The following is a 72,089-nucleotide window of genomic DNA, read 5'->3' on the forward strand; positions in this document are numbered from 1 at the left end:
TATGAGAACGTTTACTAAGATGAAGTAGAATGGAATCAGATTGTGGCACCCTGAAATCAAAGGGACTGCTTGTATAAGAGATCGCCAGTAAGGTCTCTACAAACTGATCCACAACCATTTAAGGGCCAGATTCCGATACTCTGACTCACAACTAGTAGTAGTATCTTACTCATCAAGTATTTCAGTTGGATTCAGTGGCACAACTTGCAAACTAAGGTACTACTTGCATTTGTAAGGATATTACAGTCTGATCCTAAATGATCAATTCTGTCACCACTGCTTACACTGAGGCCTGGTCTACACTGCCACACTGGGTGATGTCAGATAAATTAGTTACGTTATATAACTAGACTATCTTGCATCGATGTACTTATGTCTATGCAACATGGTGTCTTTACAATGCTACGTTGACGGGAGAGCATCCCCTGTTGACGCTTCCTTCTGCCTTTTGGGGAGGTGGACTAATTGAGTCGATGGGAGAGCGCTCTCCCATTGATTGAGTGGGACTACACCGAACTGCTCAATCGACACCACTGCATTGAGGCCTGCTGCTGTGGCAGTGCAGATATGCCCTGAGTTACTAGGACTAGTAGTCCTCTGTTTCACTCTGGTTTGCACAGAGAGGTACTACTCAATGCACATAAGGTTGGCAGAACTGGGTCCTGGTACCTGAACTACTTGGATATCAGAAAATGGGGGATGGGAAAAGGAAGGTGTAGAGTGCAGTTGAACATCTGCCCATCAAGGCAGGGAGGTGCTCTTAATCCATACAAAACCCATTTTGCATAGCCAGTGGTTTACTATGTATTAAGACTGTCTTGAATGTGAAATGTGTAACCCCCTTCTATTTCTGGGTTACTTGGGAGCCGGCAACACTCACCTGTGTGCAAGGGCGCTAAGGTTGTTAACAACAAAGGAGATCCTGAGTATCCCAGCGGTGATGTAGAATAGGTGGGAATCCTCTATCCACCCCCCTGCTGCAGTCCCTTTACTTTTAAAGAAATTTAAACTTGGCGGTGTCTCCACCTGGCTGGCCCCTGCACACGCTTAATAGCGGGCCTTGGGAGCTTCCAGGACTAAACCTAGTCTGATGATAATAATAATAATCTGAGACAGGTCTAACTTAACAATTGCACTTATGCAAACTAAACATCCAATATACTTAAATTAGAGTTAACACAACTTTACTTAACAAATTAAAGAAATATGGCATAACAGACTGAAACTAAACATCACTATAATGTTAACTCCACAGGGCAGCTGAATACATCAATTAATAAAATTAGTATGAAAACAAATGAAACTTGTCTAAACTTGCATTTACACTGCCACTGTGTACCCCACCTGCAGAGTGTACACTCCCCAAGAGTTCAGAGCCCTAACCCCTTGCTTGCGTGGGCGCGCTTGAAGATCTGAAGAAGCAGCCCGCACTCTGTGGGTTCAGTGCACCAGTTCAGCCCAGTTGTCCCGCTGGAGGTTTGGAGCTGGCCCAACCAAATGTCTGCAGTTCTGGCCCTGCTTGAAAGGATTCTCCCTCTGCCTCTTCTCAGGCCCCGTGAAAGTCTCTGTGCAGTGCCCCTTCCCTTCCACGCCCTGCCCCAAACAACGGAGGGGGGGGGGAAGCACTCACACCACCTTCACTGCAGGCCCACCTCAGGCAGCTCCAGGCTCAGTCCCTGCCCTGGCTTGGGCAATGCCACCAACCTCCGAAGCTCCCTGCTCGATCAGGCTCCAGCAGGCTCTTAGCAGCAGCTTTGGGACCCCGTCAGCAGGCAGCAGCTTCCAGCCTCGGCTGCACTCCACCCTAGCACCAAAATGGAGTTCCCCACATGCTATTCCCTGTCTCTCTGGAAGGGGAAGAGTCTCTCCCCTCTTCCCCAAGGCATCATGGGAGTTGTAGTCTCCCAGGCTCTTCCCAACTGTAAACTCCCAATCAAGTTCCAAGGCCCCTGAAGTACAGGGTGCGTACAAATGTTATTGGGAGCCACCTGTGTGCTACCTAGAACATTTTCCTTGTCACAGATGGTGGTCATTGAGTTTTAGAAGGCTGTAGGATTTTAAATGGGCATGGGATTTTTGGTGTGGGAGAGGATGACAGGAATTTGGGTGGAGTGTAGAGAGAGGTGAAGAGCTGAAATGTCACCAATAACCCTTTTAGTCAGCCGAAGTAATTTATAGGGAAGTAATTTTTTATCCTTGCTAGTTGAATGATGGAATCAGTCTGAGACTGCACCTGAAGTGTTCACAGTTTGGATGTTACCATTGCTCTTGGTACTGTTTCTCCAGATGCCAAACTTGTGCTATGCATTTACCACATAGCTAAATGCACAGGGGACATTACATTGGCCTTATTAGGCTATTAATAGCTGAGGGCTTGTCATATGACAAGTTGTGATAAATAAATCAGTGCTCATTGTGGTTATTCTGCATGTCAAGTCCTAGTCTACGTTTCAGTATCCAGACTAATAGAGTGTCTGTATGGCTTTCTTGTTGTACCTTTCCACCTCCACATCAAGTGTTTTATTCTTAGCTCCTCATAACAGAATCTGATTTTTCCACTATCTACTTCTATTTAAAAAAAAGAGAGAAAGAAATAGAGAGTCTGATTCTACTTCTATTGAAGTCAATGGGAATTTTGCCATGGCAGGAAGATCAGCCTCGGAATGGGGGAAAGAACGTAGAATTCCATGTTCTAAACACTATTTGCACAGTATTGATATCTTTATTACATGGAACTTTCCTGAGCACTAGTTTCTGAAGGAAATGTACTGTGTGTCCTTCTAGCCAGAAATCCTTGTCACTTGATTGGTCAAAGAATGATCACCAGTCATGACAATCTGAAAATTCAAAGCCTCACTGGGTATGTACAGACTGTGTTATTTACTGGTTCCTTAGGAAAAAGGTTTTTGAATACAGTATCAGATCAGAATTTTAATATAGGAATATTATATTTTTACCATGAATGTAGGAAACAAACCATGTTGTTGCATTGCAGATTTCCTTAATGGAAGCACAAGGCCCTTGGATAGCTTCTTAAGCCTGGTCTACACTGGTGGCTTAATTCGAATTAATTACTCCCGTGTCTACATTTGCCTTAAGGAGCCTTTAAAATCGAATTAATAAAACCACCTCTGCAAGTGGATTAGCGCCTGAAGCGCGTCAATTAATTCGCATTAGTGTGAGTGTGGATGCAATGGGACTTAATTTGAATTAATTGGCCTCCAGGCTGTATCCCGTCATGTCCCATTTCAGCACCTTCCCTCAAAGCAGCCCCGGGAAGATTTAAATCTTCATTTCCTGCAGTGAATGGGTTTAAAATCCAAGCTGCGATCACCCCTCCCTCCCCCCCACAACAAGCCCTTTGCAATTTGTCCCTTTAAGGGTTTGAAAATGTCACCCCCCCCCTCTCTCTGCGTGGTGAATGTGTTTTAACTGCCCAGCAACCCCTTTGCAGTTTGTCCCTTTAAGATTTGTCCCTTTGAAAGTTTAGCCCTTTAAAGTTTGTCTCTTTGAAAGATTTCACCACCCACCCCCTCCCCGCATGGTGAATGCATTTTAAATGCCAGCAGTGAGAGGAAATTCTTTGCTACATTGTTTCAGTGGCCAATCATGGAAATTGATACTTTCTTAAGAGTTTATACACAGTGCTACATGTGGATACATTATATCATGCTTTCCATCAGTGAAATGGAAACATTTGTATCACTGTATTAATATACTAACTGACTCCCTTGTTGGTTTATCTTACATTCTACAGACACCTGTAGAATCAAAATCAAAGGAAGCAATATACAGGGAGTGGTAGGGGGAGAATAAAAGGCAAACAGCATACAGTTCTAAAGTAATCCAGGATAAGCTGTGATGTATTTGTCACTGTCAAAATGAGAGCATAGTTCCATGTGCCTGCAGCAATGGCGATCGGGGGAGTAAAAAACCAGCATGGTTTCCTTTTTGTTTGGGGGTGGGAGAGGAGGGTAGGGGAAGCAGCGCTACATCCTGGGATGATAACACTCGTCACAACAGTCTCTATGGTTAGTTGCACTGTGGGATAGCTTCCCACATTGCACTGATTTCTAATTCGAATTAAGGCTGGCCAGTGTGGATGCAAGAAACCAGCACAAACATTGTAGTGTGGACAGTCTGCAGTGCTTTCTATAAATTGCTTTCTGTAATTCAAATTAAGCTAATTCGAATTAGTGCTGCGGTGTAGACATAGCCTTTGTCAGAAGACAAAATGTAACTTTTATATCTACCGTTTATGGGCCAGTTAGCCTACTATACATAGTTTACTGATTGGCATGTGAAGTTATTCTAAGCACTTTAAAACAACTTTGGAATTAATTGTCCAGTGGCAGAGTGGAGAAGGGGGTGTGGCCAGCAGGGGCTGTGTTACACCATGGAACTGCCCCTGGAAACTGCAAACAGAAGGGAATAACCCATATATATCAGAATTGTGGGAGACGCTGCTAGATAAATGATTTTTACCCATTAATTTCCCCATATTCCTGCCATGTGGCTATGAGAAGACATGTTTGCCTTTAGAGTGTCATCTTCTGCCTGACCTTGCAGTAATGCTGAAATCAGAGTTGCCTACTGAATCTTCCAATTTCATCGAAAGCAAGTGGGGGTGGGAGAGGAAGCACTTTAATGTGTGATTGAATGTAGAGTTGGTCAAATGATTTGTTGCAATTAGTGTTGCCTAATTCAGCCCTAGTTTCTGTTTGCAAGTCATTCAGAAACTGATCCTGACTTCTGCAGATTTGTCTGTTTTTGCCAAATAGTTTGGATGAATAATTTTCAGCCTATGGGTTGCTTGCACACTATCATCTCCATTTGTTAGTTGTTGGCTGTTTGTGGTAAGTGCTGATTGCATATGTCAGATTGGGCCCGAGCCTCAGTTGGGTAAATTAGCATAGATGATGGAACTCACTGGAGCTACATTGGTTTACTCCAGCTGGAGATCTGGCCCCTGGGTTTGCTTCTGCTGCCTAACTGGGTGACTAGAATTTTTTTAAAGAAGAGAATAATGCATGATGAATAGTAAATTAATACTTCTGTTTTTGTGAGGGAATACCCTTGTTTGTATGTGAAGGAAGAGCAATTATCAAGCCATTTGTTCAAACGTTTGTGAACAAAAAGGTGCAGGAACATGGTGGAAATGAACAGCCATTGTGAATTTGTAAAAATATTTGTAAACACTGGATGGCATCTTGGCCCTATTGAAGGTCATGGTGAAACTTCTGTTGACTTCAATAAGGCAGCAATCTGACCCACATTTTTTTGCGGTATCACTTAGCCCTACTTGTGGGAACAGTTCAGGTTAAATTTGGGAGGAAGGTGTATGTAAAGTGAGCTTTTCACTCGAGACCACTGCAGATAAGAACAGGCATTTTGGTTCAGCGGCAGTCACAAGCAGATGAAGTACAATCAGATATCTGTGTAAATGTGTGTGCATACGGTAGCAGCTTCTTCACTTGTCGCAAAAGCTAAATACAGTTTTAAGGTCTAGAACAATTTCAATGATATTAGCATGCACCTGTGGATGTTTTGTTACCCTGAATGAATGAAAAAGAGCCACAGGCCTGCAAGAGTCTCTAATATGAAGTTGTAGGCTGAGAACATGCATATGGAATCGTTAAAGTCTACATCCACCAGTTTGGCAGCTGCATGTTTTCCTGTATCCCTATCCCCACCCTGCATGCAAGTGCACTGTGCCTGCCTAGGAGAGATGCTGACAATGTGGTATAGATCAGAACTAACACTAGGGAAGGAAAAAATTGCCTTTGATTAATGCCTGATTAAATCATATGTTTGGGATCTACTGGGTCACGAACTGAGAGACCATTTCATGAAAATTATGAGTCATAACTCAGTGAGACAGGTTTGTGACAGTTGCACAGCTGTAGTAGGTATGCAAGCTACTCTTTTTATACCCAAGATTGATTTACTGTAAAAAATCAATCTCTGATTTGCAGCTAAAATTGAACTTCCACTCCATTACCCCCATCCTGCATACACAGTGGCTTTTCTAACCTGAGAGGGAACGTGTGGGCATGAATGTCGAGCTCCTTTTGGAAGCCACTTCCTTTTTATTTCTGCTTGCGTCTGGCATCCAAGCTGAGTGTGATGTGTTTTGACCTCTAGAGGGTGCTAACAGCATAATGTAAAAAGATTTTGTCTACACAGCCAAAGTTCTAGGACAGACAACTGACTTTATCGTTCATTTCAAATCTTTACCCTGTCTTGTTCCCCAAAACATCCTTAAATTGGATAGGCAACATTGCTTTCAGATTGCTTGTCAACTTCATGCCTCCATTCTTTGACCGAGAGAGAGTTCATCAAAGCCCACTCCATGTTGCCATCTGGAGAGATCATTGTGTGGGTGAGGATGGTGTTCCTGGGAGGGGACCAGGATTCTGGTTTTCTGTGGCAGATGGAGGCCGATGGCAGATATGTGAGGGAGAATATTCAGTAGGTGGCTGCAGGAGGAATACTATGCCACTCCCTCTCAAAATGGGGCAATTGGACTGTGTAAAACTGACAGACCTAATTCAATCTACAAAGTGTGCTCAGCCTTTCAAGGGCACAATGCACACTTTAGTAGTCTACGGCAGTGGTTTTCAAACTGGGGTACGCGTACTCCTAGGGGTACGCAAGCTCTCATCGGGGTACGCGAGGAAAACTCTATAATGGCAGACTACACATTTTATTTAGTAAGACTTGGCAGTCTAATCATAGGTATATTACGACCCTGTTTCAGATGGGGGTACATTACTTGAAAAGGGGTACACAGCCTACAGAGTTTGAAAACCACTGATTTAAGACCATAACAGGGGAGAGTCAAATGGAGGGTGACACCCTGTATTGTTAATACTCATGTCAATCACTGGAGATGCAAAGAAGAAGGGACTTGAATCATAACCAGTGTGCTTTAAATAATTTTACTGTTACATTTCTTCAGAAATGTGGCCTTAAAATCTCATAAGGGTTTTCTTGTTGGAAATTTTAAATAAAGAAATAATAAAACAAGCAGAGAGAAGACATAAAAGATGCCCCAGTTCTCCCGTGCTATTTATGAGGAGGGGGAGGGAAGTTTATACAAATGAGCAAACAGACATTTAATCCCTTGCTGCCAAAGTTTCTGTTAGAAAACCTCTCCTTCTCTTACCTTAGGCTGCTTGGCTCCTTCACTAGTTTGATTTGATACATTGATTCTAGTATAGTGGGACTTGCAAGGAGTACAAATACGTAAAGTATTGTTCCCTAAAGAGCAGGCCCCCTGGCTCGAAAAGGATTCTTGCAGACTAGCAGCAGAAAGAGCACTACCAAGTATGCTAAATAAAAGCAGATACAAATCCATAAACAATTACCTACATGCTTAAAAAGTCTCCTTTGGACACCAATGCATTTGCCAGTAGAAGTCACCTTATGAATATCAGCAGATGAATTATTCTATATGAATAAGGAGTTGGAAAAGCAAAGGACATCTCACTTTTTGCTTTAACCTTGGGGAATATAAAAGATCTGGCTCTTGCATCTCTTCGAAAACACAGTCACTGCAGGGGAAAATCCCATATCAACTCTGAATACATCTAAATAATAGGCATATCAATGAAATGCCAGACTCCGGCTGAACGATGGCCCGTATATAAATCATACAGCATGCTGTGTACATTGGATTTACACCCACGTACAAATCTAAGTGTTCTGTCTTCTGTGAAGTTTGTACAGAAAAACTGAAGCAGGTCAGCTAAGAATTATGTCTTTATATTCCAATTCTGAGAGCAGAGCAGAACGGACTATCTTAAATCTATAACATAAACTAAGCGTCTTTTTATGATGGCCACATCAGCAGGACTTGTTGGCTAGAAGAGAATTCCTGGTTTATTCCTGGTTGTTTCAATGAAGTTGGAACAAAAAGACAAACTGGAACTGACTATGTTCATTATGAATAATATTCATTGTTAAATTAATCACATTTTTAGGCTAGCGAAACATTTGCAAAGGAATCCTGACTTCTGAGAATTCAATAATTATTTCTAAGTCTCTAGATTTCAGCCTGTGGGTTGTTTGTGAACTGTTTCTTCCAAATACTTGTTATATTATGTGACTGGGTATCTAAGACATGATATTGTTTCTGGCTGCTGATTGAGTAACTCACACTTTTTAACAGGGGAATAACAGGCAAATAATGAACTTTCAGTAGAAATTAATTATCCAGTCATCTGTAGAAAATTCAGGATTCTCAAGGATTTCCACAAATACTTAGTGGTGCTGAATACCTGAATATTCTCAGAATAGTGAATACCTGAATATTCTCAGATTATGATGAGTGCCAATCATAGCCAATTGGAGGTTGGCACTCCTATTGACAAAATATTTGTGAATAAGATTTTGTTTTCTCATTTGTTTTTATTCAACGAGCACATGTGTTATCACTTCACAGCTCATTCTTTGTGGCCAACTCTCGGGATTTTATCATTGGTCTTGTGATATTTGATGGTTTTTCTCAAAGCTATAGCTCCTGGAGACATTTAATTAGGTGAAAATCTATTTTCATTTTTATAAATGTAAGTTTCTAGCCTTCCTGATTTTCAAGACTTTCTTCACAATGTGACCCAAAGGCACCCTAAAAGCTCAAAAACCAGAAAGAAAATAAAACCCCCAAATTTATTTATTTATTATGTATATTCTAATCCTTTTCATGATCTCTTGAGTCCTGTTCATGATTTTTAAATGCTTGGGGTTGGCAATACTGTTAACTACTAATATTTTTTCCTCATTTTTTTTCTACAATCCAAAGTATTGGTATATTTTTCAGAAAGAAGAAAAACATTGATCATTGTGAAGCTGGAGTAGGATCATATGGCCAGTGTTCAAAGTATTCCCTAGCCACCTGTATTGTTAGCTCAACGTAACTATGATCTGAACACATTTTTTACTTTCTGATATGTTGTTCAAGGGTCAAATTCCTTGGTTCCCAAGTGCAATGAAATCCATGACATATTGCCCTGCTATACAATGAGAACTCCCTACAGCACGCAGAAAAAGAAGATGAATTTCCTTCTAAGAATAAAGAAGCACCGTGTTTATGAACAGTAAAATTTAAAGAGTTAGATGATGAAGTTCGTATGTGTGCATGCATGCGCACACACATACATAATCATTTAGAAGATAGTCTATTTACACAGAATAATATTCCTTCTGAATTTATCTGCTGTGAATTGTTCGTGAACCAATCTGATTTCTGTAACTGCATTCATTGTTCATGTGTACTTATTATAAGAGAAGTATAAATAATAGTTAGGGTAAATAATTTTCAGCCTATGGGTTTTTTAAACTGTCTGGTTACGGTTGTTGCTATTCAGGCCTGATCCAAAGCTCATTAAAATCAATTAAAAGACTTTCATTTACTTCTGTTGGCCTTAGATCTGGCTTTTTTGTTAATGGAAGCAAGTGAAATAAATAACCTACTTTTAATAAATATTGCATTAATATAAGGATGGGCCTCCAATGATTGGGGATCCAGATGTCTCTGAACGGCTGAGCTGACCCATACCTTTACACTGGGTTGAGCGAAGTTTTCTGTATCTAAATACCTCTGGAACGTGGGGAAATTTTTTATCTTGATTTGAATGATGTAGCTGAAATCAGTGCAGTGGAAAGAAATAAAAAGCCAGCAAAGGAAATGCACTGTAAAAAAAGTAAAGACGAGAAGGACAACTATGAAAAGGCCATAAGTGATATACATCTCTCACTGAAAAGGGCATTTAATTCTGTGAAAACAATGAACACATTTTTCAGAAAAGAAAAATAACATTTAGAATATATTTGGTAGGTGGGGTGATGACTTTAATTTACACTCTCCTTCTGCCTTTTTCCTTCATGTTTTCCTGAGTGTGACGAAGCCTTGTTTCCTTCTGGCCATTCCTTCTTTATTGAAGACCACATCCCCTTTTTGTCAGTTACCTGTGAAATCTGTGAGCAGCTGTCACCTGGGACTGTGCATATGGGCAGCTATCTACCTTTCATGTGAATTGTATCCTTTTCCTGAGCTTGCTGTGCCTGATGTTGGCATAATTTTTTTTGCCACTTTTAAGGCACACATGACCCTGAACAATTCAGCCCTAAGTGTGAAGCAGTTCTCTTAATAGTAAGTAAACAAAAAAGCTAAGTGAAGGAAGGAGGAGGAAAAAAATAAAAATAGAACCAGAGAAATAATGGAGATCAAAGAAAGAGAGACCAATTGATATTCAAAGCTTTTGAGCAAGAAACACTTGTTCTGAGTCCATAAGAGCTAATCATAGAGCAGAATAGTTTGATAGTTCAGTAAGATGGATATTCAGAAGCAACAAGCAGCTATCAGATGAAATGCATTATAATCATCTAACAAGGAGGGCAAACTGCCACACAGTTAACACTCTCATCCTAGCTGAAAAACACTCTTGACAAAAAATGATAAAATGAAGGAGGCAAATTCTGTATGTATGGGAAATGTCACAGCCTTCTTGCAAGAAAAATCCTGCGCACAATAACAAGACATGAGCCTACTTCTGATCATATTCCTTCAAAAAGCCAGATGTAGGCCTGGTTATGAGTGGAGGTACAGGGCACCAGAAATTCAGCACCTCTCAACGTCAGACAACTGGTATCTACGGCTGGGTGCAGTGAACAGAGTGTGCATTCTGTTCTGTGCCAGTCATCAGCACTAGCTGTGGACTAGTAGATTTGAGGTTTCTTTGGATTTAGCTGGAGTATTTGGGAGGTTTCCTACCCTGTATTTATTAAAAACAAAGCCTCATTGCCAGATGCGACTCTGCCAGTATATGACAAAACAAACAGAGCAGTAATTTTATCACAGGGCTGACTCAGTCAGGCTAGCAAATGTGGGAGCATCAGGAAATCTAGGAGACAGAAACTGAAGTGTCCAGCCCATGGCTGAATATCCATCCCATGGGCAAATTCCAATATTTCAATATTTGTTTTCATCCTGATTCAGGATAAAAAGTCAGAATATTAAAAAACAAACAGAACAGAATGGAAATTTTTTATTTGGAAATGTCTAAATATGGTGCTGCTGCAGGGCCCCATGGAAGTTTGTGTGCCTCATGCCCCCATTCTCCTCTATGGTCCGGGCTCTTCCTTCCAGACTACACATCCCATGATGTACTGTAGTCTTGTGACTCCCATGATATGCCACAACCATTCAACTGGAGGGGACACACTACAGTGCATCATGGGTGATGTAGTCTGACCAGAAAGCTTAGCCATAAAAAAGAATGGGGGCATGAAGCTCTATAACTACCATTCCCAGAAGCTGATATGAACACAGATTAACGATGAACTGACCTGAAATGAAAGGTTTTGATTTAGTTTGACAAACTTCAATGTTTCAATTTGGGTTGCACTAACACGAAGCTAACCATCATTTAGATTTTTCCTGATGGAATTTTTTTTTTTTTTTTTTTTCCAAGGTTGAAATTTTCCACACACAAATTTTCTATTGGGAAAAAAAACATTTCAGTGGGAATTTTCTGACTAGTTCTACTCCTAATGTTTAGCCAGGTCTAAAATTGGACTCCGATATTGTGGGTGCAATTACTTGTGTCTGTAATTGTACTAATTTTGATGTGTTAAGACTCAGTTTGCAGCTGCAAAGTCAGGTAGTTTGCTAAATCAGTTCAAATGTGTCTGCAATACTGAAGGTCAATTTTGAAAATTTAGGCCTAAAAGTACCAGTGACTGAGGGCCAGTATTGCAAACCACAAGACTGGGTGACACACATTGGCTTTGATAACAAGGTCACCAATCCTTTTCTAGCTGGTGCCCTCTGTGCCTGCATACTTAGCAGTTCAACTCAACAGGCCAGGGGAGCTCTAATCTCATGGATTTTATAGTGTTCCAGACTTTCTTGTGTGAGTCCCCTGATCAAGAAAATAGCTTGCATTTGGTATTGCATATGGTAGCGGCAGTAGCCTTTATCCTGTGTAGGCCATGTACTACAGGAGTGGGTGGGTAGGTGGTGGGTGCATGTGTGCATGCACACACGATCTCTCTCTCTCTCTCTCTTTAGGGCAGTCACCCCTTTTTTCTGAAGTAAAGCTGGGATCACAAAATAGACACACAATAGCTAATATGGAAGTCCAGCATACAGTACTTCTCCGCATGGTCCTTGTTACAGACTCAGTGTTGCCAGCTCTTGCAATTTGTTTGGTGAATCTTGTGGTATTTGGTGTTTGTTTGTTTGTTTGGTTTTTTTGTTTTTTTTAACCCCCAGCTTCTGGAATCCGGAAGCTACATGAGAATCTCAGTTTCTATTTTTAAAGTAAATTTCTAGCCCTAATGGTTGGGAAGGAAAGCTTGAAAAAGATGACCCAAGCACACCTTAAAGGCTCAGAATTCAGATGCATAAAAAGAACGCAAACAATTATTTTTAAAGAACTCATTATTTTGGAGGGGGGGCTGACTCAATTTTTAAATGCGTGGATTGGCAGTACTGCATCTTCTACATCCCAGTGTTTCCTTTTCCTGATCCACAAGCAGCAGTGCAGGATGGAGAGAAGTGTGCTGTGGCTGAACAGGGATTGAGCAAGCCCTGAGTCTGTACAGTATAGCACATGAAGTAGCCCCTGCACATTTGGTAGCCTGCTCACTCACTAGAAGTAGTGCACAAACAAGCTGCTGCAGAAGTTGTGCAGGAGTAGCCGTGTATATCTCCATCCAGAATCAGGCCCTTCTTGTACAATCAGACCTGCCAGTAGTTACACAATACCTTTTCTTCCTTGTGTAATAATGTTTCAAAATGTGTAAAGCACATTAATGATCAAAATACTATTACATACAACATATGGCTTTGCATTTCTGAACATAAAATAAATTATGCTGAGTTGTGGTATCTCCCAGGCTCAATCAGCAGGCAGCAATAACACTGGCTACTCGGCCTACCTTCCAAATAGTTATTAGATTGTTGCCTGATCTATTGATTGTGTACTGATTATATTAATGATTTAGTTTCCCAAATTAGCACTCTGAAATTTGGTAGGTTCCTATCTCAAGATCAGGCCCAGTATTATCAGAATTACCATTTAATTGGGAGCCCTGGTGTGCACAGCAAGGACGACAACACTCACATCCAGGGAGAACTTTCTGAAGTTGTAAAACTTTTTATTGTCACTATGATTAGTTCTATATACAGAACAATCCAAACAAGCAAAGTGAGGTAATACAGCCCCGTAGACTCTCCATCCAGCACCATTATATTTGTATGCTTATTCTATCCTTGGGGAGAGCTTGAAAGGTTGAGACAGATCCTAATCTGACTCCAGTGGAGTTCTCCATCAGCATGCTGGCCTAACCTAAGACTAGATGTTTTATGGGCCTTGACTGGGTTTTTGCACATGTATGTGTAACTCCTCCATCCTTTACCATATCTTCACTTCCTCACCATCATAATATTGATGTGCCCTTATCCTATAGGCTAGTATATGAATTATTTTGAACTTATTAACATATGCATCAGTTGGTTACTAGCTACCTGTGGTTAAGCATCTAATGTTTATTCAAAAAATATCCTAAAACTGGTACCGGCTGTCTACTTGCAGTTACCTGTCAGCAGTTTTAGGCTTAGTTTCAGCACTTTCAAATATTGCAAGACAAAGACTTCTGCCATCTTTTGACTTAGGGCCACTACTAGCTTACTTACTTATGCTAACTCTATTAGGCAAGTTACTTCCTTCTTCTGAGGCTGTTTAGACCTTGCACTTATGCTAACTGCTTAAGCCAATGCTGAACTTCTAGGTTTCTTGGGTTTCCATACTATAGCATTATTCCTTATTTTATTATCTTAGCGTGAGCATGCAGGCTACAAGAAATTCCTCAACATCTTCCACCTAACAGAAATTATTCCAGAAGGTACCTATATACACAGGTCTGAGAGCTACTGCAAGATATTTCTGAATACTAGGAAAAGTGGCCGTCATGAAGATTAAAAACAGAAATGACCAATGCAGAATTTTGGATCTCACCCGAGAACTGCTTCCATGGGGAGAAGTTCCCAACAGTTCTAAGGCACATGAATAGTGGTATCATGGGGACAAGATAACAATTAGCTTTGACTGACTACACTGAGTGAGTGTATGTCTTCACTGCATAGTCAGCATGGGCTCTTACCTGGGTTTTAGCCAAAGCCCTTAGCCACTGCCTTCCCACTTTCTCACCCACATAGAAAACCCTCTGACCTGAGTGTGGAGGTGCTTGAAGCCTGGGCTAGTTTACCCAGCTGTGGATGTGGGTTACAATCTGGGCTCTAGTTTAATTTAGGATGGAACCTGACCACTTTGCAGTGAAGATGCAGGCAAAATCACTCCACACCATTCCCTCCTGAGGACAGACAAGTTCTCCTGCAACTAACTGGGAAAGAATCCTAGACTAGAGCATCTTGGCACAAAGAACCATGGCAGACACGCACAAGCAAGTGCAGAAACTGTGAGGACACAGTAACGTGGGTAGGGCTTTGCACTCGCATGTCAGTTTGGCTAACCCAAGTGCTCAGACACAGGTGCCAGTTACCTGGGTTAACCGTGCAGGGTAGACATACCTGAGTGACTTGGAACATAGCTGATGAAAACCTGAAAGGTCAGAACGCTTATTTAGTGGAGGTATAGTATCAGTGTGAATTAACAATGTCGTAATATTTTCTTTCTACTGTATTGGGAGATGAAGAACTGTATGAATGTGGATAATATGCAAATATTAAAGGTGACATGCAAAGAGGAAAAAATGTTTCCTGCGCCCTTTTGTGCTTCTTTGAGGTGTAGAGACGGCTTGAAACTTTTTTTTTAATGGGGTGCATAAAAAGTCTTCTGGGTTGGTTTGTTCTTCATGTTGAAATAATCTAGTCCAGTGTAGGCTGGAAGACTGATGACTGGAGAAGTAGTGAAATGTTACCACAAGAATGAAGAGTGGTAATTCAACAGCTGAGAGGGCAAGGGGTTATTTAATTAGGATTTTTAAAAGACTTTTCTGTTTTTTGCAAACACTCATTTCTCTTCGATGACTGATTAACATTTTGGAGAAAATAAGCCTTTGTTAAAGATTCAGTATGTCCATCTCTTCTGTCAGATGGCAGTAGCTCACAATAAACATCCTCCGAGATCTCCAACAAGTCCTGTAGCAAAACCAGAAAAAAGGCATTACCCCAATTTTTTTTTTTAAATCCTTCTTTTTTCATCTTTAATATGTAGCCCTGTGGGGTAGGTAGCCAAGTATTATTATCCCATTTTACAGATGAGGAGAATGAGGCAGAGAGCTTGGAATGACTTGCATGAGATCACAAAAATGTTTAGTGTTAGATCCCAGTACTGGAAGTGAAAAGTTCCCAGGCCTTTCTTCAGACCACTAGATTTCTCAACAGTGAGGGGAGGGGAAGTCAGCGCATAAAGAGTTTGAACAGCTTCTGGGTGACCAGGAGAAGGCAGTGGAGCACAGTCCTACGGTAAACCTGTAATAATAGATTACACAATACTGACTGGTATATCTAGATTTTTTTCCTCTTAAGCAGTGATGTCATCCTCGCATTTCTCAGGTTGTAAAAAGCTGCAGTGCTGTCTCAGCAGAGGTGACTTTGATTTCAAGGGATATGGTTGGCACTGGAGAATCAAAAAGTACTACCAGAAAAGCAGAAGTACAAAGAACTTGTACCCGAGACTTAGCAACACCCTCTCAGTTTTATCAGGCTTTTGGTCTAGCAATTATACGTCTTCTAAAAGTGGATATTTCTGAGACTGCCAAACAGCACTGAGCCTGCATATTTTAATGACTGGTTGGAAGGTCCAGGTGTACTGTTGAGTTGTCTATCATCTGCATACACATGAGGGAACCTAAGTACTATTGACAGGAAAAAAAGAAAACGGAGAAATACTTACAGCTGTGAAAATAAGCATATGCACAGCAGCAAAACTGGTGAAGAGCTGTCCCTGCCCTACCACTTTTAATGCTTTCAGAGGAGGGGGAAGTGAAATGATTTTTTGACTTTGTCTTGGATGGCTCTCTCTTGAGGAAATGAAGTATGTGTGCATGCATGCTGAGGAGAGATGGCACCGCAAAGATGTGCTTGTATCTTGGTTACAAAACCTTCCCTGGTACTTTGCTGAGGTGGATGTTGCCATTTCACCTCAAAATGTTGTTGTTCACAGGTGAAAAGTAAATTGGGTCCCCAAAGTCCATTGAACCCCCAAGTAATAAACCACACAATCCTGGAAACCCAAAGGCTGATAGTCGTTCCACATGAACAGTGCTTGCTGTTGTCTCTCTCTGCCTCCTCCCCCGCTTCAAAATCTATTACTACTGTCCTTCACAATTTTTTGGTGGGCTCTGCTGCTGTTACTGTTGCTCTCCTGGAAGCCAAAAGGCCTTTGGCCTATGAAAAGGGGGCACTGAGATCTTCTTTCCCCTGCTTGGGGGGGGAGGCAGAGGAGGGTTTGCTGTGTTCCTCACTACTCCCCCCAGAAGCAAGGACAGAGCTGGGGCAAACTGGGATCTTCATTGCCCTCAAACCTTATGGGAGAGGGAAGACTCCTGCAACCCAGACCTCAGACTTGTGAGCAAAGATCATAACACTTAGCTTGGATCTGGGTTTTCCTCACTGTCTTTACTCTAAGGCTGCAAAAAAAGGGGCGAGCGAGGATGGGTGGGAGCCCACATCAAAGTTCCAGCCCTACAGCTGCACTGGCTGCCAATGCCTGCTGAACTTCAGGGGAGGAGGAATGCTAAAGTGGGACGGCTAGCAGTGGCAGAGCCATGTAGACACTCAGGGAGCCCTGCCACCCATTTAGCATCTTTTGTTATGCACAGAATTCACAGATTGCACCATTTTGAAAAGTGCAGATATAGTCCAAGTTCCTCACTGTCCCTTTTTGTGTGAGGTGATTTAATTTCATCCTTGAGGGATCACGTGTTCAAATGATGAAAAGCCTTTGTCTTTGTGAGAGGCTGTCATATACAGCAAGAGATAAAATCTCCCAGAATCAAAGAAAACATGACCACCAACTAGGTCCAAGTTACCACCCTTTGGATTCTTGTACTGTCTGTGGCTATCCTGCTGGTGCCCTTTTCAAAATCAAAGCCGTCCATTCCTGACAGCCAGTTAGCAGTACTACACCTGCCTTATGAAGAAGAGTGAAAGAGGCTAGCAAAGAATTGCCTGTTATTATAGAAATATGACGATAGTTTGTGCTTCAGTGGCAACTTCCTTTTGAGAATCTAGAATAACTTCCAACCATTAATGAAGCCTCACCTTCCTAGCAGGAGTGTTTGTGGGGTAATCCGTATTTAAAAAACAGATATATAAAAGCATAGACTGCGATTATCCCAAAATCACAATACAAATGAGCGGCAGCCGGGGGACAGGACCCAGTCCCCAGCTCCAACAACACTGACGCTTTTTAGACAAAACTAGCGATGCCCCTCTGCCAAATGATAACAAATTTTGGGGTCTTGCAGGTCAGTTTCCCATTCAAGGAAAAATCAGCGACATGGTGTCTGAGTAGTTTCTTAACATAACTTGTTTTATTTACATGCACCACACTCCTTGAACAAACGTGGTCACAAACGGCACACTGGCAATCCCGGCTTTTTCAGGAATCGCAGCCAAACCACCAGAGCCCAGTTCTCATGGAGCAGCTCCGCCCTAAGAATTGAATCTTATTAAAAAAATGAAGGCCGAGAGCGAACTCTTGTGCTGCTTGCAACAGCTCCCTGTAAAAGGCTTTGTTGCACAAAATTAACAATGAAGCATTTCTTCAAAGACTGAACAGTACTCACCTGCTAAGAACTCCTAAAACTGTATGTAATGGTGCCAAGGGCCCAGTGATTTTAAAAGGGGCTGGGCCATGGGCGGTGAGTGAAAGCTTCCCTTGGGGAGGCTAGCTCCCTGTTCCACCTCTTCCATTCATGGGCCCACCTACAATCCACACCAGCTCAGGCCCCACCCCATCCAGCTCGCCACCACCTCCCTCCCCACCAGCCCACCTCCCTGCTTGGCCCCCCTCGTCTCTTCCACCCCACGCTTTCCCCCTTGGCCTCCCTGAAGCCACGTCCCCCCTTCTTGTTCAACCTCCCCCACACCATTGCTCCTCGCGTGCGTCTCTCCTTTCCTCCCCCAACTGTTGCTCACTGCCTGGGGGAAGGAGGAGTGTGGAAGAGAGGAGGGGAACTGAGCAATGGGGGAAGGGAGGGATGCAGTGGGGAGCAGTCTGAACAGAGGAGGGGGCAGGGTCTGGGATGGACTGTGGATGGGGCTGTGAGCAGAGGAGGTGGGCCGGGACTGTTCTGCCCTGGGGCCTGGAATTCCGGTTGGCGGGCCTGATGTCTACACATGCTGCATTTGCACCTCTGATTGTAGTGTAGACATACCCAGTGATTCCTCCATCCAGCCAAATGATAGAGCTAATGGAAATTCTTCAGGGTTCCCTCCCCCCCGCCACCTCCAATAATGGCCTTTTTTCAGAAAAAAATTCATGATTTTTTTTCATTTCCTCCTCCCTCCTCCCCATTTTTTCATTTTTCAATGAAAACCCCAAATGGAAAATTCTTGGGGGTTTCGTATTTTTTCCTTCATTTTTAAAAATCTCGTTTTCCTTTTTGTTTTCCAGTGGGGAAAAAAGAAAAAGGGAGGAGGGGAAAAACCTGAAAATGTTCATGAAAAGTATCAGCTAAACTAAAAATCATTCCATTTCAAAACATTCAGAATGACAATTATTTTAAACATTTCTGCTTTCTATGATGCCCAATGACTGCGAAATTAGGCCCAATATTCTTATTTTAGGTTTCTATTGCACCGGTTTAAAATATTCTCCTCTATGGGCTGGCTAGATTATCACCTCTTCCAATATAGTGGTTGCATTTATTTTTATTTTCTGAAATGGTATGGCGATATTATTCAATTACACAGAGCCACTACCATATACATCAGAATTTGCAAGACAAAATGTCTGTCCTGAGCTTTTCCTAAGTGTAGGCAGAGGAACGACAGCATAAAAAATTCAGGATTTGGCCCTGTGTCTGTATACATACATATTCAATTACGAATAATACACACAAATATTTACATCTCTCTATATTTTGTGTATACATACACAGAAAATTTGTGTGTGATCTCCAAAGTGTCAATTTTTCATGCATGTTTACTGTATCTTTGGAGTAGAGCCCTTAAGCCTGATTCTTCCCTGATTCTTCTTTTATTTAAGTGTTTATGTTGATAGCGTACTCTTGCTATACAATAGTGTAAATCAGGGTCCTTCACTTTCAACTGCCTCAAAAGTACCAGATGCAATTCAAAGCAAACCATACGAGACTTCTAAAGGATGTAGTAAATAATATCATTTGAGAATAAGGAAAAGAAGAGCAGAGACTAGCATATATTTTTTGCCATCACTGCCACATTCATGCTCCACTCCTGAAATATTGTCTTATTTTTGTGGTGATTTGTGACTGTGATGTCACTGGATCATCCTGACAATGGATCCCTGTGTCTTGAGTCAAAATGCCATTAAATGAATAGTGACACAATCATAACAAGGCTGCAAACAACTTCTTAAAATCATCAGCATCTACTTTAAGCTTCAAAGCTGTCTCCAGGGACTAGAACTGTGAATTTTGGGTTCATTTTGGAGATTTACAGCTGATTTTTTTTTTTTATGAGTAGTAAAGATAAACATGGTTACATGCAACCTTGTAAAGTTTAATCACTCAAACAAGGACACTTAGCCTTCTCTCTCTCTCTTTTTTAAATAACCCCAAAGTGATGTTAACGGAGGCCCTGGCTGAAAACACATTACTGGCTGTTAAATAGTCATAATAGCAGCATTGTTCTCTGAGCCAATGCAAAAAGGGATGTCTTTTTTTTCAAAAAAAAATTTCAGCATTTGACTTCCTTCCAATCATCGGAGTCCTATCTTGTACCCAAAGTGCTAGAATGAAATTAAATACCAAAGAGGTTTTGTACTTTGTATTTGTGGGGCAATTTTTGTGCTCCAGAAGACCTAATTTCTTATTGAATTAAGAAACTCAGCTGCCAAAAACTAATGAATTTATAGACCTTCTGTAGGTCAACTGCAAATCAAATAGTAAAGAAGGCAGGTCACTTCTCTGTGCATTGTTTTTACGGCTTCTGTGTGGTTATCTTGACCTTAGTGTCATGATTTCAGCACAGAAATCTACATCACAACATGAGATGTTTCCAATCTAATATATGTGACAGGAATTTGGGTTGTGAGAAAACTGAGACCTCAAAAATAAACACCATGTTTCCTTTACTATCTTTCTTACTTAATAATAAATTATCATTGTGTACTTACTAACTGTATTCAGAGAAGCAAAATTGTTGAGTGAACAGAGCATAGGATTTGGAGTCTGTGGACTTGACTTCACGATTTCACCTCTGACCTTTAAACTGGGCTGATGCCACTTCGCCTCTCTCTGCCTCATTTTCCCCATCTATAAATGAAGATATTTATTGACTTAACATGTGAGGCTTAAACAGTTAGGGTCTGAGCCACATCCTCTTGTCATTAATGGAAAGCTGCATATGGGCTCCATTACGCTTTGAATCAGGCCCTTAATGTCTGCAACAGAGCTCTGAGAGCCGCCCGTGAAAGATGCTAGAGAAGTGCTAACTATTATTGCATTAAAGAGTCCAGAAGAAAATTAGAAAAGTAACCTATTTTACTAATTCCAGTCGGGTAGCCATGTTAGTCTGTTTTCAGCAAAACAAGAGTTCTGTGGCACCTGAAAAAACGAACAAATTTATTTGGGCATAAGCTTTCATAGGCAGAAACCCATTTTGTCAGATGTATGAAGTGAAACCTACAGTTAGGTAGGTATATATACACATGCAAGGATGGGTGAGTTACATCACAGTGAGGAGGGCAAGTGTTAGCACTTTTTTTTTCCTAAGAGTAAGAAATTAATTATATTGAGCTTAACTGAAAATACATGAGTAGAGGGAGAGGGAGAGAGAGAGAGAGAACAGTTCTGTCTGGTTCCCAAATAATTAATAATGATGATGATTACAAACCTTAGCACTTATAGAAACTCAAGAGGAGTTTTTACAAAAACATCACTTTCCGCAGTAGAATAGTGAGTTGTTACATTAGTAGATAGAGCATGGTGCTGGGACTCAGGAGACTGGGCTTCTATTCCTGGCTCTGCCACTGGCCTGCTGGATGACCTTGGACAAGACACTTTGCCTCTCTGTGCTTCAAATTTCCCATCTGTAAAATGGGGATAATGATACTGAGCTCCGTTGTAAAGTGTTTTGAGATCGACTGAAAAGTGCTATGTAACAGCTTGATACTATTTATTTACTTGAATTTCAGCAAAACAAAAAGTGCCATCTAACGTTTCTAGGCATCTTTGGAATATATTAAAAATGCAAACCTATTTAGACCCTGGTTCAGCAAAACAATTAAGTATGTGCATAATGTTAAGAACGTGAATAGTCCAATTGATTTTAATTGAGGCTACCCACATGCTTAATGTTTCACTTGTGCTTTGTGAGATTGGGGCCTCTGACAACAAAAAATAGAGGTAGATGGTTCCTCAGACCAAAAGGGGATAAAAAGCCCCACACTCCATCCAGTCACGGTCGGGGCTTCATTGTGCTAGATATTGTACAAACACGTTAGAGACGTACACCCTGGCCTAAAGAGTGAGAGACATGAAATGGCCAGTGAGTGTAAGAAATTATTGGGGAGAGAGACAGATGTGGGTCACTTCACAGCAACATTCTCTGACTTGTTGGCTTTTTTTAAACTACCACCATCAGAAGTATCCAGACTTTCTTTATAACTTTTAAATTCCCTGGGCATGTTAATTCCTGCAAAGCCCAAGTGGAATTTTCTTGGGTGGAATGGAGTTTGTGGGTTATCTCAGAATTTAAACAAATGTGATATTTCTTTTTAATGCAGACTATGTATCAAAGACATTATCAAAGTCTTCTGGTTTTATTATTGTTCATTTAGATCACACACAACTTCCATTAGGTGTCTGATCAGTCATAATTCTTCATAAATGTTTGGCCCTCATATAGCCTGTGCTTCCAGACTCTCAGTCATAAAAACAATTGACTTCACAGTGTGTGTGTGTGCGTGTGTGCGTGTGCGCGCGCCCAAATGTTGGTATCCCGGTAACCCAATTATTTCTTTCCACTCTGTTGCTAATTTTACTTTTACTTTTTCCATCTTGTATTTATTCTTGATTTTCTTGTATTCCTTTTTTTCTGGCAGCATATTGGTTTGGATTCCAAGTATCAGGTTTAACTGTGATAGGGCCTTTATTCAATTCCAGAGTTACTTTCCATTCTTTTATTTTCCTTGGTATTGACATGGGACAGAGTTCCAATAAACAGTTAATATAATACGGTGCTTGCATCATTCATTTCTTTGATTGCAAACATACTACTTGCTTTGCACATTTCAGCAAACTGAGATTTTCATGTTAATTACTGCAGATATTCCCATACGTGGGACATGCTTTGATGGGATATTTTTTAACGTCTCCCATAACACCAGCTTTTGCCCAAATTTTTTGCTCATTGGTTGTGCTAATTATTTTTACTAAGTAAACTCTTTCTAGACTTTTTTATATTATTCCTGCACCAGCTCCGATTACTTATATCATGTGACCTTATATCGTGAAATTGCTCAGTACCTTTCAGCAAAACAGTTATATATAGCTAACAATTTTCATAAGGGTGGTGTTTGAGACAACTGACTCTGTGAAATGCAAACAGCTGTGCTTAACGCACTGATAAAATTGTACAAATAACTAAAGATCAGTAAACACAAAAGGAAGGTCCTTACTAGAACTGGGTAAATATTGCTGGAAAAGAATTGCAAACATTATATGGATAAAAACTGTGAACTTACCATGATGGTTTTATTAGTTTTCAGTCACCAATTGTGTGAGTAAATTTTGTTTGTAAGAAAGTTTTAGGAAAGTGTTATGAATACATGTGAATATATAGTCACCTGAGTAATTATCCTAGATCTGGCCAGTAGTCATCTTGAAGGCTTTTTGTGGGTTTAGAAATAATTCAGCCTAGGAAGAGAAATAATAATTTGTGAATTATTGTGGACAGCCATACAGTGGATGAAATTTACCCGTGGACATAGAACTGAGCAAATAATTGATGATTTTGGTTTTGTGACCAAACTGAAAAAATAAAATTGAAAATAAACAATTGTTTGGTTTTGAACTGAAACAGATTTTTTGCTTTGTTTTTCTCACCAAAAATAACTGAAAAGGTTGTTTGGTTCAAATGAAATGTTTTAAATATCAATTCAAAGCAACGTTTTTAAATGAAATGATTATTTGACATTCCAAAATGTTTCTTTTCTTTTTTTTTTTTTTCCAACCAAAACTATTAGCCAATTTGACCCAAATTTGCAAATATGAAAAATGCATTTTTTGGTAAATGTACTGTTCACTGAATTTTTTTTTTTTTTTTGCCCCACTCTACTTGTAAGTCTGTTTAAGCCCCGTTTTGAGCACTTATGATGCATAGGCCTGGTCCTGACTCTTGGACCAATATACAGGGTGAATTTCACTGAGTGTGGATATTGAATTATCAATAGTGAATATATGAAGCTATAGTAATTAATAGCTTGTAAACATGTTCCCTTTCCGTAGTGAATATGTTCACATAAACCATTTACTAAATAGTTTTGAACAATGAGCAAACTTTTAAACATGGAATTTTGTTCATTGATCATGAACAGAAAAAGGAGCTAAATTAGCTGAATAAATCATTCACTGCGCACAATTTCAGTGCTGTAATCTCTCCAGCAACATACTTAATTCAGCCACATCGCACTGCCTGTATTAGGAAACACATAGGAAAACATAGAGCATGTATATATGTTTAACAAGGAAAAACTGGAAATTCATCTCTGTGCAGAGAGTCAGCACAAGATTTGTGCATTGTGGCAGTTAACATTGCTGTGGGAACTGAAATCTTTTCATTTCCTGACATCTTGTGATATTGTGCGCCAATTTAACTTTGCATTCAGTGAAGGCCAATATTTTCAAACCAGGTGCTTCAAGTCAGGCTGAAGTCCATGTTCAGGACCTAATTAAGGGTACGTCTACACTGCAAAAAACCTCTGCAGCCGTGAGTCTAAGAACCCAGGCTCGGGCTTATGGGGCTCATGCTACAGGGCTAAAAATAGCAGTGTAAACGTTCAGGCTGGGGCCGTAGCCCAGGCTCTGAAACCTGGAAAAGAGGAGGGTCTCAGGGCCTGGGCTCCAGCCCAAGTGGGAAAGTCGACACTCCTATTTTTAGCCCCATAGTGTGAGCCCTGCAAGCGGAGTCCGTTGACCTAAGCCCTGAGACTTGCTGCTGCAGATATTTATTTATTTATCTGTTTGTTTATTTATTTTGTGGGGTAGGGGTACCCTAAGTGGCCTGAGATTCACAGGAACTAACCACACAACAGATCCCTTTGGCTTTCATGGAAGCTGTTGGGCTCTCTGCAGTACTGAAAATCAGGCCAGAGGTTTTTGCATTTAATTTCAAAGGAGGCGTTTGACCATTTTTGCAGCGTTTTTGTTTAAAAACAATGAGTTATTTTATGAAAACATACTATGGATTCTATTTTCCTTGGTTGGTTTATAATTACCATGTTGGGTCAAGCCAGTGGTTCAAGTAATCCAGTGTCCCGTCTCTGACAACGGCCAGAATCAGATGCCTCAAGGAAAGGTGCAAGAAACTCTAGAGTGGACAATTAAAGAATAACTTGCCCAATGGGTAAATATCTTTCTAATCCCTGTCAGTTAGCAACGGTTCCGTGACTTGAAGCATCAGGGTTAAATCCATTCTAAAATATCCTTTTAAAAATGTTTTTTATCCTGTATTGGTTTCTACCTAAAACACAGATCTGTGAAGGCATTTCTCATTCGCTTGCACACAATTGCTAGAAAACTCTCCAGGAATGTGGTAGTCATTGAAAGTTAAAAGTATCTTTTTAAAATTGTAGCAGTGATGTTGAGACAATGCAGATCCTAATTCCTAATGACCATTAGCTGCTTGTTTGGACATCACTTCCCAGATCATCACCAAATCCTCAGGAAATGCTTTGTGTATTGTTTTGTCAAAATATTCTTTTTATGTAGCAACTTTCCCAGTTACTAAATCAGTGGCCCAGAGTAAGATTAATGATTTACAGCTTTTGCTTGGGGTTTATATACAAATGTACAACTAAAAAGGACTTTAGTTTATGTGAAAGACTGAGTTTCCTGCTAATGTTACTACATACTTCTGGCATCAAAGGAAACCTGGATTCTAAGAGCACTACCAGGCAAACAATGAGGAATCTGTACCCATCAGTGTCTCAGTAAAATGGAGAAAAGAGGTCAAGAAGCACTACATCTTCAGCCCTCAATAGCTAAAAAGGTGCTCTGATTTGCTGATAGCATTCATATGGCAGACACTGAACAGCACTTGGGACTGGCCACAGCATAATTTTGTTGGTAAGATATGATGGATCTAGTGCTTTTTAAAGAACAGTGCAAAGACCAAACAATGTTAAACAAAACAATGGCCATAAGAATCCCTATTGCTATCTCATGTTTTCTATTACATCCAGCAATAGAAGTTACACTTCTCACACTACATCTAATGGATGTTGTACTGAACTGAATTAAAGAACACAACAGACAGGCATGCTTTTTCATTATTCACTGAAGCCTTGAACACCAGTATTGTAGTGAAAGGGGTGGGATTTTCAAAAGCCCTTAGTGCTGGCCAAATTCTGCTATTCATTGAAGTCCATAAAATCCTCCTCCCACAGTGTGTTGCTTTTCAGCTGTTGTACAGCCAGTTCCAAGAACTAAGAAAACATTTTTCCTTTGAGTGATTGTCCACATATACTTTCCACTGTAGGTATATGTGCACCCGGTGCACTTGAATTGGAGACTTTTGCCAGCAGTGTCAATATGTGGTGTATGGACCTCTGCTCTCCTCATGCTCTCGGGCAAGGGCATAAAAAGAGCATCTCTGACACCTCCCGCTCAATTCCTTCTTAAAGTCCATGGTGAGAGTTGGAGCTCCCCACAGCTTAGCTTTGGTTAGCTAATGTTATAAACAACATTTTTGTAAACCGTAAACTTATAGTAAGTTAGCATTTAGTATGGTGTAGTTAGCATATAGTGTTCTTGGTGATAGTTGCTTTTAGTACCTGGAGGACTCAAAGGAGAAAAAACAATAATTGTTCTTTGAGGTGTGTTGTGCACATATACCTTCCATGACCCTCCCAACTTTCCCACTACTTAGGACGCTATTAGCAGTGGTGTGAAGGAACAGAGGTGGGAAGGTGGCAGAGCCCTCTCATGTTTTTTTGCCTGAGAGCACAAAGAGAGTGGGGTGCATGCACTGCCTAATGGGACTGCTGGGGCATAAGTCTCTGACTGGAGTGCACACCTTCAGTGGAATGTATATCTGCACAACACATCTCGAAAAACCACAGTTACTGTAAGGTAAGTAACTGTTTTTTCTATGATAAAAATGCCCATGGTTGCAAGGAACTTGGTTAAGAATGGCTTGATCTTGGCCAATGTGGAAGCATCTTCTCAAGGTTCTTAAGAATTATGGTAGCACAACCCGATATCTGAGAATCAATAGCTAATTCAAACAAAAAATTCTTCTCAGAGTCAACTTGACTAGCCACAAAGTAGCCAAGAATGATTGTAGATTCTTATTCATAGATTTTAAGGCTAGAAGGGACCAACAAAGCATCTTGTCTGACTTCCTCCATAGCACACAACATAAAATTTCATCCAGTTATTGAGCCCAATAACTTATGATTGGTGGTAGTTTTTCACGGTGAATTTGCACTATTCTCCATAAATATTGCTAAATAGAGTATTTGCTTCAGATTTTGGAATGTATTCAAAATATTGTTTTCTTCATTTTTGTTACTGTTCAGCATGCCTGCTTAGAAAGCATATTTTCTTATGGCCCGGTCCTTAAAGCCCCAACTCACCTGTTACTACTCATGTGAGTAAGGCTGCAGGATGACTCCAAAAAGAGGAATTCATACTTGGTTATTAGAGAAGTTTTGCAGTGGACAAGATTATGTCCCTTTTTTCACTGGAAAGTTCCTAAATTAGAAATGTTTCAACATCTTAGTAGCTTGTTTAAAAAAAGGCTATATTTGTTTGCTATGATTTTCATGAGAAACTCATCCCTGTTTATCAACAAAAGATTTGTCCAACTTTACTCTGGAGAATGAAATTAATGACCTTGATACGCTAGAAGAATGAGCTGATATTAATAAAATGAGATTCAGTAAAGACAACTGTGAAGTGGTACATGTAGGAAGGAATAATCAGATATTCAAATATAGAATGAGGGTATATGATGCAGACAGCAGTAGCTCTCTCTCTCTCTTTTCTAAAACAATGTTGCTCAACTGATGGTGATGACCGCAAAATCTGTGGTAAAAACAAGTCCTAGGCAGAGTTATCATTGCACCTTTACAATTAAGCCTTGTCAATCCCAGTTAAATCTTTTGACTGCATAAGTCACAATGGGGTTGAGATGCTCTGTCTTTTTCTTGTTTTTTTCCTTTGTTCTCCTTGCCCCCACCCCCTTTCAATAAAAGCGACTGCAGCATAGGAATAACAAAAACCTGAAAGTTGTCTGGCAATTCAGATCAAGGAGTGGATTCAAATTCACTGCCTCAGGATATTTGTCAAGTCTCTGTACTTATTTTATTCTTGTATTACTGACTTTTCAGCTTTCACTGGAGTAGCTCTCTGCTTTTGCTTGCAACAGAACTTGGTGGAAGATGGTACCTGAACTCTAAGCTATGCAGGGATTTCTTCTCCCCTGAAGTGTCTGCCTGGCTAGAAGAAGAAGTAGAAGAAAATAAGGTTAAATCTGGCCATCCTGAGCTCTAATCCTAGTTCTGTCACTGTGTGACCTTGTGCAAGTCATGCCATCCTTCTGACTGTTTCGCTATCTGTAAAATGGGACAATAATTTTTTTCTCCCTCTGCCACAGGGGTGCTTTATGAACTAGTTAATGTCCGTGCAGCACTTTGAACATAAAACGCTCTTAAAAATGTTAAGCATTACATAAAAAATAGGTTTTTCCCTGGTGGGATGAAGCCAGTGTCTGTTCTTTGGCTTGAAGGCAAGAAGGAAAACTCACACTAAAGAACCTAAGGAACATGAGGGATTGATTTAAAAAAATAAAGGAAAATGGGGATTAAAAAGATAGCTTTTCACTATATTGTGATGTAACTAAGAGTTCAAACAAGGTAACAGAGGAGATGTGTACAGTATGAAATCCTAAAAACAGTTTATTTCAACACTTGGTTTCAGACTTCAGTGTCTGAGAAATGGTGGAAGGGAGCACTAATAAGTTCCAGTAGAGTGAGGTCACGAGACTACAGAACTAACTAGCTGATTTACAAAAAGACTACATGGAAGATGCACATAAAAGCAAATAGCTCTACCAATTGAGGTGCATACAAAGCTGTTCATTTTATTGGATTTCACAACTGAAGATAAGTTCAATACATGAGCAAAGTAACTGATACATGCAAGCTGTGTATAGTGTGACCATTAAGGTACATCAAAGTACCATTACCTGTTGGGTGCACATTGGCTATGCCATATATCTCCCCCAGGACATATTAAAACAGCTGGAAAGGGAGAAAAATAGCATACCAGGCAAATTCTTTGTTAAATGAAAACTTGATTTCTATGGGCATGACTTATGAAAATTTAAAAGTTGTAATAATTAAATAAAAGATATCTTGATGCATTTCTCATCTTAGAAATGATGTGAGGAAGTTTGTTGAAAAATTTGTAACCTGTACTAGCCATGGTATACTTAATTACAACAGTTAAATATTGGGAGCTGTAAAAAGCAAGAGGACACAACGTGATAAAAACTTGTGCAGATTAAGAAGGGAGGTGCAAAGTTGTGAATCGCTTTGAAGGTTAGGACAAAGCTTGAACTTGATACAATGAGAAAAGGGCAACAAGTGAAGGGATTCAAAGAGGGGGTTGATGTGGTCAGAGTAATGGGCAAGGAAGATCATATTCATAACTGCATTTTATATGGATCGATGTGGGTATCAGCAAGGCAAGAGAGGAGGAGGTTGCAGAAGTCAAGATGGGAGATGAGACCTAGTTGAAAGTTTTAGTTGTCTGAGTAGGAAGAAAATATCAGATCTTAATGATATGGCTGGAGCCATGGCAAGATTTGAATAGAGCCTGGATGTGTGGGGCCAAAGGGAGGGTAGAGTGGAAGATGACGCTCATGTTATAGACCTGTTTGACAGGAGGGTAGATGGTATTGTAAACAGTGACTGAGAATGTGGGGGAGGGGATTCGGAGGGTTTCAGAGGTATGACCAGGAGTTCAGTTTTAGCTTTGTTGAATTTCAGTTGCTGGTGAGATAGCCAAGAGGCAATGTCAAAGAGACAGGTGGGGATGCAAGATGGATCGAGGATAGAGAAGCTTACTTGAGTCATTCATAGAAAGATGGTGATTGAAATCATGGGAGTGGATGAGATCACCCAGAGAAGCTTGTGGTTTATCAAATTTGATAAACTGCCTCAGGATATGGCCAACACCAGGAAATAGCCAGACCTAAAAGAATATTGAAAAATGAAAGAACAAGAAGTTGAGATCTGAATTTTATGTTGTAACAAGCTATTTTGGGGAAAGAGAGCTTAATCTTGACCCTTACCCAAACCACGTGTGCCCTGACTTTACCTCCACTACCCTTATCTTTTATCAGACCATACTATCACAACACTGAAATTCAGGCCCCAAATCAAAGTTAAATTAATGCTGAGTTCAAATTCCATATAATTGCTTAAATTCCAGGTTTTTGTCTTCACCTGTATATACACTTCTTCTTCCCCTCTCTCCAGACTCATGCTATATGTGTATACGTGGGTGAATTCCATCCTCAGGGTGTAAATACATTTTGGCTTGTTTTGCTTTTTTTGTTGTTACTAGACTCCAACTAGGCAGAGCTTTTTAAAGGCTAACTGTTGCTGCTCTCAAACCTAACAAAAGGAGGAGGAAATTATGCATCCCCAGTCCAAACTCTACTATAATAGTGGCAATACAAGCCAAACAGAGTGACACCACAGGCAAAGATAGTCAATCTGTAGCTATGGTAATCATCAAGGGAAACTTCTTCCCATATTCATGAAGAGGTTTTCCAGATGCCACCTGTTGCGACCTGGCCCAGTACTGCTGTGTACAGACACTAACCCATTGTACAGATCCACTAACTGAGTCCCATATGCATCTAAACCAGCTGGGTCTTGGTAAAGTCTAGTCACTGTTTTCTAGCTCTGAGTCTATAGGGCTTCCTTGGGACATGGTATCCATAGTCCAGCCACCCTAGACCCTCAAACTAGTGCCTCAGACTTCCCGAGTCCCCCAGTCACTTACACTCCCCCAAAGCTCCACCAAGGCTCTGGATGCTCTGGCCTGTTAGTTTAACCCCTTTGGGGACAGTGTGATAGGAAAGCAATAAAACAGACTTAGCAAAGGAATTTCTTAACCACAATCACTTTAGTCTTAAAAGTGTGTGAGAATTACAGATCTTTGAAAACAAAGTCTTAGCCAATCCTTTCAATGAGTCTAAGGTCTGTCAGTATTACAGGATGGGCAGTGTAATGTAGTGATGTTCAGGGTCTTGCTCAGAGCAGTACCCCATTGTAAATAGAGGCCAGGTCTACATTATTGGCCTTTTATTGGCATAACTACGTCACTCAAGGGTGTGAATTTTTCACATAATTATACTGACCTAACCCCTCATGAAGATAATGCTATGTTGATAGGAGAGCTTTTTCCACTGACATAGATATCGCTTTTCAGGGAGGTAGATTAACTACACCAACGGGTAGTTAATCCACCTCCCTGAGGGGCTCTCCTGTCAGCATAGTAGTGTCTTCACTGTAAGTGAAGATAAGCCTAGAGTCTCCCTGCTTACTATCTGCTCCGCTGGGATACTTCTTTCCTTGGCCCCAAGCATGCTGGAACCACGTGTAAACATGTGTGAAGAAAAAACATTGTTCCCTGAAGGTGGGGCCAGTAGTTCAGTCATTCAAAGTTGATAGCTCCAGATTGCTATCTGGACGGCTTCTCAATTATAATCCTCCACTGAGGTGTCAAATGCCTTTCCTGGGCAGGGCCCCAGTCTGGAATGTCACTCGATAGGTTTCCTTGGGTAAGTTCAGATGTGTTTAACACATAATACAAAATTGAGTTCCTAGTTTGATACAAACACATCCCACTTTGTCACACCTCCCATCAGTAGAAAGTTACATGGCTAGCGGACAGAGATTTGCAATGGGACTCAAGACCTGTTTTTTTCCATAGCTCTGCCACTGACCTTGGGCAAGTCATTTATATACTTCCCCTTCCACCCTTTGTTTGTCTTGCCTATTTAGCTATTCAGGGCAGAGACTGTCTCTCACTATGTTTGTACAGTGCCTAGCTCTGATCTCAGCTGGAGCATCTAGGTACTATTGTAATCTAGTACTAGTACTGATGTCCATGTTGTCATAGCTAATGCTAAATGAATACAGCGGGAGTGAGTAAATACAATACTAACTTGAAAGTACTAGAGGGAGCTTAGAGAAGGAGATGAGAGAAGTATAAACAAATATATTACATTTGTGTATGGAATACAGCAAAGTTAGGCAAAAGCCAGAAGCAGTTCCTTTCCCCTGAGTGCCTTCCTTGGTGTTTACCTGATCCCTACTCACCAACCGCCCCTCCCCCCCATAGAACTGTTTCCCAGCATGCCTTTCTGTGGCTAGTCCTTTAAATTTGGCAGGGACAAGCAGCTGCAGCCCTAAACAGCTATTTTGCAGCTGGCTTCTCTCTCCTAGCTGGTAAATATTTTTAACCTGTCACTTGTCAGATGCTTTCTCTCTCTTGTTTTGGAGGAGATGGCACATTCTCACATTGTGAGTTTGCTTGGAAAAAGAAACTAGTTTGATCCAGCTGACTACTTCATGCTTGCTTACTCCAATCAAAACACAAATCCTGTTTTTAACAAGTTTGAACCATACCTTACAGTTTTCAGATATTAAAAGTTCCCCCAGTTTTCCTCAGGTCTAAGGCAATATCACCCCTTCAAGACTCTATATTATGTGTTTTTTCTTTTCCTTAAGAAATTTATGATATTTTAATGTTCATGAGAGAGGTTGTTTTATTTAACCCCAGGGGAAAGGAACAGACACAGCGCTTGAAGAAGCCTTGCCTCCAGACAAGAACAAAACCTCAGTCCCATAAAAGAAGCTATTCTGAAAATGCTGTAGATGGAAGACCTCTTTTTAATCACAGATTAGTTGAATCACAGGTACTGCTTCCCCATTCTAAACAGCAAAATACCTCCGGGGGGCTACCTCTAACATTGAGAGGATAGTCCATTTTTCATGTCCATTCGCACGTCATCCTTTCTGTAGCTCTCATCATTACGCTATCTGAGCAGTTAGTTGAGGTTTACCTTAGCACTTTTTCCTTCCCTGCAACTCAAAATGGGTGTGGGGAGGGTCAGCTTTGGGGGACTATCAGTTACAATAATCCCAGTAATTTACATTAGGAACTTTTAGCCTGATCCAAAGCCTAATGAAGTCAATGGAAAGACTTTTATTCAGACACTTTATCCATAACTTCTTACACACTAGCTTGAATAACATACCCCATTCTGTCATCTCCGTCTGCAGCAGCAGGGCACCATCCAAGACCCTCCATAATGTCAACTGCAATAAATAAGGGAAGAACCTAAAGGAACTGCAGGGCAGAGCAGGGTCAGTTGCTGCAGGAAGCCCAAAGAGTGAGGATGGTATTCCTAGCAGACTGCAACAAGGGTAGCACCTTGGACAGACCAGCTGCTGGCAGGGACCAGGGAAGCAAGGTGGAGCTCCTGACTGGCTGAGTGCCCTGAGGTGAGGGTGAAGAAGGTGCTGGGGCATGGGGAATTGGCCTAGGGAAATGAAGCAGTATTGAACAAAGTTAGAGACACAGCAAGAGGCTGCTATCTACAGGGTCCTGTAGTGGGTGAGTCCATTCTCCATTGGGGAAGTGGCTTGACTGGTGGACAATGATACCTACCCTGGAAGGAGAAATACTGTTGGTGACACAACTGGAGGGCTGAGTCATGAAGAGACTGCAGTATTTGGACTCAGGCAGAGACAATGAGGGGAGAAGAACCACATGGAGAGGGCACACTGGCTGGCAGAGCTAATCCCCAGGATGGCCAGCAGGAGGCACCGCTGTAGTGAGTGGATTCCATCACACTCTCCAAGCACTGCTTTAATTGCTTTAAAGGACCATTATTTCAAATGCATCCATGATATAATAATATATTTTAATGTATTGGATCCCAGTCCATCAGACCTTCTGAGCACATTTAAAAAAAACCTAACTAAACCCAACATTTTACACAGTAGCTAACAATTTTCAAATGCTAGCATGAGAGTGGATTTAGAACATGCTAACATTCATGGATGTTCAGATATGCAGTTTCAGTTTGGCCCATTACAAAGATAGAGGAGCCATTTCAAACACACACAAGTTAAGGGGATTCAAAATGTTGGTTCAAGTTTATGTGTAATCTGGGGCTTCCATTTCTGTTTACCACCTTCTAGATTAATCTATGAAATTATATTTGATAAAGCAACTACAAAAGGATGGAAGTGTAATCTTTTCCTAAAGAGGGATGAAAAATTACAAAATGAGTTGGATGAAACACATAACACAGGTAAGAAAGTGTCTTTAAGAAGAGATTTCTTGTTTTGGTAGAGGTGCAGGAAGAGATAAAATAGCCATGCCTCTCAAACTACCAAGACCCAAATGTGGATTGTAATGTGTGACAAAGACCCAAAATAAGAGAGATGTGGAATGTTGTAGAATTCCTTTCTTTAGTCTAAATAACTTTTTACAACTTTAGGGACATGCCCCTTCATTTCTGATATAATTAATCTTAATCAATAAAAGTGAGCGGACACCAATTTGGTAACTGTGGAATCAAAATGGGTGGCATATAGGGGTGGTCCAAAAATGGAATTTCTCCATAGGAAATTCTGACATTTCAAAATTTCCTTTCATTCAAAATTGGGATAAAAAGCTGAAATTTACAGCTGAACTAAAACTCTGAAATATTTTGTTTTGGAAACATGAAAACAGTTATAAAAAGGTTTCATTCTGATAATGTCAAAACAGTCATACAAAATATTAAATAGTATATATTTAATATTAAATATAATATACATTTAATAACATGAATTAAAAGTTTTTTAAAATAACTCAAAACAAAATCGGTACGAAGCAAAATGAGCAAGTTGAATGAAAAAAGTTAAAAAAAAATCTTCATATTGATTCAGATAATCTTGAAAGTTTGTCAAAAATTTTGTGGAAATCGATGCGTTCCTTTGAAATGTTTAGATTTAGCATTTTCTGATCGAAAATTGTTTGGTCAGGTTTTTTTGGACCAGCTCTAGCGATATGCCTTCAAATGAGGGCATTTGAGCATGTGACTAACCTCCCAGACTTACATCCCTCTTTCTAACTTTGGAGAACTTTGGAGAAGAGGAGCTATCAAAAAGGGAAGAAAGGAGATGGTAAAATTTGGATTCTCTCCTAGAATGACACTGTGCAAACTCCAAGGCACTTTCATAGGCCTTTCTAGAGAATGCTATTAATGTTATGCTATCCCCTATGTAAGATTATGAATATGTAGAAGCTGGGCAAACTGGCAGTAACCTCCATTCACATCTCAGGGTCCACAAAAGAGCTATAAAGTTACTCTGTTTGGAAAATTCAATTCTAGCAGAAATTATATGTGTATGGCCAACAACACCAAGTAGATTGGAAACTAACTAGAATATTAGCAAAACAAATTACTACAAACCATAGAAAAGTCTTGGAACCATGGCATGACAAAAAGTGCTCAAAAGACATGGAAGGGATGATTTGTGAAAGATTTACTTTCTTGTATATGCATAAAATTGCACAATTACTCTTGGAAAGGCTTTTAATTCATTTGACATTGTATGGAGAATCAGGCCTAACTAAAATAGCCTGTTCAATATTTGTATCCTTATCTCCATATCACCAGTATGTGTGAGGCAACTCCCCTTGCACAAATCACTGAAGGATTTTGCAAGCACACCAATCTTGGCACGCCCTTTCTACAAAGCAGAGAGAATTCCCATAAACAATAGGGACAGGAGAGCTCTTACTGTGCAGTTTGGTAGTGAAGAATGGGAGGGGGGCCTGGAGTTACACAGATTCTTCCATGATCTTTAAGGACCAATTTATGAACCCTGTACTCAGTGGTTTGCAATTATACAAGTAGTTCCACTGAAGTCAATGGGACCATTAGTGTGAGCAATTGTTCATCAATGTATGTAAAGCTCTCACAATCTAGTCTTCAATGTCATGTATTTGACACAGTTTGGTATAAATTATTCCACCTTCCCTTCACCTTCTCACATCCCAAGTCCCAAAATCTGGTCATTTTAGCTCAAGTTATGTCATAGCTCCTGCTTATCTAACAAAGCCGTTCCAGTGCCATATGGTCTGCTGTAATGGTGGTTTCTGGTTGCAGTGGGACTTCTCATACTGGCTGCTGTAGTGACTTTACTCATACGCTCTCTGGCGCCTGCTTTCTCTCTTGTGGGTGTTTCTGTTGCAGTACAAAATAGCTAGCATGCCTTCCAAATGCAAGGAGTTATGAATCCTAAAAGAGGAGATTGAAATCCTGTGTGCTTGTGTAGAACAAAAGAATTTATTTTAAACTCCTTTAAACTCTCCCCAGCTCCCCCTAAATGAGCAGAAAGAAGCACAAACTACCTACATTTAAAAGGTGTGATACTGAGTACTGCATATAAAGGTTAAGAGCAATGATATAGTAGGTCAGATTTCTGTACTTAAACAAAAAGAACTGGCCCCGAAAGTACATGTTCCAAATGGGGCTGGATTTGTTTCATTAGCAAAGAATAGAGCTGAATACAGCTTAAGTTGAACAAGTAGAGCTCAATAAAACCACATGCACTGCTTTGTCCATGTGGTTGTGTTGCTTCCAATCCAGCTGCTCATATTCCCTATTTTCCTGGTGGCCTCTCAGTAACAGTGCCTTCATTGAACATGGGCCTTCTGACTCTAGTTCCATTGATCATGATACAGGATTAAGGCTAAATGTGGCCCAGTTCAACCAAAACCAACTTGTCTGTTACTGGAAGGGAGGGGTTTCAATGTGACAGGCCCCTTTGAAAATATGCTCAAATTGTTTTTGTCTTTCTCGGAGGAAGAATGGCCTTCCACATTTTTGGGAGCACTTTATAAACATAGGTCTCAAACATATTAGTGTATTTGAACTGGGTGGGAAGTAGCTCTTTGGAGAATTATGTGGTAGCTTCAGAATGACGAAATCTGGATTGATCTGCTGAGCCAATCTTGCCTAAAGTGACATATTAAGAATTCTTGAATCTTGCTCAACAAGAAGTTTGACACAGAAGTCATTGGGTGAAGTTCTATGGTCAGTGTTATGCAGGTTCAGACTAAATGATCATAATGGTGCCTTCTGGCCTTAAAAATCTATCAATCTAATTCTGAAGTTAGTGTTTCTTGCATTCAGGGAGTTCTACAGAGACTTCTCTTTTATAAATCACAGGCTATCCCAGATGTCTTACTCATAGCAGTAGCACAGCATGGTCCTCATTGCCATCATTATGGTTTTGTCAGTGTTTCCATCATTAATCTTAATTTTCAGAGGGTTATGTAACTGAGCTGTAAAAATTAGCTCCAAGGTGAAACTTGGCAGTTTAGCCTGGGTGTGAATTTTTTGTTTTTGTTAACACTTATCATGGAATAATCTTCACCATGCTTAAGTATGCATTTCCCCATCTGAGCTCATTTATTGCCCCAGGTGCTCCCTGTAGGTGATGGCTGGCTGGGTGATAGAGATTGGGGAGGGAGAATCTTAGTCTGGGTGTTCTGAGAAAAGTCTTGGTCTGTAGACACTAGTTCAATTGATATTGAACGTGTCTTGATTTCAGCTTTCGGTGTGTACGTAGAGTAAGGGAGAAGCACATTTTAAATATAGCTAAATAAATACGTGTCATTCAGATGGAAAGTTTTTAAGGGTGACAACTGTCCAATTTTTTTACTTTGTAATTAGTTGATATCTAAACTTCCTTGTACTTAGTATAAGGAATACCTAAGCAACCTCTGAATAATGGAGTATCCTTAGTTACCTCAGGCAACTGAGAAGTTTTTAAGGGTGACTGCTGGAAAACAATAGCTGCTGTATATCCGTGAAATTAGCCTCTGGTTCTTACAAATGTTTGTCAATGTTTGTGATTGCAATACTGCCAGCCCCACATGTGCAAAAATCATGAGTCAGTCTCCAAAAGAAATCACAAGATGGGCTTAGAAATCACAAGATTAAAAAAATACGTTACGATCTGTGTTCTTATTTGAATTCTGGGAGTTTTTTTGCAACAGTGAGGTGTAGAAAGTTTCTTCTTATATTTTTTAAACGAAAACTGAGATTCTCATGTAATAAAATGAGTTCGGGAGTTGGGGTTTTAAGGAAAACACCAAACTTCCCCTGATTCTTGATAACATCACAAGGGTTAGTAACACTCTAATCATCAGCAATAGGCAAGAATACTTTGTATTTTCAGAGCACTTTTACTCCTAGGATTTCAGAATGGTTTAGCATCATTTTATTAAGCCTCATAGAAGCCCTTTGTTCTAGGTAATCATTTTCATTCACATTTTGTTGACTGATAATTTGAAGTGATTCAGGAGTGAGATTCAGAGTGAATCAAGGGCTTTGTCTTCACCAGGAAAAGGGTATTTTTGTCACCCGGACCAGGCATATGGAGTGTAGGTGTTAACTTACAGTAGATTCTGCTTACTAGCAATTCTGATATTAGCAACTTTCAGTTAAGGTCACCGTTGTGCTGGGAACCAATTCCATCCCATTAACAACCATGTTAATGGGATTTGGATATTGGCAACAGCATGGCAACAACATGCCACTTATCAGTGACTTTTTTTAAAGAAAGGCCCCACCTGCAGGCAGGTTTTTGAGGCTGCCACCAGGGAAGGAAGTATTGAGATGTGCCTTCCTTGGCTGCAGCCACTCAAAAGAGTGCATCCTAGCACTTCCTTCTGGGGCTGCCGCCCAGCAAACCTGCCTGTACACAGGGACCACACAGGAGGTGAGGGGTTGTGGGCTGGGAGGGGAGGCTGTGGACCAGGCAGTAGCAAGAAATAGAGTTGCAGCCCAGATATCAGAGCTGCACAATACCTCTCCCTGCACTCTCCAAGCTGTGACCTACTGGGGAGGGTGGAGCTGCATAGAGAGAAGAAAACACTGGGACATGCTGAGCCCCAACCTCTGGAGAGCACAGGGGAGGTACAGTGCTGTAAAAAGCTCCACTGTCTGGGCTGCAGCCCCACTCCTTACTGCTGCCCTCCCGCCTGGCAGTTTGAGGGGCTGTAGCCAGGAGAGACTTGTCCCAGCACATACTTCCCTGGCTGCTGCCCCACAAACCTACCTTCCGCTTATTAGCAACTGCCAGATAATAGCAACTTGTTGCTGGCAACCAAGGCGTTGCTAATAAGCAGAATGCCCCATATGTTGCAACTAGACCAGTTAATGTAATAAAATGACAATAGGCTGCCTGACTTACACTAGGATTTTAAATGCTTTTGTTAAGACGTGTTTAAGAATGCATCCTTTTTGCAAGTGTAGACCTGGTGGCAGAACCCAGTTACCGTGACACCCAGTCCTCTAACCACCACAACACTGTTCCTTTACATATGGTGGCATGGTTGTTGGCAGGTGGCTTGGCTGTTAGGCTATCATGATTAAGAAAACCTAATGTATAGATGGTAGTGACATCATTAGCACAGCTGGGTGGAACGTTTGTAGCACACACACACACACACACACACACACACACACACACTCTCTCTCTCTCAATTAATTAATTAATTAATTAATTACCCTAAAAATCTACACCTTATTTTCCAGTCTGAATTTGTCTAGCTTCAACTTCTAGATATTGGATCATGGTATACCTTTCACTGCTAGATTGATGAGTCCATTATCAAATGTTTGTTCTCCAAATTGGTATTTATAAACTCTGTTCAAGTCACTCTTTAACCTCTCCTTGGAGCTCAATCTATTAAGCATATCACTGTATGGCATGTTTTCTAAATCTTTTAATCATTCTTGCGGCTATTCTTTGAACCCTGTCCAATTTATCAATATCCTTCTTGAGCTGTGGACACCAGAACAGGACGTAGTATTCCAGCATGGGTCACACCAAAGCCAAATAGAGGTAAAATAACCTCTACTCCTGTTTGAGATTCCCCTCTTTATGAATTTAAGGATCACATTAGCCCTTTTGATGACCACAGCATCACCATGGGAGCTCATGTTCAGCTGACTATCCACCACAACACCCACATCTTTTTCAGAGTCACTGCTTCCCAGAATAGAGTCTCCTATCCTGTTAAACATGCCCTGAATTCTCTGTTCCTAGATGTGTACACAATTATATTAAAATGCATATTGTTTGTTTGTGCCCACCTTAGCAAGTGTTCCAGATCACACTGTCAGTTGCCTTTCTTCTTCATTATTTACCACTCCCTAAACTTTTGTGTCATCTGCAAACTTTATCACTGATGATTTTTGTTTTCTTTCAGGTCATTGATAAAAATATTAAATAGTGTTGGGGCAAGAACAGATCCCTCTGGGACCCCATTAAAAACAAACCTGCTCAATGATGATTCCTCATTTACAAGTACATTTTAAAACTTTTCAGCTAGGCAGGTTTTAATCCATTTAATATGTGCTATGTTAATTTTATATTGTTCTAGTTTTTTAATGAAAATGTTATGTGAGACCAAGTCAAACCCTTTTCAGAAGATATCACACAAATACTATTACTTTATCAACCAATCTTGTGATATATATTTTTGGATGAGATTGTTAGTTTGACAGGATGTATATTTCATAAATCCATTTTGATTAGCATTAATTATATTACCCTCCTTTAATTCTTTATTAATTGAGACCTGTATCAACTGCTCCATTATCTTTTTTGGGATGGATGTCAGACTGACAGGCCTATAATTACCCAGTTCATTCTGTTTATCCTTTCAAATTATTGGTACAACATTAGCTTTCTTCCAGTTTTCTGGAACTTCCCCAGTGTTAATGAAAATCAACATTAACAGTCTAGCAAGCTCCTCAAACTCTTGGATGCAAGTTATCTGGACCTGCTATTTTTAAAATGTTTAACTTTAGTAGCTGCTGTTTAACATAAATGGAGATACTATGGAATGGAAAGAGTGTTATGGTTTGAATACATCATCTGTTTTTTCCCCCCCAAAAGCAGAACAGAATCACAATCCTGCCTTTTCTGCATTAATATTGATAATTCTACCATTTCCTTCTAGTAATAGACCAATGCCATCATTAGAATTCTTTTTGTTCCTAATATACTTTAAACAATTATACTTATTGTCCTTAACTCTGCTGGCCATAAAGGTCTCCTTGTGCCCCTTTGCTTCCCTTATCAATTTTATACAATTCCTAGCTTCTGATTTATATTCATTATTATCAACTTCCACTTTCTTCCTTGTGTTATATATTATTTTTAAATTTTTTTTTATAGCTATCTTCACTTGCTCTCTCAGTTGCTGTCAGGTTGTTTTTTTAACCAGTTCTGCCTTCTTCCTCGATTGTGCTTTTTGGGCATCTAGTAAAGTGTTCTTAAACAACTTCCAATTACCATTCACTTTTTTTTATTGAATTCTTCTTTCCAGCTATTTGTCTCATAATTGTTTTCAGCTTTGTGAAACTGGCCATTTTAAAGCACTAAGTATATATTCTGTATTTCTGGTTTCGACCTTATTTTGTTTGCACATTCTAAATGTGATTACTTGTCCCTAAGCTACCATTAATTTTTAGTTTGTGATCAGTTCCTCTTTATCTGTCATGATGAGGGCTTACATAGAATTCCCCGTTGTTGGATGCAACACTTTTAAAGTTAAGATATTGTCATCTATAATATTAAGAAATTCCAAGGATGTTTTACTACTAGCAGCATGAGACCTCCAATGTATGTCACTCAAATTTAAGTCTCCCATGATCATGCAGCTTTTCCCCCCTACATGTTATAGATAGGTGCTTAAGGAGCCAGTTATCCTCTTCCCCGGTATGATTTGGTGGTCTGTAGCAGACACCAACTAGTACTCCATCTTGTACTTTATCTGTTAAGTCATTGATCCATTAGCATTCAAGATCATTTTCTTCCAAGTTGTCCGTGACTCAGAAAAAGGTAAGGCCATTTTTGACACAGACTACCACTCCCCTCCCCTTTTGCCCACTCAATCCTTCCTAAATAGTTTACAACTATTCATTTTAATATTCCAATCATGTGAATCATACCACCAGTTTTCAGTAATACCAACTACATTAAATTTATGCTCATAAATGAGCAATTCCAGTTTCTCTTGTTTGTTATCCATGCTCCTAGAATTGGTGCATGGACAATTAAAGAATTTCTTCTCTTCATGTCCTTTGGTTCTTTGAATCATTTTTTCTCCAACATCTTGATTATTGAGCTAAATGAGTGCTTACATCTTCTTTCTTTTTACCTTCCCCTTTTGTTATTAGTTTAATACCCTACCTGACTACACTAGCAAACCTGTCCCTGAGGAGAATGGTTCATTTTTTTTGCTGAGGTGGAGGCCATCCAAATTATACAGCCACTTCCCTCCCCATTGAAGTTGGGCCAATGTTCCACAAAACCAAAACTCATCACTTTCCTAGCCAGCAGTTCACTTCCAGAATCTTCTGTCTTCTATCTTCTTTCGTTCATGGAACAGAAAGGATCTCTAAGAAAATTGCTTGGACATTCTTCTTCTTAAGCATGCTTCTGAGTTCTTCAGTCATCCATTATCTGTGAGATATCCTGTGACATTGTCATTAGTGCATATATGAACCATCACCAATGGATCCTTGCCCGTGGACTTCAGAAGCCTATCCAATCTTATAGTGACATCTCATGCCTTGGCTCCAAGAAGGAAGCACACCATCCTGTTGTCTGCCTGTCCCTGACAGAATATTCTTTCAGTTCTTCTGACAATGAATCCCCAACAAGAAATCTGTCTTTCTTGGATGATTGGAGATCTCTGTGTGCATGCTTGATTTTCTTATTTTTCTATAAATACATCAGAGGGATAAATACCAGGGAGGGAGAGGAGATATTTCAGTTAAGTGCCAATATGGATACAAGATACAATTATAAATGGATATAAATTGGCCATCAACAAATTTAAGTTTGAAATTAGATGAAGGATTCTAACCATCAGAGAAGTGGCGTTCTGGAACAGCCTTCCAAGGGGAGCAGTAGGGGCAAAAACCTAACTTGTTTCAAGTCTGAGCTTGATAAGTTTATGGAGGGGATGATATAACAAGACTACCTACAATGGCACGTTGCTGATCTGCAACTGCTAGCAGCTAATATCTCTATCGCTATGATGGGGCACTAGAAACGCTCTGAGTTACCACAGAGAATTCTCTCCCAGGTGTCTTGCTAGTGGGTCTTGCCCACATGCTCAGAGTCCAACTGACTGCCATATTTGGGGTGAGGAAAAAATTTTCTTCCTGGTCAGATTGGCAAAGACCCTGCAGAGTTTTCTCCTTCCACTGCAGCATGGAGCCTGGGTCACTTGCAGCTTTAAGCTAGTGTATGTTCTCTGTAACTTGAAGTCTTTAAATGATGATTTGAGGACTTTAATAACTCAGCCGGAGATTAGGTGTCTATTGCAGGAGTGGGAGATGAGGTTCTGTGGCCTGCAATATGCAGGAGGTCGGGCTAGATTATAGTGATGGTCTCTTAAGGTCTAGGAGGTTGGGCCGAGATGCCATCCACAGATGTATCTCATGTATCTCTCCATTTTCTCGGACCAGATGGATCTTGAGAGACATCTTTCACAGTTTCCTTGCTGAGATCCTAGTATCGATTGGAAACTTTTAGTTGTGTGGAATTCCTCCTGGTCCTCTTCTCTCTGGTAGCCACAGCATGACCATCCTTGTCTGTCTCTAGTCATGCAGAATACTGCCTTGACGTCTTGTGTCTGGTAGTTTCAAAGCCTCCTCTCTGACTTTCTCTCTCTGACTCCTTGACACCCAGCTACATTCTTCCTTGAACCTGGGGTACTAATGTTTCCCAGACCTGGCTGTCTAGGAACTCCTCACTTTCGCTGATTCTCAGTAGTGCCTCTACTTGTCTTTTCAATCAAAACATCTTTTTTTTCCAGCACAGCCACCAACATACATGGCATGAAAACACACTACCAGTTTCTTCATGTGTTCATTGTAAATCCTTAAATATGTTTTTCATAAGCAACTGGCAATTAGTTAACATTCAATACTATCATATTAATATTCTGAAATGCCTCTCGGCAATTCAACGTTGGCAGCTACTTAGCAAATCTGGGGAAAAAATGTAAACTTGTATTACATCTTATGAAAAGCAAGAAAGATGAATGTTAAATATTTTTTTCCGACTGTCCTTTTTTAGTAGTTTTGGTTTTGTATGACCCATCATGGCTGGGGAGGTTTGTGTATCCCTCTTGGTGCAGAGCGATATTAGCTAAATCATAATGGTGAGTCTGGGCATCGAATGGAGATTCTGGGATCTGCAACGTGACCCAACCCACAGGAATCCCTTAAAAGCAGAACACAATTATGCTTGAGCAGGGTATCAGCATGTTGTGCCTCTTGTTTCAATTGAGCTTTCTGATGACCCGTGGGGCTCTGGCATACTTAAAATCCCAAAGACCGAGAGTGTCCCTGACTCAATTTGTGCCAGAGCACTTGATAGGGCAAAGAGGAGATGTCATAGCAGGGCCGAGACTCAGATCTATTTGGGCTCCAAATTCAACTTTTTGAGTAGGGCTGGGGTGGTCATTTCAGGGAAAAGAAGTGTCATGGTGGTAGATGGAAGTATGGAGGTCAGGCGAGGTGGAAGGCTTGAGGGTATTGCTTTTTGAGTGAAGAGCAGATAGTATTTTAACTTTTAAGTGACTTTTGTTTATGCTGCTCTAATGTAGTAACTTAAATTTTTAACACTGTCCTGTTGGGGTGAAGACAAAATCTTCCTGAAACACTTTTCCTTTTTACAGTATCCCGGATTAATTCTGAGCCCCATTTCCATCATCCTCCACTCTTTTTATATAGCATCAATGGGAGGGAGAAGGGGCAACTGCAATACCTATCCTCTGTGTTAATAATTAAAGTCTGATTATGCAGGATCTTTAGCAATTTTCATCAGCCTCTCACAGGATCAGGCCCTAACTCTGGCTAAAGGCAGATGTTTTAGGAAGTTTCATGTTCCTTAATATTATTGGTCACACATCCCTGTTGATACTAAATCTTGTTAGGGAGGTGTTAAACATCTGTAGATGGTGGGGGCTCTCTCCATCCCTGGAATGAATCATCAAGACTGGAGGACTGAGACCAAAAACTACCGCCAGCCAGGGCTTCTGAGATGTTTTTTTTTCTCCTTTTCATTTTAATGGAGATATTCATTCCATTCCCATTAATCTGAATTTGGACATATTCCCTGCTTCTTTTTGGACATATTAATAGCAAATTTGGAAAGGCACAGCACTTTTTTTTTATTTTTTTTTTAAAAGAATTGGAATAGAAATCTCAATGTTAGATACTCCTCTTTCCCTTGTATTTTATTTGTAAGTAAAAATTTGTCTAAAAACATGTAATAATCCATTGCATGTAGAAAGGGTCTTTCATCTGAGTTCAAAATACTTTACGAACTTTATTTAAGAATTTCTTCGGGAGATACCAAGAGGGGGAAATAGAGATATAGAGTTTAATGACTTGTCCAATGCCAGTCACGAATACAACCCACGAATACTGACGAATACAACCCACGAATACTGACGAATACTGACTGCTCTAACCAATCAATAACACTCATGGTCTCCATTTCCTTCTCAGTAGCCTCCTTGTTTGCTCTGTGAATTGACGTTACATGGATACAGACTTTGGTGGCTCTGTCTCTTCCTTCCCCTCAACCTGCCTGCCATTAAACAAGGAGAAATAGCCATATAGCAAAATAGCCAGCTTTGTGCATGAGGAAACCAGCCACTGTGCAGAAAGTAAACAATGTGAAAAAGCCATTCACCCAAACTCTACCTTCCATACACATGGTCCACCGCCCCATTCAAACCCATTTAATGTGTATCATCCATGCTTTATAGCTTGCATGCCTCAAACAAATAAACAAAACCCCAAACAAAAAAACCACACCAACACTGTAAAACAAACTATGATTTCAAAGAGCTGCTGAAAATGAAAAGCAGGAACAGGCACCAGGAATCTTTCAACAAATGTAATTTAAAGGGCTCACTTTCAGCTCTCTGGGCATTTTGACAAGCATTTAGTGGGATTCAAGCAACTACTGAGTAGCAATGGGCAGCTGTCTCCCTGCAACTTGGCCATGCTGAGGTGGGGAGTGAGAGTTGTGTGGTGCACGTTTTGAGTCCAGCGCAAAACCATCTCTGGAGTGTGTGTGACTGCCTGTCATGACTTTCACTAGGCAGGGAGTCAACACCCTTTTCAGTAACGAGTCTGATAGTAAAACTGCCATTGCCAAGGCAAACAGCTCATTGTTTCCAAGGCCCTGGAGATCCCAAGGGAAGGGCTGCAGCTCCAGGTGGCTGAAATATAGGAGAAGGAGGGGCGGGAGAGAGGGGAGGCAGGACTAAAGAAGCTGGCCTGACAGAAAAGAACAGCTCTGAAAAAAGCAGCAGCCTCGCATCACAGAAAACAGATTTAGATTTTCTTAGAGCAGACTGTTACTCAGGTCTGACAATGGGGCAAGATTTTCTTATAACACAACTTTCTCCCTCGTTATCTAAGTGACGATAGAAGACAATAGTGTGGTGGTTCCATTTGATTAGGTAATAATCTAGTTCCTGAGCAGATAAACTGTGATAAAGAGGAGATCAAATAGCTTATCCCAACAAACGAGCTAGATTATTTCCTCATAAACTGAAGTGTGCCCTACTTTTACCATTACAATTAGAAATGGGTAGGGGGATATCTGCAAAATTTGGATCCAGATTCAGATGTTGACAATACCTCAAAAGTTCAGGGGAATATTTGGAATCAAGATTATAGTTCAATATTTTCTTCATATTTCAGATATAAGAAATGATAGACTTTGCCCTTCAACAGCAGTGCTTTGCACACAAGGATCTTAAGGGGATAAACAAAGATCAGTTAGTTAACTGAGTCTCACCTCTACATGTGGGAAGTAGGAAGCACTGTTCTCTCCATTTTAAAAATGAGAGAACCAAGACATTGGATCAAGCCCTGGATTTCTCAAAGACCATTGAAGTTTAGGAGAGTTTTTCTTAATTTAAATAAACTTTGAGCTAGGCCTGTTATGTGACCTCCCAATCTCCTTATTGGCGAGTTAGTGCTGAGTGCCCAAAATAATGATATTGGCACAGGCTTGGTAAACCGCAGAACTACATTTATTTATTACTGGGAGAAGGTATGCTAGGTCTGAGCACAAGTTAACTGAACTATGACTTGGTGTCAGAAAGGAAACCTCGAAAGCTGCCATTTGGGAGTCTGCACTGCAGGGAAGCAACCAAGTGCAGACCGGTGATGCCATGTAAAAGATACCTAATTTCAAGCTTTCAAAACCCCTGGACTTCTCCAGAGTGGCCTGGCTGGTACAAAACAGTTTATGAAACTCAGTGAAGAACTAGCAGTACAGCTCAGTTCTTTTGACCTATGTGGCCAGAAACAGAGCAGGTATTCTGCTTTTTTCACCTTTGGGACAGAGGAGGAACGAGCTGACTCCTTGATAGTGTTGAGGAAATTTGAACATTTTATATTCAAATGCAATATTATTTATGAAAGGGCTAGATTCCATGAGTGCATCCAGGCAGAGAGGGAGATGGTGGAGTCTTTTCTGAAAGATCTATATGAATTAGCAGAGACCTGCAATTTTGGGGCTACAGGAGATATGAGACTCAGACACAAATTTGTAATTGGGATTAAAGATTCAAGAAATCTGTCAATGGCTCCAAATGCAAAGCAACCTTACCTTGTGTGAAGCTATAGATACAGCAAGACATTCTGAAATAGTGAAACAGCAGAACTCCACTACACGTACTGAGAAAGTAGATTAATTTAAAATGGCGGCTAGTCACTCAGGCAGACAGTGTGAACAAATACCAGAAAAAAGGTCTCTCTCCTGGCAGAAAAAAATAACTGCAGGACCAGGAAACAAGTGTGGCAGGTGTGGAGGCAGCCACAGCAGGAACAACGTGTCCAGCCAAGGGTAGGCAATGTAATAAATGAGAAGTGCTGATACTTGCCTGGTTCTGCACACCTGGGCATAATGTATGAGAGGTTTCAGAACACAATCAGGTAGATTCCCTGTTCCTGGGATCTCTCACAGCACCTGCTGTGTTCCTGCAAGATGATGGTGGCATGTGAGCCTGACCCTTCTAACAGCCGAAGGTGCGCTCCCCGGAGCGGGGGCAGGAGGTGTGGCAACAGTAGAGTCCCTGGAGCTTCTACTCAAGGTGTCCACTGCTAGTACCCTGGGACCTGTGCCTGGCAGCCCAGCAGCGGTAGCGAGGCCAGTCACCACGGGTGGGGACGGATTGTCAGGGCGAGAGGGAGGGGCGGGAGTGTCTAGGGAGGGGGGCCTGGCATCCTGAGAGGGGGGTAGGAGTAGGTTTGGGGGGGTGGGAGGGAAGGAAGGGGAGGGGGGGGAAGGGACGGGGTTGGGAGGGGGAAGGACAGGGGGGACAACCGCTCCTCCCCACTAAGCTGAGTGCCGGGAATACAATACAAGGGAATATGGAGAGGCCAAACCAGCTGGGGGTACAGGGGCAATGAACTCACCAGCCCTAGGTGGAACACCGGCTCCTTCGGCTGCACAGGGGGGCAGGGGCTAAACCAATGTAGGGGAGTGCAGTGTATGGTCAACTAAAAAGGGGGAGCCAATTAAATGAGGGCCAGGAGCAGGGGGGAAGCAGCAGCAGGCAGGGGAAGAGCGGGGGCATGGGGCTGAAGCAGGGCTGGGAAGGATCAGGGGCAAACTGCTGAAGCTGGGCAGCGCAGGGAACAAACCAACACAGGGACCGGGGCAGGGCAAACAAACAGACCAGCACAGAGGTCAAAGTAAGGAGGGTGGGGCAAACAGACAAACCACCCAACAGACAAACCACAGGGAGGGAGGGGGAGGGAAGGGATTGGTCAGCAGGGGCAGCTATGGGGACGGGGGGCCCCCAAGCAGTGGGGCTGGGCAGGGGACAGCAGCAAGGAAGGGGCACCCCCAGTAGGAGGAAGCAGCTGGCCAGGAAAGGCTCTTCTGCAGATGGTGGTGGTGGTGGTAGCAGCGGAGGTGCTGGAGGGGCCACTCACTCACTTTCTCCCTCTTGGCTATGGGGGAGGCAAGCAGGCCGGCAGGGCACCCGAGCACCAGCGGTGGCAGCAGCACTTCCCCCAGCCCTCCAAAAGGGTATACCAGGGCCAGTATGTGAGCCCTAGAATGCTAAAGGCCCTTTTCCCTACAGGCAGAGGAGAGGTTACTGCAGGTCAATTAGAGACACTTGGACCCAATTAAGGGGTATTCCAGGTATACTTAAACCCTGCCTTCCCTAAAGCAAGGGGGGGGGGGGGAGACAAAGGAGAAGGGAGCTGCTAGAAGTTTTGTGGTCTCTTCACAAAGCTTCAGTGTCCACACTGCACTATAAACCTGGGGTTTACAAGTGCCAGGTGCGTGTCTCACAGCCATGCTAATGTAGACTTGCTGACTCTGGCTTGACTTGCATCCTCACTACAAAATGACGAAGTTTGGATCCTAATTACAGCTGGATTACAGCTAGTAGGGTCGTTGGATCAAGTCAGACTGAGTTGTGTGTGGGCGGAAGGGGGACTGGGGTTGAAATTTGAGTCAGAGACCAGGTTTAGTCTAGACAATACCATAGAATAATAGTGCTGCTAATAATATGATCCTCCCTGCTCTGCTACAGACGTTTGTGAACTCATCAACTGTTTTAAGAAATCCATAACTCAAGAGACAAGATTCATGTTCAGGCAGGTAAAATGCCATTCAGTTCAACTCATGGAAGAATAAATCCAAGTGCTTCTTTCTCAGTCACTCACTGGTCCTTGGACTCACCTCGGTGCTCTTGCCACCTTTGAGCAGGTCAGCACCAGGGAAGAAGCTGTGGAAATAAATATGTGGGATACTGAGTGGCATGAATGAAAGAGACGTTCCAGGGCTAGCCTCTCTGTTGTTGTTGTTGTGGAGAAGTAGACGCTTAACAGTAATTCCAGACCTCCATCATTATAGTAAAGGGGGCTCCACACAGCATTTGTGTCAGGAGACAGCTGCAGTTTGCAGGCCTTCAACCCTTGGCTAAAAAAATGACTTCTCTTTAAGTTCTGGGAAAGTGTTCCCGCTTTTGGGATCCCTGGTGAAAAGAAAGGGCCAAATCCTTGCAAAAATTTGCAGAGTGGAAAAGATATAATAAATTACATAGACAATGTGTCGAAACTTGTCTGAAGGTCTGATCCAAAGCTCATTGAAGTCAATGGGATGTTTTTCATTCCCATCAATGGGCTTTGGATCAGTGCCATAAACAGGGAAGCTGACCTTAGTGGAGTCATACAGCCAGACTAAAGGCATCAGTTTCTGCTAAGAAGTGAGAAATTTTTAAGATAGACAGAAAATACCTTTGGGTGTTTCCAAGAGAACAATGGGAGAAACAGGCAGAATAATGCTGTGAGAAAAGCACCAAAGATGTGCTGAAATCTCTTAAAACATTGCAGAAAAATTCTGCATTAACTCAGGCCAAAACACCCTTGCCCAGGAATATAGGGTCGAGACAGTCCTCGGCCTGTGCGGTAACCCAGAGAGAGGAAACCTGTTGTAAATATAATTTTGCAAAGACATGGCAAATATAATTTTAACATGTGCAATATATTGTGTTGACTATCATTAAAATATCTTCTGAAAGTAATACCCATATGTAGGGTATTCTTAAATATATTCATCATATTTATAGCCATGTATTTGGTGGAATGTACTATATACTTTTGCTGATGAGGCCACAGGTAATCAATAGCAGATTTGTATATTTTTCCATTGCTTTATTTGGTTAAACAGCCATCAGGATATATTGAATATTTATACAAGCGATATTTCTTACATCAGGTATACATATAGGTCCTGATTTTCATATAGGCCTTAAACGTTGCACTCACCTAATCCAAGAAAAGAAACATATCATGGGACTTGTGTAAAATCAAACAATATGCAGTTTTATATTGAGTACAATGAACTGCTTCTAGGCAATCTACAGACCAAGAATTATTTGCATAAAATATTTTTTGTCTGATAACTTTAGATAGTCAGTAAATTTGAGAAAACAGTAAGCTGCTCATGAACAATTTGTAAACAGGAGAAAAAGGCTAAATGTACAGAGTAAATTATTTTCTATGACTTATTCACTTAGCTTTGTTATACTGCTTGAATAATTATACAGAGTAACATTATACTCAAAATTATGCCGATGATTTTTATCTTCCTCTGAATTCTGGTGTTCAGTTCTATTTTTATGCTGTATGTTCATATCAGATGACAGAAGAGGAGGACATGCATTGCTGAGGGAGACCAGGACCTTCTTAACTCTTCTAAACTCTTCTTAACTTCTTAATTCTCTGCTTCACCATGGAAAAATGTAAGCCAATTGGCCACTGTGATTAAGTCAATGGTTGACGAGGGAAGCCACACGGGATCGTGCCCCTAGTTTCTATGATAGTACGCCCTGATCCAAAACCCACTGGAGAAGTTCAAACAGTCTCATTGGCTTCAGTGTGATTTGGATCAGGCTGAAATGGAAACCAATCCACTCATGCCCCATTGTTACGTTTTTTGGTCATGAACATGCTAATTGAAAGTATTCTATGAAGGAGGCTTATTTTTAGTACACATTAATGCACAATGACTTGCTCACTGTTTAAAAAGAGTAAAGAAAAAAGATGTGGTCCCTGTCATAGAATTTACAGTTTAAGGGCCCGGTCCAAAGGCCTTTTATTTCAATGGAAAGATTCCTTTTGACTTCAGTGGACTTTGCATCAGGCCCTTAATGAAACAAACATACAGCATTAACACAGATAATGGAGTGGAGTAGGGAATAGATGCATGGGGATTAAAGCAAAAGCACTATACAGAAACAAATCATGTAAATTCTAGTATTTTTAAACTGTGGTTACAGCCATTCAAGGGATTGGAGTTAGTAGAACATGCGGGGAAACCAATGGTAGAAAGCTGATTTTGAGGCAGGATCGGAAGGAGTGGAGTGAAGGTGCTTTGTGCACATGAATTAGGATGTTCTAGGTGTAGCGAGCTGTATGGAGAAAAAGCACACAATTGAGAGCGTGAGGAAGAAACTGGTCCAAGGGGGCAACAAGTGATGTGTAGCTAGAACAAAGGGTGTTAATGGAGGAGTGAAGAGAGATGAGCTGTAGGCAGGCAAAGCATGGCCTAGGGCTTTAAAAGTGAGTCTTTATGAAGAGACAAGAAACCAGTGAAGGGACTGGAGGAGTGACATTTTTAATGTGGCAGCAGAGAGAGTGTTTTAGCTGCTGAATGTTGGATAGACTGGAGTGTGAAAGAGGGCTACTATTTGAGTTCCACCCACCCACTGCTAAAGGTCCCTCCCCCAGCTTAAAGGGAGGAGCCACTGGACCCAGGACTCAACTGATTTCGTGGGACAACTAATACAAAAACAGAGACGGGCGTGAGGGTCAAAGGGTCAAACGGAGGGAGCCGGAACGCGACACCAAGCAGAGAACCCCGGACAGCACCCACTACTCCTGGAAGGTGTCAAGGGAGCCAGCGGACGCTGTCCAGAGGGACTCCGCCTGGATGCGAGTGCACGAGGGGATGGAAGTAGGCCCCACAGTCGCAGAGTGCTCCCCTGCCAACCTCCTCTCACTGGTCTTGTAGATGGCCATTTCGGCCAGGGTGTGAAAGAGGGCTAGTCAGGAAGTTACATTAGTCCAGGTGAGAGAGAACTGTGTGGCATGAACCAGGACTTTGGTAGTGAGGATGGAGATAAGGGGCACATACTGGAAACATCAGAGGGAGAAGCAACAAGATTTGGCGAGAACCTAGACGTGAGGTGAGAAGGAAATGGAGGAATCCAAATTAACCTTAAAGTTGCAAATTACAGTGAAGGAGATATTAGTAGAGCTGTCCATGAAGATGAATTAAGTGGAGAGGATTTAGGAGGAAAGATAAGAAATTCTGTTTTTGCCATGTTTATGGTGGGACATCCACGAGGACATATCAATAGAAGGAGAGGTGAACCTAGACAGAATGGAAGGTGTAGAGATATGCTTGTAGAAGATTGTGATTTAGAGACACTCCCTAGCATGGGACAGTGTTGTGTGAATTGGGAGATGTGTCCTACGTGAGATCTAACACGGCTGCTCCCATCTACACACCTGGGAGTCACTCCCATCTGTGTTGTTAAACTTCTATTTTATTCCTTCAACAGTTTATTCTTTAATGAACCCTCAAGATCGTTACAGAAAGGGTAGGGATTTGACGTAAGCGTGCTTTCCAATCACACAAATATATGTGTTGTTTAACATGAATAAATAGGCAAAAACTATCTTTGTGCTAAAAATCATGAATCCATTTTTTCTTTAGTGCTATGCTTGTAGCATGCAGTCAGTTATCAACCATGTAAAGCCAAGCAAATGGCCTGTGCTGTTTGTTAACTAATTACTCTTTTTTTTCTGCCTTCATTGATAGATTCCAGAAGATTTATAATGTACCTTTTACTTGTGGCCTGAAGTTCAAATTGCTAAGGAAATGCAAATCCACAGAGTAATGGAATCCACAGCCTAACCCCAACAAAGCATTTGTTTATAAATAGGAAGAGAATTTTCTAATAACAGGAGGCAGATGTTTAACATCTTGATTCATTTCAAATGTACTTGGTCTAACTCAACAAGCTCAAAATCAAACAACAGTGAACAAGCATAGCTTTATTTATATCCTTGAGGGTCACTTTAAAATATATTCTGTGTTTTCTTCTGCTTGTGAGCTGACTACAAAACAGTTTGAACAAATTTGGGAGAGAAACTTTCAGAAGTGATTATAAAAACCATTTCATCATATCCTGATTTCCATTATTATTATTTGTTTAATATTTTAAACATTCTGCATATTAAAAGCCTCTGGTGTGCCTTGGGGTTTATTAGTATGTTGATCATTTTACACATACTTTCTCCACCTCCTTCCCCCCACCAGTTAAGGCAACAGTACAACATAGTAAGTTGTTGGTTGCATGGCTTTGCAAATTTAGAACACTCAAGTGTTATTTTCTGCATTGCAACATATATATTTTTTGCAATCCTGCTAGTACAGAAATTGGGGTAATAGAATTAAATTATTTTGAACTGTTAACTGATCTTTAAAAGGCCTAAAGCAAAATGGCACTGAAGTGAATGGAAAAACTCCAACTGATTTCAATGAGCTTATAGATAAGATGCTATTTCAAAGCACAGGGTTTTTTTTAACCTATTGTAATAGGCGTTGTTTACTAAATGCATGTAAAGTTTCCAGTGATTAATATCCATTAGCTCCAATATGTTTTGACTGGCTGACGATTAGATATTGCGGGGCTGATTCTTAAGATGTTTTCATTCTGCACTTCACAGCCATTACACAACACAGTTACAGCTGTCCCTGCATCCAGATGTTGGCTGTAAAGCTGGCTGAATTTAATATAACATACAATCCTCCTGCCTTTTCAAAACTGGATGAAGCTACAATGTCTGTGTTAGCTTAGCTTTTGTCCAAGGACTGTTTTAAGGCACCTAATCCCGTGTGGTTTGGAAAGGAATCCGATTTCATCTAAATTTGTGCACAATCACTTCATTTGTTTGAAGTTATCTTTCTCATTCAAGGTGAAAGAGCTTTCTGAACACACATGATACATTCTGTTCCTGCAGGCACTGGCTTTAGAGTCAAATGCCTTACATTTCTCTGTGATTAGTCCACACCCCCACCAGTGCCCCCAATTCATTCTGGCATTACTAAACAAACACTCTCAGTAAGGTTTACAAGACTTCTGCCTGGAACCCTTCACAGGAAAAAGAATATTTTTGTTTTAATGGGTCCTATCATTCTAGGCTCTTTCGCCCTGCCTATTTTCTAGCCTATTCCAAGTCCTCTCTCCCCCTCCACTTTGCTTACTGCAGTTATGCACCATTTTACAAATAACATGTTTACATTTTCAAACCACTTCATGAAGTGGCAACCACACCACTCCCATTTATTTTAAAAAATAATACTTTGCACTTCTATGCTGCCTTCCAGCTGAGGATCTCAAAGTGATTTGCAGATTTTAATTAATTAAGCCTTAATGAAGCCCTATAAATCAGGTATTATTATCCCCACCTTTGTCAATGGAGAATCTGATGCATGGAGAGGTTCAGTGATTTACCCAAGATAGTGTATGGCACAGTCAAGAAGAGCGCCGTCTCTTCTACTTCAGCAGGAGCCTCTTGGCTACAGTTGTGAATGATCTGTTGAAAATTTACCTCTTTGGCAGAGGAGTTGATTGTTAACTGTCCCAGGGATACCTCACAAATCTTTTTCATGTTGGGAGAGGTTTGTATTTTGATACACTCTGTACCGCTCATGGTCTCATCTATCTCCAGAGAGCTCAAGGGACATTGACAAATGTAGCTAATTCCTACAATATTCTAGCATAGGGTTGAGATGTGTCACAGAGCATATCCTTGAGCCATCTGATTGGATAATGGTGAGTCCCAGCAGCAGGTATGGCATCTTAAACTTTCACTGCCAGAATACAGACTTTTAAAAGCATCTCCTGTCTTTCCCCCATCTTCCCTCCGTGTTTGTAACACTACAGATACATAGATTTTATAATTGCTGTAAGACTCAACAGGGCAAGCCTTGTTGGACCATAATCACACTTCTCAGGTTGTTGATGGCACTTGCCCTTAGGAATCATGTCTCGCAATACACCCAGGGAGTGCAATTATTTTACAACGCGTGCCCTGTTGTGCCTTATTATTCAAGCTAGGTACTGAAGCAAGTAGTTGTGTGTGCACGCATGCAGAGACAGAGCCCATCTGAGCAGATTCTTAAGAGATAATTAACAAATCCATATTAACCCTTTACCCAGCTTTCTTTAATTCAAATATTCTTCAACTTTTGCCCTTTTGTCATACTTGCTTATGGTACAATAAGCTGCACAAAACCCCTCCATTGTCATTTTTATGGGAATGTAATTCTGGTTGAAGGAGCCAGGCTATCAAGGTCACCTCTGCATCCTCAGAACATCTACAACAAGGGCCGTGGCAGCATGAGATACCACCCCCCCCCCACTGCCCTGCCCTGCCTGAATTCCTCAACTGAGAGCAGGAGGGACCCGGTCATCTCTTCAATTTTAATGTTTCTTTCAGTCTTTGGCCTCTCTGCCAAGAGTGCAACAAGAATAACACTTTAGCACCACTTGTGATGGTAGTTTTCATGATGTGGACACTGTTCCACTGGGAACTGATCTGAAACCCCCAAACTCATTTCACACAGAGCATGCACAACTGTCTGATGAAGTGTATCTGAACTGATACCTGGAGATGAAAGGCCCAGTAGCTCATTATGGAGCCCCTAAGCCATCCCACCCTTCCTTAATTTTTTTTTTTTTTTTTTGCAATTTAATTTTTTAATTCAGTTTAACACAGATACACAGAAAGGATAGCCAATGTATTAATTTTATGTAAAAAATAAATATAAAGAAAGAAGGCCTGTGATCCTGGGAACTTCTGCAGGAGTGGATCCCTGCCTATACCTGGAGCTCATTTCAGAAGCACTGCATAAACATTTACCATTTATCACTTTTAACTAAAGTATTTTCATATTTAAAATATTTTTTAAATGTTTAAAGTATTCTCATATTCAGGAAGGGAGTCAGTTCTATTATTTCTGTAGGCATATGTGCCCTCTCAAATTTTGAAGTCATGAGAATGGAATGAGTCTTATGATCCACATGTTCCTTGGAGGAGTCCTTCCAACATTAAACAATTTTAATTGCAGATGTTATTAGGATGCCATTTTTAGTGGCCTTTCAAAAAGATATACTATTCCTGAATTCTTGAGCTTCGAGCCGTGTAAATTCCTTAGCAGCTCCACAGTCACAGCACATCTCCCTCATTGCAAAGGATGCTGAGAATTGGAACGCACTGTCTTTGCAGATAAGCTAGTGTTTGTCATTGTTCTGTGATGATGTACATTTATCTTAGGAATATAACTCTTCCAGAGTTGGTCACAAGCAAGGTTCTGTAGAAGCAACTGCAATTTTTCCTGGTATTCGATATTGTTAGACTGAAGTTTGTGTTAGGACCAAGATGCTGTGTTAGGACTCATGGTGCTTGAGCTATAAGTGTTTTACAATATCTGCCAGACTGGCCAAATTTCCATTAATGCTACTCTGTTCTGTTCTTGTAATGGTTACAGTGGATCTTGGCTTTCCTCTGCATCCTCCCATGGTAGCAGAAGATAATCATTAGCACATGGACTCCTTAGGGAAAAAAAAAGTGTAATTTTTACTTGTTTTTTCTTTCACGTTCAATTCCATTTCCTCTATTCCTACCCATTTCCTTATGGTAAAAACATATTGCTCATTGGGGTATAAATACATAAGCTGCTTCTGGAACTATTGTTCATGTCTTCCCTAACAGGAGGTTATTTTGTTCTTTTCTTTGGAAAGACTAACTCTGTGTTCCAGAATCTACCACATCAATACACCCAGCTCTCACAGAATCTACAAGTTGGACAGGGATTTCTCCTGCTCTGAATTGTCTGAGAGAGTAGAACACTGATTGCTGGAGGACTTCTGTCAGCTGACTGGGATGAGGGCGATCTAGCCTAGTGATCAGAGCAGACAGCAGGCTTAGTGGTTGGAGCAGTCATTGGGAACCAGAGCCTGAGTCAGTAGTCAGAAGCCATAGCCATGGGTCAAGCCGAAGGTCAGGAACCAGAGCCGGGTATTGGGCAAGGAGGGGTTCAAGGCAGAACAGAGGCAAGGCTGGGTGCAATGCAGGGTCAGCAGGAACAAGGCAATGCAGGAGCAGGCAGAGTCCAACATAAGCATTGAGAAGCCAGCGAGCTGCTGCTGCTGGCTTAAGAGCTGGCCTGCTGGCCCCTCCAGCCAATTAGGCAGTGTAGACAATCATACAGCCTGCTGCAGGCCAGCTGTACTGATCCAGCTGCCTGGAGATTAGCTATGCTGCAGGTCCTCATGCTTGACAGAACTCCTCCACCCTTGAGGGAGCCATCTAAGGGGCCTCGGGGCCTGGCCAGGCTAGACATGATGAAAGGCACACAGGACATCCAGGGTATTGATGTGTTCTATAGCTTTCCATGAACATTTGTCCGGGTAGCACCCATCCCAGTCACTTAGACATGGTAGTTTCCCTTGCACCCAATGAGAGCCTAGAGTCTGCACAACCACATATTCTTCTTGGCCCCAAAGAGTTACAGGCAGAGGACGGGGAGTAGTGCGGACTGGGAAGGGATTCTTGACTAATAGTTTTAGAAGAGAGACATGGAAGACTGGGTGAATCTTGAGAGAATATGGTAGCTGTAACTTGACTGTAACTGGGTTTCTCTGTTTTGTGATCTGGAAAGGCCCCAGCCACTTGTGGTGCAGCTTCATGGAGGGGCAAGTTGATCGCAGATTCCAGGCAGACAACCACACCTTCTCCATGATTCTAAAGCCAGGTGTTGGCTGGCAGGACTAGCCAGCATACCATTTGTGGGCTGCTTTGGTGACTTCTAACTGCCTCTGGAATTCTTGGTATACCTGCTAGGGCTGGTTCACACTTACCGCGCGATTCAGCGGCAGTCGATGGGAGTTATGCAAACTACGCAACGTAGTTTGCGTAACTGACGTCAACTGCTGTGCTTCCCTTCTGAGCGCTGTTCACACTGCTACACTACTTGAGGGGGTGGACTTACTCAGTCGACTTCCTGATCGATTGAGCAGGTCTCAGTGACCGCTCACTCGATCAAGAAAGATTGATCTGGCGGCAGCAATTTTGCCGCCATCAGTCTGAACATAGCCTAGATGTGGCCATGAGTTCAGTAGCAGAGGGCATTGACAATTTGGTGGGGATTTCTGGATGAGAATGAAAATGGAAACCATAGTTTGAAGTGTCTGCTTCCACCATAAATGGTCTGGGTGGATCAAGCTAGGAGCTTTGATGAATTTCTGTTTCAAATTATCAAAGGCGGCCTGTGCTTCTAGGGACCATGAAAACCGGACTATCTTTCACAGCAAAGTTGTGAGAGGACTGGCCAAAGCAGAGAATCTTGGGATAAAGTGTCTATACAAATTAGCAAAACCTATGAAATATTGGATTCCATGGATGCTCTTCAGCGCCACCCAATCTGCGATGACTGTCATTTTGAAGGGGTCCATTGCCAATTGTTGAGCAAGATGATATATCCAAGAAATTCAAGGATGTCCCGGTTAAACTCATATTTCTCTCGCTTGGCATATAGATGATTCTGTCATAGTCTTTCAAGAACACTATGCACATGCTGATCATAAAGAGCTGGGTCTTTGGAGAAAATCAAGATGTCATCAAAGTAGATAATGACAAAGTGGTCCAACATATATTGTTCATACATTGTTGAAAGGTTGCTGAAATGTTGCATAGGCTGAATTGCATGACTAGATAGTCATTCATTCATAGATTCATTAATCTATTTCGAGTATGGAAGACAGTCTTCAACTCATCTCCCTCACACACGCACCAGATTATAGGTCACCACAGATCTGAGTTTGTGAAAATACAGGCCATACGTAGCTGATCTAAAAGCTTGTTGACAAGGAGGAGTGGGAAGCAGTTTCATATGGCCACCTTGTTCAGGGCCCGATAGTAAATATGAAGAGCCATCCTTCTTCTTGACATAAAAGATCAGAACACCTGCTGGGGATATGGGTGGGTGGATGAAACCTTTCTGAAGGTTTGCCTGCAAATACAGATGGAGAACCCAAAGTTTGGGTTCGAGACCACTAGATCTCCTCCATAGTTTACCCATTCCACTTCAGCCTTGGGCCATTATTTCCATGGACTTTATCATGGAATTTGCATCCTCCCAAGGCCACTCTACCAATTGGGATCTCTGCTTTAGGCTGATATCAATTGGGCAATCATAAGCCTGATGTGGGGATGGCATGTCAGCTTTCCTCTTGTCAAAAACACTGGCAAAGTCACAGTATTTATGGGGGATCCTGGCTGTGGCAGGCAGAGCTTCAGGGGCTGCTGAGGGTCCTGGCAGTCTTGCTGCCTGAGGGTCTTCCAGTGGGTGATATGAACTGCAGAGCATACGATCTGATTCTCAGATCCTGGAAGTCAGGATAGCTGGCAATGCCAGGAGTTAAAGTGTAGGGTTCACTTCCCCCAGTGAATGTACAGGTCGTGGCTGATAACCTAGGGCCTACCTAAGATTAATCCAAATTGGAGCATTTCCTTCTGCCCCTGGAGATAACGGTGATAACTGTTACTGGCATGGTCTGGTGGGTTACTAGTCCCAAGGAGAGAGGAGACCCATCAACAGTCTTGTCCAGATCTTGCATATGGGGGGAACCACATGGGTCTTAGCAAAGTCCAAACCTTAAAGTTACCTGAGGCCCCTAAGTTGACTAGGGCCTCTAGGTGAATCTCAGAATTTACCAATAGTCAAATCAATAGAGGCATTTGGAGTTGCATCGGAAACTGACTTGGGGTTCCTGTTGTGCTGACTCTGGACTGCTGGAGGGGGAAGAAGACCATCTCTGGCTGGACCCACGCCTTAGGGCTAAAACTGGCATTTCCCAGCCCTGGTTATGTCTGAGTCTTTGCTGGAAAAGTACAAGTAAGATGGCTGGATTCCCCACAATATAAGCACAAGCCTAACACCTGATGTTAGCGCTTTTTTGAGTCAGAGAGATGCATGTGAACCTGTTTGGTTTGCAAGAACTCTGATTTCAGAGAAGCCCTGCGCACTTGGAGAATTGTGGGCAGAATGAATAGCAACCTCTAGAAAATCGAGGTACGCTCTCAGAGTTGCTCTGTGAGGCAATCATCAATTCTCATGCACAAGTCAATCAAATTGTCCAAAATGGACGGTGACTCCACCCACACAAGCTTGTCCTTTATATTTTCATTTAATCCCAGGCGGCATGGGTGGTGCTGTGCCACCTCATTCCACCCGACCTCAAAAGCCAGACAATGAAATTCAGCAGCATACTTGGCAATGGGCTGATGTCCTGGCTGCAGGGCCAGAAGGGCTGTTTCAGCAGTCCACACACGGTTGGGGTTGTCAAAAACTAACAGACATGGCTCGAATGAATGCGTCTAATTGTTACAAGATGGGGCTGGACTGTTCCAGGAGGACGGAAGCTAAGCCAAGCCCTGTGATTACAGCGTGGTTACTTGCACCAGCAGGTTCTGGACATCATCCACCATTTCCAGTGAGACCTTATTAGGACCTTGTGCCAAAAAATTGTGGCCCTAATTTTAGGAGCTGCTCAATCAGCTGATCAGGACAAGGTGGTCTAGCCTAGTGGTTGAAGCGGGCACCAAGCCTAGTGGTTGAAGCAGGCATCAGGAACCAACAACTAAGGTCACAGCCAGAGTCAGAAGTCAGAAGCCAGAGCCAAGAGTGAAACCAGAGGGCAAGAACTGGATGTCACAGCCAAGGGTCAAGCCAGGGTCAGTTGTCAGAGGCCAAAGTCCTGGGTCAAGCCAGAGGTCAGAAACAGGAGCAAGCAGGGTATCAGACAAGGAGGGGTTCAAGCCATGGGCAGGACAGAGGCAAGGCTGGGTGCAAGACCAGAGCAGCCAGAACAAGGTAATGCAGAAGCAGACCTGGTGGTGGGTATGAGCGTTGAGCAACCAGAAAGCTGCTGCAGCTACTGGTTTAAGAGCTGGCCTGCTGGCCCACTCCAGCCAATCGGGTGATGTGGCCAGTCAACCTGGAGATTAGCTCTGCTGCAGGCCCCGATTCCTGACAACTCCCCACAATGCTTGTTATGTATCAGAGCAGCTGTATCCCTGGAAATACGCTGGAGAGACTCTGAAGAGGAAACAGAGACAGGAGAAAAACCTCTCTACTTTCTAACAGTTCAGGAAGAAGGCATGAGAGAGGAGATTGTGAGCTCCTACACAGAGGAACTTTGCCTTCCTTTCTGCTTGGAAAGTGCCTAATCCATTATGGATACTACTGTTAATAGGAAATAATAGTGAAGAATTACAAAATCATGGTGTGATGTCTGCATAACTTTGCAGTCCTTTCATCAGAAGATTGCGTCAGTACTGTGGCTGCCATTAAAAAGTCACAGTTGTGCCTGCACTAAAGCAGTTATTTCCTCCAATGGAGAATTTGTTATCATAGATATCAGTCAGTGATAACACTTGGTATGCTGAGGCTCATGTTCTCAAGCAGGGGTCAGCACAGAACTAGGCTCTTCTAAATTATGCGCAGTTGCATATGGCAACAAGAAGCTTTTTCCAGCAACTGGGGATTGTCAGAACCAGTAGCACTCTGACCATACCTAGTTTTCCTTGGCCATACTTCCTGTGCTGGTGGCTGAGGGAAAGGTGGTGGTGAACTGCTGTGCTATTTCACCTCTGCTCCACTTGGGAATGACTCCATTGTAGCGGAAATCTCCAGGAGGTGAGTTAAGCCAGCTTTGTCCCCTTTTGGGCTGTCAAAGGAGGGCTGAGAATCCTGCCCTGACATATTACTGGACTCCACAATACATGATGATGTCAGTCCAGAACATTTTGGCTCCCCATGACTCCATTAAATGATGAGATGTCTCTCCAGCTCTATAAGAGCAAGTACCTTTGGTCTACAGGCATTTCATTCCCAATCATAGGATTTCAATACTCAGCCTGGCATACAATGCTTTTGAGATACCATTCAGGATGGTCTTTTAAATGATATCTCTATCAAATATACACCCTCATCAAATTAGCCTCTCTTCCCCTCCAAATCTGCATGCCAACCCTGCTTCTTTGATGTTACAGCACTGAAGAATTTATAAGACATGGTATTTTTTCCCAGCAAGAAAACATGAGCAAACTATCTATTATGATAATTGCTGAAACTGATTTACATCTTGTGAAAAGATTAAGCTGCTGCTACCGCCGCCTTGAAAATGTCCCATAATGATATCAAACTTTCAGGCCTAAGGAGAAAGGCAGCTGGAAAATCTCTGGATATATATCTTCTGATAAGCCTCCATGGATTTTCTGATAAGGCTGACACTTGAAGGATTCTTGCTTCTGGTTTTCTCACCAGGCACAGGAATTTTCCTCTCTTTACACTAGCACGTCAGTTGAGTTTTTGAGTTTGGTAGGTCTTTAAAGAACAAATATACAGAGAAATTAGATTCATATAATCACAAAAGTTTCAAAGTTTACAGCATCAGCCAACAAATCAAACCAAATGCTCTTCCACTCACAAATGTGGAAACCATTTCAGAGACAAGTCTATCTAATAGAGTTCTTTGGTAACACTTTCTTTCCTCTTTCTCCCTCTGCTCCATCTTTTACATCCTGATCTTGAAAAAAATTTTAAGCAAATGAATAACTTAGCATTCAGGAAGACTACTCATAGGAGTAATTTCACTGTAAAAGCTTGCAGGATCGGGACCCTGATCTTGTACCACAGAAGTCCAGGGGAGTTTTGCATTGGCTTCAGTGAGGGTAGGAGCAACCCTTGGTCCTTAGCGTGCTTTTCCCCTTTTTCAGTTTAGGCATCCCACACGTTATATTTAGAGCTGAGTATATTTTCCGTTATGTTCATTCCCCCTTTTGTGTGTGTATATTTTTTTCCCTGCAAATGTTTGAGTCATTGAGTTTTATTTGCAAAAATAATTGTGGATAGTGAATTTTAAAGTTGAATGGATGAGTATTCACAGAAACTAAATGTTAAATTCTTGCCAAAAATGTTTGCATTCATCCAATCAGAGATCAGCCACAATACCAGCTGACATGACGGGGGCAGTTCACTTGATAGAGGAGACATACATAGAGATACGGTAATGGTATAGAAAATAATTAATGATATAGAGAAGATCAATTGGACATCAGGTACACCATTTCTCATAATACAAGCCCACAGGGAAATTCAATGAAACAGAAAGGCAGCAAATATAAACATAATGGAAGTAAATACTTTTACACAAAATGCATATTCAGCCTATGGAACTGATTTTTACAAGATACTGGGTTCCATACTGAGGTCAAGAGTTTAGCAGGATTAAAAATATTTGAACATTTATGTGGATAATAAAATCCCCGAATTACATATGTAAGGATTAACCCCTCCCCATACCTCACAAACAAAATAAAAACCCAAGACTTTTGGAAGGAATAAGTCGTTCCTTCAGGACACATGCCAACCTCTGACTATTGGAAATTTGATAAAAATCTTCTCTATAGTCAAATTTTTCCATAACTGCATACTGCAGGGTTTCTTGAACATTCTTCTGAAACATCTGGCACTGTAAGAGACCAGGCATAGGCAGTCACAGCTGAGCTCAGGTCTGAAGGTCAGGGATGGTAGTTGCTGAGCAGGAATCAGAGAAATCGCAAGAGCCAGGTTCAGCAAGCAAGAGTCGGGGTCAGTCAGGTCGGGGTCAGAAACCGGAGGTCAGAGGTAGTACCAGGATGGAATCAGAAGGCAGGAATCATGGTCAGGGTTAGGCTGGGATCGATGAGCAAGAAACAAGGTGAAGTCTTGAGTCATAGCACACTGAAGTCTGTATCGTTGCCCAGACAACTTCCTGGGGCAACCCTCAGGGTTAAATAGAACACTTGGGCAATCAGAGGGCCTCAGTGTACTGTTACTCTGGCTCCTGGAGTTGGTACTTCCTGCAGCACCCACTCTCCACAGTGCTTCGTGGCTGTAGCACTTCATGACCTCCTGGTGGCACTGCGGGAACACCAGCTGTCCCAAGCTCTGCAGGCCCAGGTTCTAGTCCATGGCCCTAAGAGGCAGCATGCAGGAGTAGATGAATCAGTGGTCTGATGCCATATGACAATTCCTATGTGCCTCTGACTTGACTAGCTAAGCAACAGAGTTTGAATATTTGGGGTCCATCCACAGAGTAAAAAATTTGATCAATGTTCACTTAATTTTAAAACAAATACATAAAAGGACATTGGGATTGGCTAAGTGGATGTCCCATGGGCAAACAGACGGAAAACTAATCAAATAACTTATTCAATGTGAATCAGTCACTCAACTCTACTCATGTTTATGCTCCAGAAGGGTGGTGGTGTTATCCAATATGGCGTGCACCATTGATTGCAGGGATAGGTACATTTCTCTCATTCATACACACGCACTCTTTCATATATAATATAAACATGTTTGCAACATATTTGATTATTTGTTTAAAGTGCATAAATCAGTACACAAGTTTTTTTCAAATTAAAAATAACTAAATTAAACTAAACAGTTGTAACTAAAGTGACAATTTTGACTGAAGGGAGTGCATTAGCCAAAGGTTAGCACCTACATGCTAAAGGATTGCTGAGACTGAACAGGAGTGGTTCCAGTCTCTGCACTTCAGAATACTTCCTCCTAGTTTTTATGTCCAACTTCATTATGATCAAGTATAGGTCCATTTAAAACACAGTCAGTATAAAGAGGAAGATTGTTTTATGTGGTTAAGACATGGGGCTGGGAGTCAGGGTCTGTCACTGGCTCTTCTAGCAGCAAATTGTGTAACATTGGGCCAGTTACTTCACCACTCTCTACCTCATCTATAAAATGAAAAAAATAGAACCCCCTAAAAATGTGGTTAGCTTGGTCACTTTGTGTGTGCATATATGCTGAAACCTAAGGTGACTAAGTAAGTTGTACACCAGAACTTAAGTACATGGTGAGTCTGCAGCCTGACTGTTTTGTTAAATTTGGAATATTGCCAAAGGCTTGCCCATATGCCACATTAATAGCTTTGTTCAGCACAGTGAGTTTATTGTTTTAAGGAATCATGTAATCCAGAGATGGAAAAGCCCTAGTCTCTGGCCCTCTGCCAGTACAGGGCATTTTCTAGTCTAGTTTTAAAGGTTTCAAATGGTGTGGTTCCAAGAACTTCCCTTGCAAGATTATTCCAAAATTAGTGCATTTCACTGGGCTGATTTTATCCCTTGAATAACTTCTTCAAAGTCAATGGAATTACCAGAAGGTTAATTTTGGCCCATTGTCAGGAATTTTTTCCTGATATTCAGCCTAAAGTTTCCCTTACTTAATTTCCTCCTGTTAATTCTGGCTTATACATTCATCCTAAATAATTTTTCTTTCTCTTTGGTTTTTACACCCTTTAAATGATTGTCTCCCATTGCAAATAGGTTAACTAAGCTAGATTCTTTCATATTCAACTAATTTAAAAAAATTTAATATTTCAGTATAGCTTCACTGTCATAGAGCTTCACATTCTGTAGTCTCCAGATATCTTAAATGCCTATTCACCATTTTTGGGGTATGCAGGGAAGTGGCAAAATCTAGTCATAAGGAGTACAGAAAACATTTATAGCTAAAATACTCTTTAGGGATGGGATTTTCAAAAATGTGGTATATTGACCTAAATTTGCTTCCACTGATGTCAATGTAAAAATCCCTCATTTTCTCCCAACCTCAACTTCCAAAGGTCAGATTTTCAATACTCATATTCAGTAATACTCAGTTCGACCACTCCTAGAGTAAATTACTATTCAATATCAGAGTTAGGGTGGCAGAATCTCCCTAATAGAATATGATCTTCTAAATATAACTTTTAATCAAACTCCATTTTTACTTGTGCAAATCATCAGCAGTTTCTGAGATTCATTTCCTTCCCTGATTTATGTTAATGGTTGATTAACCAATAATTCCCCAAAATGTACTGTACTTCTAGAACATATATTCTGAGTTTTACAAGGTACAGAATTACGTGTGCATTGTTTTCTTCATGGAAAATTCTCTTAACACACACCAGCAATCTCCTGCAGGACTGTGTGGCAGGGCTAACAGCTAAAATGTATGGTAACTTTCTCTGATGATTCTCTTTCTTTGACAAAGCAATACTTTTATTTCCTATTGTGTTCATTGTAGGTGACCCCTTGTTAGAAATCCTGAAACATTTAGTCACATATTTAGAGTTGTTTTGTACATCTAAATCTAACATAGAGGGAATCTGTACTCCAGGAAACCTATGGGATTAGGTACTTCAAGGACGCTGATATTTTAGACATGGATTTGGTTTACTATCATTTGTAGTCTTCTATGTGAAATTCATAAACATTGATTTACATTCTTTCAGCAAGGTGGAACAGGTAAGACTCTTTGATCATGTTGATGTCCAGTTTCCCAGTCACGGTTACACCTCTGTGAATAACATCCATCTGAGGATCTTATTTTGTACATAAAATCTCAAATTTGTCTTCCAAAGAAGATGTGTTTGAGTGACATGTGGGAATTTTAATGACTCTGACTGCTCTTGGATAGAGCAACACCTGTCTGGTTGGTGAGGAGCAAAGATGGCTGCCTCAATGAGCTCTGCACTGATGGAGCTCCAGGATTGAAAATGTCTTTTTGATCTGTTTTGTTTCCACCTTTGTTGAGATTTCTAGCCTGGATGTGGGCCACAGAGTTGCTTCAGAGCTTCAGAACTTGTTCTTCTGCAAATTATCAGAATGACTTGATGTGTTTGCTCAGGAACTCACCAGAAGCATGCTTTCCCTCATGGCTGCTAGGCTCCCTTATGGAAAAGCCTTACAGAATTTAATATTAGGTTCTCCAGAAATGTAATGTGGCTGCATAGAAACTACTATGAAAACCTATAGAATATAATAAAGAGCAATACCCTTTTTATAGTTTTTAATTATTCTATGCAACTATATAGCCAGGATATACTTATATATTAAATTCTCGGGCGAGAGGGACTGTAGAAAGGTTGTAATTTTCTATTAAATTCTTTTGAACTTTCCTAAGGCATTATAGTATTTTTTTGTCATTTCTTGTAAGTCAATCACTCCCAGCCCCAACCTTTTGTATACACATACTATATATACTTCACTTCTCCAGAGACCCCCATGAAGAATCATATTACATCCCATGGGAATTTGGAGTTCTCAAGAACACCTCACCTCTTGTCTTTGAATGGAAAGGCCTAATAGTTGTTTAGTTACAATACACTAATGCTTTGGTTCAATACACCCTAACTGTTCAGGCGATCTTTCACTGTTCTCGGAAAGCACATCAGATCAGACAGATTTTCTGCATCCTCCCCCTTTAATTATGCAATAAAGCGTGGCAGGTGGTTGCATGATCCTCACATGATAATTGCATCCTCTGAAGGAGCTTGAATTCCTAGGGAAGAAAGTCTTTTTGGAGGTAAGAAAAGCAGATTCATATGAGGCAAGCAGATGAAATAGGCAGTTGAACCAAAATTCCAGCTGACCTGTCCGGCTAATATGAATTAAAATTTTCACACACTGATCTGATTTTGAATGCTTCCTTTGCCTAGGCAGCTTTGCAGTGTGTGGTTTAAAGGGAAACTCTGAAGGCACTTTCCCTGCAGATTCAGTTGATTCCAACTCTCGTACTATGACCACCTGATGTGCATGTTATGTATGTTTGTTTATTTTGTTGATGCCCTGCGAATGTCATTAGCAGTCTATTTCCTGCTTTGTGTATATTTATGTTTTTTGGCAAATGTCTGTTTTCAATGTCGAAGGATCTCTGTGTACTTTATAAACGTTATCAAAGGATTTACTGATGATGACCCAAATTTAAGTTCCGTTTGTTTGAGACAGGCATATATTAATGCTTTAGAAGCAATGCTTGGACAGCAGAGAGGGGAGGAAGTGCTCTGATGGACCTCCTTTGGTATATATGAGAAAGCAAGCTGCTGACTGGATGTTCTTCAAGAGGGCCCCTCAACTTTGGCATCGGCTCCCAGTCCCATGATCTGAAATATCCCATCAGTGTAGAATGTGCTAGAATACCATTTCTTTTGGCATGCATCTGATGAGCGTTTAGGTTTGGGAGTCCTGATAAGGGTTGTGGGTTTTGTACTGGGAGGAATTAGTATTTTGCAGGCACTTTTGAGGGCAGTTTGGGTTTTGTAGATAGCTTTTCTCTGAAGAAACAAAATCTATTTGATTGCTACTGTTCTCTTTTTAATTTGTATTATTAATCTGTTAGAGCGCCTAAAGCCTGGGGAAGGAATTCTTTTTATGTCTGTATGTTCCAATCTAAGTATATAAATACAATCAATAAATAAAAGGGGCATTAATGTGATGGGCCTGTATATTGAGCTGTCCAATGTAGAGCCATCTGTTCAGATCATGCTTGCCAGAGTGGGAAGGTAAGTACATGAGATACCGGGCAGCTGGCAGCGTACGCACTAACATACACTTATCAAACCTCCTGACAGGAGGAACTCCCTAGACCTGTGGAGTGTGAATCTCTTAGAGTTTGGTGGAGCGTACAACTTTTATTAATCAGAAAGGACACTTAAGACCGAATTCTGCTGTCACAGTGGTGGAAATCAGTGGTGTCTCCATTAAAATCAATGGAGTTACACCAATGTAAAAAATGTTGTAAGATCAGAATCAGGCACTTAGCTTTACTAAAAGATATTAACAGAAGTGCTGACCTTTCCCTGGGAGTTTTATTTCTTTTCAACCGTACCCATGGGGTTAGCAGATGTCCCATATTTCTGAGATCATCCTAGTTTTGAGAGGCATTTGTGGTGTCCCTGCTAATAGTTGCAACTGGAAATCTCTCCTGATTTCAGTAAAACGCTGGGATTTCTGAGTCCCTCCTCTCCCCTCAAGCCTTTTCCTGACTGTCTTCCCTATTCCTGAAGTGCTATTCTGTGTGGTTTTGCCTCTCTGCTTCTTCAGCGCCTTGAACATTGGCTGTCTGTCAGTCAAACAGTGCAGGCTAGGAAGTCACATTGCTCCAATCTGCAGTGAAATGGTGTGAGCAGCTGCAGCAGCAAGAGAGCTGCAGTACCAGGAGCACTGCAATAGCATAGGCTCCAAACCTGCCGGTCAGAGAGAAGAGAATCTTCTGCTTCCAAGCAGCGGGGAGGTAAAAGCGGCATAGGGACTCCATCAACTGGGGAGGGAATAAAGAAAACAAAGAACAGTAAACACAGGAAGAACAAAATGAGAAGGAGTAAGAAATAAGACTGAGAGCTGGGCAGATGATAAAAGCAAAGTGGAGCCAGGTCTATAGGGGACAGATTTTTTTTTTTAAAGTATACATTAGAAAACAACAACCCCAAACTACTGCATGGTGGGAGGAGGAGACCATAAAGGAAATACCCAGGTCAATGCACTAAACTGGCAGGGGCAGGTTTTGAAACTTGAATCAGAATTATGGATCTTTTGGCAAATCTAGACAGCCAGTTTCTAGGTCTGATATGCAACTCCAAAACCAGGAGCATTTGGCTTGCTTTCATGTTTCCTAACAAAAGGCTCAAATGTCTCTGGTTAGCATCGTACTCTTCTTAAAACTTCAGTGGGATTTTTAATGGTCAGTGTTCAAGAAACTGGTTCACTGTCTTTTTCAAAACCAACCCTTCTGATAGCACAGCACCTCTTAACACACCATAGGCCTGATAGTAGCTTTACTTTAGTAAAGGGTGGCTTGTGGCTGCATTGCCCTGGGAGCAGACCAAAGGATGAATGGTGACTCAGTCAATCACAATTCCTTCTGTTCGTCCCCTCATTCCCTTTGTTCTAGGGCTGGGCGTTAAATACCTTTACCCCCTTTTTTGTGGGGTAGATTACTCCCCCTGTGTGCCAGCCAGCTACTGTGGCCCAGTGAATGAGGGGATAGACGGGAACAGACAGAAGCCTCTCTGCTTCCTCCCCACCCACTTGCTCACAGCAGGGGGTCAGCTAAATATCCCGGCTCTCTCCATCACAACCACTAGAGTGGCAACAGGAGCAGGGGAAAAAGTGGGCATTACTGAAGAAGGGCTGTCCCTCTGCTAGGACATTGATTTAATCCCGGCAAGTGCCTCTGCAGCTTCAAACGATGTAAATCTTGCAACTCTTGTCTATACGCATAATAGTCAAAATCAAGGCTACAGAAACTTATGAATCATAGAATCATAGAATATTAGAGTTGGAAGGGACCTCAGGAGGTCATCTAGTCCAACCCCCTGCTCACCAAAGCAACAAGGCCACGGTCCTGTGCCTACTGAAGTCAATGGCAAAGCACCCATTGACTTCAATGGTACAGGATCAGGCTCCTGTCAGTTGATGAAACCCACCTGATTATTCTGACATTCATCTACATCAGCTTTTTACTTCTATGTTATTATACTGGAAGCACAGGATGTTGATTCATTTTTTTACCCTACGTTCAATCACTCCCAATACATTATTGTAGAATATACAGCATATGATTATTCTGAGTGCACAGTACCTGCAAGTAGGACAAGACTAGCTGCTTTAAATGAAGAGAGAATGATTTGATAGCTATTTATGTGGAGGAAATGAACAAACCATGAGCTGGCTAGAGATTTCTGCTAAAAGAGCAGGTATTTTTGATAGATTTTGGTACAGAGTTTTGCTTATTTGACACAATGATACATCATGCTATATTTGTACCCTGCATTATAGTGCAACCTACTAGCGGATAATGAGCCCCCAAATTCATGATTTTCACTTTAATTACCGTTTAAATTAGTTTTTGTTTCTTGAAATTTGGTGGCTTAAGGCAGTTTTTCTGGGAGTATCGTAAGGAAATAAGACTCACTGTCAGAAGAACCATCTCCTGTGCAAGTACTTTGGCAGAGACCACTCTGTAGGGTCGTTTTATTTTTCATTTCTCCTCTTTTCCCTCCTAACTCAATTTCTCACTTTTGTGCTACAAAGAGCTTCCATAGGTTATCCTAAACAAGAAGGTAAATTATCCTACTGTTACTAATGACACACATGAAGAATCAGCTCCATCAGGAAGAATGAGTACAGAGTAGGGAGATGAGGTTTGCTGTACCTCTTTGGGCAAGTCACTTTGAAAATTTTCAAAAGTGGTCTCTAATTCCATGTGCAAAATTTGAGATACACATGACTTGATTTTCAGAAGTGGTGAGTTCCCACTACTTTTATTGTAGTCAGTGGGAGCTATTGGGTGATTAACACTCTAGAGAATGAGGCCATTTATTTGCAGTCCAAATGTGAATTTAGAACCCTAACTTTAGGCTTCTATTTTTGGAAAATATGGCCCTTAGTTTCTCCTGTGGTTTGTTCACTCAGAATCAGGGGAGAGGGGAAAAAACATTTTTTAAAATTAATGTGACTATAAAATCATAACAATTGGCAGGACAACTCAGGGGCAGGTGTAATACCTGAAACTGTTCTAAACTCATTTTTTAAAATCAGCTAGGTTTTTGGCTGATGGTGTCTCTTTTAATTGTGGACAAACAGGTGAAACAAACACTTAGGGGCCACAGAGATAAAGTACCAAATTTGAGATAAACCTGGACCAAAAACCTGAATCACACAGTTCCCAAGATTTGGGAAATTCACATCTAAATATGAACTTTGGCCCAGATCCTCAAAGGTATTTAGATGCCTAACTCCCATGAGAATTGAGAATGTGGGCCTGTGTGGGGCAGAGAGTTCTTTTAAGTTAACTTTTGGGTTAGGCTTGTTTTGCCTTACAACAAAATACTGAAATTCCACATTGCACATTTTTGTCTAACAATATCTTCTAGGTCCACAGTCCCCTATTCACTCACTCACACTGTGTCTTACTAAAAATTCTTTGATAATTGTCTAGCTTGTGAACCTGCTTCTGATTGCTCACTGCTTTTTAACACTGGTGCAT

The 72,089-nt window shown here is 41.3% G+C and overlaps 2 long non-coding RNA genes across 4 annotated transcripts; both read right to left on the reverse strand.

Annotated features, from left to right (window-relative positions):
- Positions 1-14,976: 14,976 nt before the first annotated feature.
- On the reverse strand, positions 14,977-15,664 carry LOC137154675 (uncharacterized). The gene is made up of 2 exons (XR_010920278.1): positions 15,528-15,664; positions 14,977-15,166 (listed from the first exon to the last, which is right to left on the reverse strand). It is a non-coding gene; the product is annotated as an uncharacterized lncRNA (long non-coding RNA).
- Positions 15,665-17,549: 1,885 nt separating this feature from the next.
- LOC137154674 (uncharacterized) lies at positions 17,550-48,657 on the reverse strand. Of its 3 annotated transcripts, none has more exons than XR_010920276.1 (5): positions 48,561-48,657; positions 47,500-47,596; positions 23,028-23,097; positions 20,355-20,493; positions 17,550-17,686 (listed from the first exon to the last, which is right to left on the reverse strand). It is a non-coding gene; the product is annotated as an uncharacterized lncRNA (long non-coding RNA). The 3 variants fall into 3 exon arrangements; XR_010920277.1 differs by lacking the exons at positions 47,500-47,596; positions 48,561-48,657 and adding exons at positions 32,744-32,804; positions 47,226-47,401; XR_010920275.1 differs by lacking the exons at positions 47,500-47,596; positions 48,561-48,657 and adding an exon at positions 47,226-47,397.
- Between the last annotated feature and the right edge of the window lie 23,432 nt (positions 48,658-72,089).

Source organism: Emydura macquarii, unplaced genomic scaffold, assembly GCF_026122565.2.
Source record: "Emydura macquarii macquarii isolate MOO-44397 ecotype Brisbane River unplaced genomic scaffold, CSIRO-AGI_Emac_v2 contig_1263, whole genome shotgun sequence".
Classification (NCBI taxonomy): domain Eukaryota; kingdom Metazoa; phylum Chordata; order Testudines; family Chelidae; genus Emydura; species Emydura macquarii.